The sequence below is a fragment of the Aythya fuligula genome, chromosome 13 (genome assembly GCF_009819795.1).
Source record: "Aythya fuligula isolate bAytFul2 chromosome 13, bAytFul2.pri, whole genome shotgun sequence".
NCBI lineage: Eukaryota > Metazoa > Chordata > Aves > Anseriformes > Anatidae > Aythya > Aythya fuligula.
Genome location: NC_045571.1, coordinates 20,364,036 through 20,434,180, shown reverse-complemented (window position 1 = coordinate 20,434,180; position 70,145 = coordinate 20,364,036). Strand labels below are relative to the sequence as shown.

The window sequence follows — 70,145 nt, the reverse complement described above, 5'->3', positions numbered from 1 at the left end:
ATTTCACTGGCTATAAAGCTCCAGAGAGGGCGATTCAGTGCTCGGCTCAGCTGGCTGCCCCAGCTTCGGGCAGGATCTACCACGGAGCTGTGTGACCGCGAGGCGTTTGGAGACATCTGGCCCGGCACGAGCCCCAGCGCCACGGCCCCAATGCTGCCGGTCCAGCCCCGTCCTCTGGCTCCTCACCAGCTCCCTCGTCCCGGGGGCCTCCTGCACACGCTTCTAGAGGCAGGAAGGAGTCATTTGGCAAATGAGAAATTTGCTTCGAAATGTGAGTTCATCCGTCTCACACCTATTCAGGATTTTCAGTTAATTTTGCTGGATAGTTTTAGTTGGAGAATTTTTCACTTTGGGGTTAGAGGCACAGAACGACCGTGGGAAGTTGGTGGCTCTGCATCCTGGAGCCCAAGGCTCGGGGTGTGGGGCATTCCCCGGGATACAGGAGACCCCTTGTCCAGCCCTTCCTTTGTGTCATATGGGAGAGCAAGGTGATGGCTGAGTTTTGGTGGGACAAGGCCAAATCCTTACAAAACCTTGTAGTTAAACGCTTTACAGTGCCTGTTCGGGTCTATCCCTCTCTTGCTCGTGTTCCTTCTACCACCACCTCTGCGCACGTGCATGCATCACCTTCCCCTGGCACAGACCCTGGCTCTTTTCCCGATGCCTCAGCTCAGCCCCAGGGCACCGATCAGTGCGCCTGGCCACACGGTGACCTGCATGGGGCGGTGGAGGCAGCTGGTGGCAGCGCCGTCCCCTGCAGTTTGTGAGATTGCAGCGCTGTGGCCAGGCTGTGAGCTCCTGCTGCGTTGCACAGCAGCACTGGATTTCTGTCCCGAAGCCACCAGGGAGATGGGAAGAGGCTTTCTGGGGAAGGGGCTTTCTGAAGGCAGCCAGCCGCTGGCAGAAGGCACGGCAAGGCAGGGCAGGGCAGGGCAGGATGGCTGCTGGAGGTGCTGGCAGGAGCCTGGAGCTGCCAGGCCGTGCTGGGCACACCGCCTCGGCCCCACAGCCCACCCCATCCCGGCCCCATGGCCCCACACACCCGGCCCTGGGCCGTGCCCCCCAGGGCTCCGCGCAGCCGCAGCAGCGCCGGGCTCGGCACGCTCAGATGCGCAGGAGGTTTTACATCTCCCATCTGCTTCCCCGCCACCTCTGCCATCTGGCTCTTTCCCAGCCTGGAAGCTTTCTTCCTAATGACTTTTCTTGACTGGGTTCAGAGCCCTCGGCGCATGCAGAGGCCTGGCTTCTGCTGCCGTCTCCGAGCCACCGGCGCTCACAGGCTCCTCTCTGCACGCCTGCCAGGGCAGCGCCCTTGGCTGCCCTTCGCAAGGGCCGGGCGCTGGTTTCTTTCTGCCCCTCTCTGCTTTCTGCCTGAAACGCTGCCACAGCATCCTCGCCCTCGAAACCCCCAGGGAATGTCCCGGGGTGTGCTGCACCTCCTCCTGCTTTACCCGCTGATGCTTCACTCTCGTTAAACTGGGCTGTCCCGAGTCACTCCCTCCCCACAGAACAGAGCTGGAGATGGCCTCTGTGACCCAAGTGAGAGTGAGATTTACCAAGAGCTGGCAGCTTTGGGAAGCGCTGGGTGTCGGCGTGGTGAGGTGGTGCTGCTGCTTGTCCCTCGCCACCCAGCCTGGTTCAGGGGCTGCAGGTGTGCGGCAGCCGGGAGGCAGAGCCCACCTCGCAGAGGCGATGAAGCAGAGAGAAACCCTGAGCGAACGCAGCACGCAGCCTGATGGATCCAGCCGTGACACAGGGAAAGGGCTTCCAGGGCTGGATGCAGCCAAGATGTGGATTAGAGCAACTCTGAAACTAATTTTCAGTCACTTGCTAGAAGCATGTGCCACGATGAATTGATGAGGAACAGGCCACAACCCATTAAGCCCTCTGCTAAATGCATGCAGCTAACTACGTGCCCTGCCTGCATCCTGCCGGGAGCAAAGCCTCCTGCAGGAGGGCTCAGACAGCCGGGAGCTCCTGCACAACCCCTGGGGGAGGCTCTGCTGCGTCCTGACACAGCACCGGGGCGAAGGACACGCGGGGAAGGGCAGCGACCCCCCGGGCGATGCTCTCCCCCAGGACAGCAGCGGGAGGCCAGCACAGCGCCCCGAGCCCTGGCCATCACCCCGTGCCCTGCCGGTGTCCGTGCCCCACAGGCTCACAAAATGAGAAGATCCCGAGCTGGCAGGGACCCACAGGGATCACCGAGTGCAACTCCCGGCACCGCACAGCTGTACCCAAATTTCAGGCCGTGCTGCACGGCTCTCCCCCAAATTTCACACCGTGACAGCCACAGGGCTCTGCCCTTCCCCACACCCCAGCCTTGGGGTCCCGGGGGGTCCCGTGGGGTCCCGGCCCGCAGCCCCTGGAGCCCCCCGCCCCGGTCCCTGCAGGGGGAGCCCCGACACCCAGGAGGTGGCCGGGGGGCGCTGCCGGGGGGTCTCCCGCTGCCCCCACCCCCTTTAACTAGGATGAAGGATGAGCGCTGGGGGGCACTCGCACGCCTCGGCGGGCCGGGGGCGGCACAGGGCCCCCCCCCCCCCCCAACCCGGTACCGGGCGGAGCGAGGGCAGCCCCTGGGGAGGGGGCATGGCAGTGGGGGGGGTCCCGAGCATCGCTCCACGGGGAGCCCCCGGGGTCCGGCCCCTGCTCTGCCCCCCCCCCCAGGAGGCAGCGGGGGGTCCCCTGCAGCCCCCCCCAGCGCGGGGGGAGGGCGGCACATCGTTTATTAAAGGGCTGCTGTCAAGGTTGACAAGCCCCCAAATTAAGTAGCTTAAAAATTCCATTAGGCGAGGTCTTTCTGGTGCCGTGTCCTATCTCACTTTTGTTTATCAACCTTCACGGCTCGCCGTATCTGGTAGCTGCTCGGCTGTGCCCGGGTGCTGGGGGGGGGGGGGAGAAGTTCAGCGGGGCGCAGCGAGCACAGGGGTCTCTGCACAGCCCCGTGGGGACCCCCCCGGAGCAGCCCCAAAACAAGGGGGCCCCGCTGGAGTTTGTTCAGAGCTGCAGCCCTGCGAGGGCGAGAGCCCCCCGGGCAGGAGGGGAAAAGGGGCTGGTGGGGGGCTCAGGGCAGTGGGATGTGCGTGGACGGGGTCTGGGGGCCCTGGCACTCAAGGGCTTCCACCAGCCTCTCCTTGCCACAGCAGGGCTGGGGGCAGGGGGTGGTCCCCAGGCACGGCCGTGGGGAGCTGTGGGGCACCCAGCAGTACTGGCCGGGTGCTCCAAAACAGCTCCCCCAGTGCGCTGCTCGCTCCTGGCAGCCTGGGAGCACCACAGGACAGCCCTCAAAGCACAAAATGCCCCCCAGTCCGCACTGGTGTTGTCCTGGGGGACAGACCTGGCCGTGCCACCAGCAGTGCCCACCTCCCTGCTCCTGCAGTGTGGGGCTAACCACTGCCGCTTGGTCCCCGTCAGCTCATCCCTGTCCGAGTGGAGGAGCGAGGCAGCAGGGATGCTGGGGATACGGGTGCAGAAAATGGGGAAAAAGCTGCTCCCCTGGCCCAGGGCTCCGTGTTTCATTTCCCCCATTCTGCTCCTGTCCATAACACTCGCATGGAAGCAGGAAAGGGAGGTTTTGTGGAAAGGGAGATTTTGTGCCTGCAACTGTGCTTGTTCCTCATGGTGCCTCTGGGTGAGATCGCCGTGGGAGTGCTAGCAAATAGCAGTGACCTCCCCGAGACAGGAGAGGAGGCAGGGGAATGGAATTGTGCTTTCCTCAAGCAGCTCGCCCGGCCCTCGGCTCTCAGACTCAAACTTAATCTGTCTGCAAAGCCGAAATCATTCCAGTGCTGAGCAATTAGGGCAAGTGCCATCCTGAGGCTGTGTCAGGCAGCAGTGCAAGCGATCTAACAGGCGGGGAGGAGAAGCCCACTTCTCCACGGCTGCTGCTTCGGCGAGGAGATGCTCCAGAGCGCTTTAAATCATCAGCACAAGGACCCGACCTGAAGTGCTGTGGCTGCAAAGAGCTCAGTCCCTCTGCTTCTCAGTGACAGCAGCGAGAAATATTCAGAGGAGCGCGGTAGTGCAGATGGCTCCTGGAAATACCTGAGATGTCAGCTGGAGGACTGTTCTCCTGAAATCCCAGCCTGATTTGCAAGTCAAGGAGAATGGGATATACCAGGAGAAGCGACCAAACTCCAGCAGGCAGAGCTCCACTTGTTTTTAACAAGCAGGTGCTGCACCTTTCCCCGCTTTATGAGCAGCGTGTCCCATCGGGTGCCACCAGCCGTGTCCCTCCGTGGGGCCTCGTTTCCAGCCGGGAGAGGCGGGGAGCTGCGGGGCAGGCAGCAGCGTGCCGGGCCACGTGTGGCTCCCCTCTGAACTTCCCATCATGGACTGAGCCCGGCGAAGGCTGCAAACCCCAACATGCCCAAACGTGCTGCACCAGCAGCCCCGTTCCTGGCAGGGTTTGTGTCCGTGCCGGCACACCGTTTGTGCGCGGGCAGCCTGGCTGGCTCGCAGCAGTGCCGTGGTGCTGCGTGTGCGGGGACGGGCAGAGCTGAGCGCACAGAGCTCCCCGAGCCCCGCTGTCTCCAGGAGCAATTACTGGGTGTGAGGGGAATGAGAAATCGGAATGATAAATCTAGAAAAAGCAAACTGCTCCACTCCACCAGGAAGGAACCCGGCTATTTTTAAGATCAGGGACGATGTACGAAGCCAGAAAAAATATTCTGTCTTGTGCAAAAGAAAACAGGAGGAGACTTCCAGCATCCTGGCTCTGTCTACCCTTCAGATCCCTCTCCCCACTCTCTCCCAGGACTTTGTGGGATGTGGCTGTGTCCCTGCGAGGCCCTTGAGAAGCCAGTAGCCACAGGAAGCCAGGCATGGTACAGGGTGGCCAGTTCCACCCCGAACACTACACATTTGGTGGGGGCCCTATAGGAAAAGTTTTCAAAACCCACTGACCCACACACCCCCTCCAGAGCACACGCTGGCTGATTGGGAGCGGTAACGAGCTGAAGCCGTGGATGAGGTGCTGGCAGCTGCCACACAGAGCAGCCCTGGCCAGGCGGTGCCACCGGCACGGGGCCCGGTATGGAGCGAGTGGTGACTTTGGTGCAGCCTCTGTGCTGTGCCCTGGCCCTGCCGTGGGAGTGAGTGGCATGGGAGTGACCTGGTCACAGCCAGTCCCATCGCATCAGCTCGGTTGTGTGGGATGGGACCGTGCCACTGACCCAGTTTCTGCTGAAAGGAGCCGTGCGTGCTGCACCGAGGGGCTGGGACCAGCCGTGTGTCTCTGCGCCCCGCAGCCACGGAGCCGTCTGGAGCAGTGCTTGGCCCTGCTGCAGCATCTCCACAGCGTGATGATAAATCCCGCTGTATATTGTTAGTCTCACCCATCGGTCTCCAGAACACTAGAAATAATTACATCGAGCACAACAAAACAAACACGTGCTCTTTGCATTTACTTGCCCCTTCCAATAATAACTATTATTACTCATTTTTATTCCAGTGCTGCCTGCAGCCTCGTGGAGAACAGCGCCTAATGCTGCCAGGCAGTGGAGGGATGGTAAGTTGTGTTTTTTTTTTTTTTTTTTTTTTTTTTTTTATGATCAAAGTGGGATCCCTTTGTGCTCCTGGCTACTTAATCCAGGCACAAGAAGGGAATGGGAACACGGCATCATTTCCTGTGACAAACACGGGACGAGGTGCAGGCACCTCTTACCAGGAACCCACACGGACTTTTTCCAACAAGGCAGCTCCAGCACTGCCCCTCCACATGCCCACTGCTGTATGAACCCGACCTGTTTTGGTTTAATTTCAGTTGAAGGGAATTGGCTTGAAGCATTTTTTAATACGAGGCTATGTATGGTTGTTCCTCATATAATTTTATATTACAAACCAGAAAAACTGTATTCCTGTTTCTTCCTTCAGGTTTGATTTTAGAATTAAATTGAAAGGTTTTGCTACAAATCTGAACAAAATCGGAATGCCTCAAAGAAATGCTTTCAGGTGGTCAGACCAGCACTTGTCAGGGAGCTGCCCGCAGGTCCAGCACGCTGCAGCTCTGGCCATGGCGGAGAGGCTGTGGCCACGGTGCCTGGGTGTCTGTGCAAAGAGAAACTGCCTCCAAATTTCTTTCCACGACCAATTTGCTATGTGAAATATTTTCCTTTTGGGTGGAAGTGAAGCGAGCTCACTGCTGGCGGTGCGTGCCCGGGCAGGCTGCTGCTCTGGCATCTCCCCGGCGTGCTGGGGCCGGGCGCAGGGTGCCCGCCCGGGGAGGGGAGAAGCCGGCTCTGCAAAATGTGGATTTCTGTTTTTTGTTTATAATTGTTTACCCCTCACCGCTATAGCGACTTCCCTCCACAGCTCATTTTGCGCTGACAGTTTAAAAAAATATATAAAATAAATAATTAAATAAAATCAGGAAGTGAGTAACGCTGAGAGTTTTCAAATGACTCGTCTATCTCCTGTTTCCCTGGGAGAGCATTTCCAAAATGAAAGTGTTTACACTGTCTGAGATGCAATTATCATGAAATGTATAGGAGAAATAAGAAACAGCGGTGCGAAAGCACTACCAAAAATACCCGGGATTAAAACCGAGCGTTAATCACGGTGTTTGTTTCGTGCAGAGCCTGAAAGGCAGCGGGGGGAGCACACACAGGAGCAGGGCTGCAGCGTTCACATTTCCAGAGAGCTGATGGTAGAGGAGATGCCCAGGGTGGCCGGAGCCCTGCTGGCACCTCCTGGTCCCCTAGCCGAGTCCTGGGAGAATTTAACTCTTCCCTCCTGCCATGGGAGGATGTAATAACTGAAGTAATAATTATTGCTAATGAACGATGAGGCTGAATTTCAGACCTGTTTTTTTGCCCTCCCCCCTGAAGAAGAGGTGCTCATATTCAACAGCTCATTGATGCCTCTGTGCTCGGTTCTGCCATGGCAAAACATTTTGGTTCGATGGGCCAAGGTTTGACTTGCCTGCATTAGTATCTCTGGGTAGCATCAGTAAAGATCAGTGGCACCTTGTGAGCATCCTCTGACGCTGTGAGATATGTTACCAGGTACTTTAATGCTCAGTTGATAACCGCGGATACATTGAATTTTAAATGAATCGACTACAACATGTAATAAGTTCACAGCAAATATTATAATGGTTTATCATAAAAAGTGACAACTTGACACGATGAAAGAGAGAAGCATTATCCCAGCACTATCAGTAAATACTACCCAAGTGCTCTCAGCATTATCTAAACATCTGCACCGGCTCCTGCTGCGGACACGTGCCTGCCCCAGGACAGGACACCGTGGGTGCTGAGCCCAGAGCTGCATTTCGGAGGGAGCCTGGCACTGCCCAGCACCCCCTTCCCAAACCAGCTGCTCAGCAGCACCCCATGCCATGGGGAACGGGGCTCCTTCCCTGCATGGGACCCGTTCTGCATGGTTAACCCCGGTGGGCACCACGCCACCCCGCTCCCCTTTCACCAGCTGGTTGTCCTTTGTATGGCTGGCAGCAGCCCGAGCCCCCCTGCTCTGTTAATACAAATCCTGACCTTTAAGCAAGGTACAATGGGCTTTGTCCCCTGCTTCTCTGCTCCTCGGAGAAACATTTCACCTCCGGAGATTAAGAGATATTATTATTTGGCTCAGCTAAAAAAGAGGGAGCAAAGTCAGATAGCGATTAATTTAAAGGACTCTGCTGCGCTGTCAAGTCATTTTGGCTTTCCTTAAAATCACATTAACTTGGGTAGAAATTGTTCTTCCAGTTCTGAACTTATCATCATTACCACCAGTATTTCCAATGCGCTCGACCCCAGTGTGTGTCTGTGCATCCCCCCCGTGCCGTCAGCGTGCTGTGCCCGTCAAGGTTAAGCAGCTGCCATCTCCCTGGCTCCTGACTGTCCCTGCTCAGACGGGGGCACAGAAAAATTTCCCCAAATGCAGCTGAATCATGGCGGTGTGCTCACGAAGGAGAAGCTTATGAGGGAGAAGCCACCTTTGCATCCCCTCCTGAGTTTGGACGGCGTGACCCACGCTGGTGCCACACAACGAGGGGTGCTGGGGCTGGCTCCCCCTGGCTGTGCTGGGCCCCCACCTGTGGTGTGGGCTGTGAAGGCATTAGCTGTCCGAGACTACAGGCTGGGCTTTATCAGGCCTTTAACGAGCGCGTGATGGCAACAGCTAGTGACAAAGTGTTTCTGCAGAGCGTGATCCGGCCTGGCTGAGCGGCACCCCGCATTGTGTGAGCACCACGGGGCAGTGGAGGAAAACAAAACGAAATCACTCAGGTGTGAGAAAAAATGTCTTACACGGGAATTTCTCGTTTTCCTGTCATTTTTATGTGCATCAGGCCCCAGAGCGAAGCAACCCCTCACCTCCGCCTGCCCAGGCGCGCAGCAGGAAAGGTCAGGCTGTGCTGCGGGGGAGCGGGAGGCACGGCACCGAGGCCAACACCCGCAGAACGAACCCATGGGGGCAGCAGGAAGGGGTTAAAGCAAAGCTGACATTTCTGGAGGCTTTTTTCTGTTTTTGTTTTTTCCTTTTTTTTTTTTTTCTTTTTTTTTTTGGCAGCACTGGATCAGGTGCCCGAGTGACTCTCAACTTTCAGGTTGCAGGGAAGGGTAACTGTGCTCCGGTGAGAGCAGACGAGGATCTGCCCGCTGTGTTTCGGGCAAAGCCACTGCCTGCCCCTCTTCCCTTTGTCCTCCTTTCCGTTGACTCAGGGCATTTCACATCCCTATTGACAACGTGTTTGGGACATTCAGACATTGAAGTGACAGTGGCATTTCCATGACCTGAAACTAGAGACTCTGTCGGCGCGGGCTTTGAAGACATTAGCTGTCCATAATCATGAGTTAGACTTTATCAGGCTTTTAAAGAGCACATGATGGGAACAGCTAGTGACAAAGTGTTTCTGCAGCGCACGATCCGGCCTGGCAGTATTTATCTCCTCAAGCCCTTGGAATTTGCAATATTCATTAGGAGTTGGGAAAAAATGTGCTTCCTTCGGAACAATGCAAATGGTGAAAGGAAACCTGCCTCACTTGTGTGCCCTGGAGCTCTGACTCCAGTGGCGGTGGGGTTGGTGGGGAAGCAATTAAAACCCTTGAGCCCATTAGCAGGTTGGTTCATTAGAGCTGTTGCTGCCGGGGAAGGGCTGGGCGGGAGGCGCCGAGCCCGCGACAGGCGGCACAAAATGCTCCTGCAGAAAGCGCAGTGTCAGAGCCTGTCTTCTTGGGCTCCTCACCTATTTATTCTTTCACTCGAGGGGAATTTCCTTGGCCTCCGAGATGGGGCACGGGGACGTCTGCCAGCTCGTCTGGCTTTTTGCAGAGGGCTTGTCACTGGGAGCAGCAGGGGCTGTGGCACCGTGCTGCACCGTGCCACCCCACAGCACAGGCAGCAGGGGGACCATGCCGTGCTGTGCCGTGCCGTTCCGTGCCGTGCCATGCCACACGGGACCATGCCATGGCACGTGGCACCAAGACAAAGGCCACATTGGCTTCTGCTGACACTGTTCCTCACGTCCCGTGTCCTGGTGGCAGGGACATCCCTGAGCCAACCACCCGCACATATATAATGCACATATATATGGGGTTGGCTTGACCTTGGATGTCGGCAGAAAGCCTGACAGAGGCAGCCTCCATTTCCAAAGCAAATCCCAAGGAGAATGAGCTGGGGAGGGATGAGGAACATTGTGGTAGAGGCTGCTTGCTGCTGCAGAGGTGACCAGACCTTGCCCAGGGCGCGTGGAGCAGCTGCACTTCCCTAGCTGGGTGCACCCGCCGGGCTTGGCTTCATCCAGCTCTCGCAGATGCTGGTAACATTTTGGGAAAGGCTGGATCAGGTGCAGAGTGTTTGTGTCTTGCTGTGTGCATGAAGGGACATCTGTTTTCGTGCAGGTGATTGACCCGTGGTGCTGGAGCCTCTGCCTGTGGTGTCCCCCAGACGGCCCCAGCTGGGCTGGAGGTGTCCCTGGGGGGGTCCCACTAACACGCCTGCTCTGCCCGCGGTGCTCCTGCTCTGCATCCCCGCCACAGCACAGCCACGCAGGGAAGAGAAGCTTTGGCTAATGTCTGTGGTGTTTACCATCCTGTGCATGATTTGACACAATTTGTTTTGATCTGCATGCTCCAGGATCAGCCTCCCTTTTTCTCCTGCCTGCCGGGACCACATCCGACGTCTCTGCTGCTGCCTGAAACCTCAGCCTTTTCTCTGCTTCCCCTCCTCTCAGACTCTCCAGTGTCCTCTGTTCCAGGGCAAACTGTCTGTGCCATGAGAACTGGCCACTTTCACAGCATCCCACTATCAAACATTAATCTGGGTGGGGATTTGTGAGTGATGCTCAGCCAGCTGTACCCGTAACCAGAAGGGCAGACGGAGCAGGCTGAGCTCCCACAGCCATTCCTGATGCTCACCAGGAGCAATCAGCACTGGATGGGATCTGGGGCAGCCCCCAGGGGCTCAGGGGGCTCCCGTAGAGGCTCACTGTGGTGTCAGTGGCTGCATTCAGCGTGGAGCAGCACGGCTGTGCCTCTCCATGGTGGATGCTGTTGCTGCGTGCAGCAGCCAGATGTTTTCGGGCCATCTGCAGGTAGTTGCTGTGACTGGGACCACTCAGCCCCTTCACCTTGTGGCTCTCATAGGAATGAGGGCAGGAGGGAATCGAGTGGCCACGCTGGATGGCTGCAGGAGCGTGGAGCAGGTGGCATCTGGAGCCGCTGCCGAGGAACCCGCAGCGCTGGGTGCCCTGCGTGAACCTGCAGCGAGCGGGGAGGGGGAGCCAGCGCCACAAGGACAGGAGGGAGCTGATCTGCCCACAGCCCCTGGGGAGGCAGCAGCCAGGGAAGGGGTTAACGTACCCGGCCCTGGGGCTGGGAAGCTCTTTTTTTTTTCCAGGAGGCTGCCTGCCGCACACTGACAGCGCCTTTCAGCCGCGCACAAAGGCAGCGCGCTCCTCTTGCCCTCTCCAGCTCTCCCACCCGAGCCAGCAAGCAGCTATAATCTCACTAGCAGAGGCTTTTTCTGCTGTCAGCTCGAGCCTCCTTTGCCATGTGAGTGGCTCAGATCTCCAGCAATGTAAAAAAGCTAATGAACGAGTAATAAACAAGTGTAACCAAGCAGAAAGCCTGCACGCAGTCACATCTGAGCCAGCGCGGCTTTTAGGCAAAGCTTGGAGACACGACCAACAAACAGATATGTAATTAAAGAAAGTCTAATCTCCTCTCGTAGCCAGAGATAAAATACGGGGGGCATGTGTGGAGGTGACGGGGAGGGAAAGTCATGATGGAGACAGGATGAGGAGGAGAGGAAGAGAAAAGAGCAGAGGAGAAGGGAGACGGGGAAGAAACAAACAAAAAGAAAAAGAAAAAAAAAGAGGAATAAACATTGCTTTTTTGATAAAGATAAATAAGGAAAAGGAAGAGCCGAAGCCAACTGAAGTCATCTCGCCTTGGCTGTTAATCACAATTACTCATCACGGCTCTCAGGGGTCAGGGGCCATCGCAGCGCTGAGGGCTGTCTGTGCTGCCTCGTCCTCACTGCCCGAGCCAGGCTCCATCCTTCAGCTGTCCCCAAACGTGCAGCTGCAGGACGGAGGAGACAGCACAGGGGTGGGCAGGCAGGCTGCCCACACCGAGCGTCAGGCTGTGCCCTAAAACACTGCGAGGAAGCCGAAAATCCACCTGGAATACGTCAGAAATGCTGGTTGGATGTTACTTTACAAAGCTCTCCAGAGCCCTGGAAGTTAGCCCGTCTTTTCCGAAGCACCGATGTTAAAACGCCCGCCCAGGGCAGCACGGCAGATGGAGAGAAACTGCGGGAGAAGTTATGGGATATGACATCCTAATGCCTTGTGATGGAGTCACAGGTCACCACTTCCCCCCCTGATTTCCACAGTGGAAAAAACCTTGCAGTGCTCTTGTACCCACCGGTTAAAAGTCCTAAGAAAAGTAAATGAACAGCATCAAAGATTAAAAAAAAAGGGGGGGGAGGGGGGCACCCTACATAAAAGGGACTGGTCAGTTTGAAGACCAACTGAGAGGACCTGGGAAGAGAGCCAAGGCCCCGATTCAGCAGGGCTTGCCACTTTAAATATCTGGGCTGCTCCTTTGAAGAAAATCATTGAAGTCAATGGGCTTACTTAAATGTTTGAGATTAGACAGGTGATTAAGCCCCTCGCTGAACGGAGGCCCCAGAAGTCAAATTCCCTGGCAGCCATCCCCTCCCAGCCTGGGACGGCCCAGGCAGGCCCTGCTCTGCTCCGGGGGGTGCTCGCACCCCCCGCCCCACAGCCCCTGCCTCCCTGTGCCCCGCTCGCCATTTGCTCCCTAATTGACTGTTTTTAAACCAATTTTATTACCGGCTTCCTTAAGTCCCACATTATGTTCATCAAGAGCAATTTTAAGCTGAATTATCTTACTTCTAAGTGCAGCAACTCCTGTTCAACAACGGTGGACATCTGTATAACAGCTGCCAGAGAAATGTCAGGGGGAAATTGGGAAGATGCATTGCAATGATTGTTTACGGAGTGGTTTAATAAAATCAGCTTAATGCGTAAGTAGGAGAGTAGGAGCAGGAGTGTGTTCCTGCGAGCTCTATTATTTGAACCAGGAAACATCTATCACAGTCTCAAACAAAAGGAGACAAAAAGTATATTGCACTTGGTATTTCTTCTCCAGATTTATTTATCATTGTCACGTCTGTTCCTTCCTTCCCTCTGCATTCCCGTCCCCTGGTAATACCGTAATATCTTTTATTATAGTACATTATATAATACAGTCTATTGCTGTGAATATTGTTATTCCAAGACCAGACTCCTTTATTCTGACCCAATTCTGGCAATTCTCCTTTGCAATCCAGGAAGTCTCCTGCTTGAGTTAGGCTGGAGCACAGAGACCTGCATTTACTCCGCTGCGGTTAGCTGAAGGAGAAGAAAAAGCCTGGTGGTTTCAGGAGCCCCAACCTGCAGATTAGGAAGCGGCCAAGCAGCCATACCCGCTCTGTGGCAAGGATCAGAAATAAAAAGGAAATAGCAATGTTTCTGCAGCAAAAGGGCTCCCAGGGGGCTGCCCCTGATGGCTGGATCCTGGGCCCTGCTCTGGAGCTGTGCCCCTCAGAAGACAGACAAGAAGCATTTTTTGTGGGTTTTGTGTCCCTCCTGGCTCTCTGCCTCTGCTCTGGGCCACGAGCACCCCGTGGCAGCTGGTCGGGGTGGCACGAGGCTGAGCAGGACCAGCCCCTGGGTCCCCGTGCTCTGCTCGGTACCGCATCCAGTCCCAAATCTGGCACCGCAGCCCTTTGCTTTTCCGAGTGAAAGCAGACTGGGCAGCAGTTCTTGGAGTGCTCAGTCGCAGAGTGATGCATCTGCCTGCAGCTATCGTGCAGCCGGGCCTGGAGAGCCAGGACAGCTTTCTGTGCCACGTTCAAATAAAAACACCGACACCCACTTACTGCTCTGATTGAGAGCCAAAGTCCTAAAAAGTCGGGAAGGAAGTTTGGATTCCCGGAGTGCCTCGTGCTAACAGCAGTGAGCCACGCTGCACAGCCCGCCTCTCACAGCCGGCCGCCGTACCAGGGAGAGTGACTGCTGGAAAATCCCTCCTCGGGAGAAAAGCAAGCTCAGAAGCACAACCAATAAGCACGGGAAGGGGCCCTTTGTCTAATTCCTCGCGTTCGGGTGTTTAAAACCATCCTCTGATCAGTAGGTTTCCACGCTTGCGTTGCAGGTCTTGAGCAGCTCTTGTCAAAGATCGAGTTTTACTTCTGTCTCCTTGAAAAGCCAGAGCTGATGTTTCTGAACACATTGCGGCACAACTTGCTAGGAAAGTGATGCTTCCCTTGTGTACTGGGACAATAACGGTGAAGAATTACAAATGGTTTCTGTGCCGGAGCCTGCGCACACAGACCTTCTTCTCCGCTGCTGCCTTTGTTCCCAGGTATTGTCTCTAGCCTCCCGAGTGCCACAGCTGCTACTTACAATTATAATAGCTAGAGATAGGGACAGGATAATGGCTTGGAGGGGTTTATTTAAAGTCCATACACCCGTTTTAACTTGTCACGGACCGTAGATGGCCAGAAAGCCTGGTGGTGGGAAAGGGCCGGCCAGTTGCAACGCAATTCATTGCCACAAAATAGGGAAGTAGCCAACGGTATTAGAAGGTTTCAGGAGGGGATTAGATGACTTTGAAGGCAGGCCCAACAGGGGCTAGTAAGCAACTCCAGAAGTGTAAGCCCCAGCCTGGCAGACTGTGGGAGGACACACATGGGATACAGTCACTCCCTGCAGCTCTTTCTTGTGCTCTTCCTTGGGAAACCACACGTGGCCGGGGCTGGGAGCAGCGCCCTGCACTGCGTGTATTGCGGCCAGGCTCCAGATTTTTGTTCAGCAGCCACAAGAGCAGCACAGGAGGAGGCAGGGACTTGGGAGAGCAGCAGCGGGGCTGGGAAGTCACTGCAGCATGGTGGGGACAGGAGTGGCTGAGACCTGTGCCTTGCTGGGGACAGGAGCAGAGGTCTCCGTGCTCTCCACCCCAAACCTGGGCTCAAGGCACAATGTGGGCACATCTGTGGGGCTCCTGGGTGCTGCCTGGCTGCTTCTCACCAGCCTCCAGGGCTCTGGTGTGCTGCTGCGGGAGCGGGGTTAATGTCTTATGGCAACACGAGGGCAGGGGGGATAGAGGAAAAAGGGTCTTGAATGTCAACAAAAAAAATATCTTGTGCAAATAAACAGAATAGATGGATTATCACAGGCTGTTTGCGCAGGGAATTGCTGGAATGCCTGCCCGCTGCAGGCGCTCTGCAGCACGGCTGGGGCCTGCGCTCCTTTTCCTGCTCCTTGCCTTGGGTGCGGAGCAATCTGCCTCCGGACCCGGGAAATTGCCTCCGGATCATTTCCCCAGGCTGTGGTCTGCTTGCATGTGCTGGCTCCATGCTGAAGCACTTGGGAATGTTTCCACCCTTCACGTCACAGATGCACCCACAGGCATCTTCTCCCACCTCCTTTGTGGGCCAGGAGCACATGGCGAGCTCCAGCCTCGCCTCGTGGCTCTCCCCACATCCCTTCCCCACAAAAAGCAGAGACCCGAGCACAAATACAGCCCATGTACCCTTCCAGCACAGCATCTCCAAGTGCTTCCCAGACAGAAGAGGAGGGGAAGAAGAAGGAAAGAAACAACTCACGGGTTGAGATAAGGACGATTTAATTAAAGGAAAAATAATTATTAAGGGACAGTTACTATTAATTAAATAGTGTAACTAAAGGGAAAAGGAAAAAAAATAAAAAAGCAAAGGTGGTGTGGAAGTGCAGAGGACAGAAATTGCTCGCTGCTTCCCACCAAGGAGCGATGCCTGCCCATGTCCCCAAAGCAGGACCTCAGCACACGCAGTTGCTGTTGGGGAGGACAGACACTTCCCCCCACCCATCCCCTCTCCCTCTTTTCCACCTGTTTTTGCTGTGTGACACCACAGGGCATGGGATATCCCCTTGGTTGGGTTAGGTCTGCTGCCCTGGCGATGGCCCCTTCCTCACCCCTTGCCCACCCCCGCCTGCTGTCTCTGTCTGCTGGAGGAGTCCTGGTGCTGAGCCAATATTGCTGGAGGTAGCCACAACATTGGTGTGTTACCAAGGCTGTTCTACCTACAGGTGCAGGCACTGCAGGGAACGTTAACTCCGTCCCAGCCAGCCCCAAGGTGCCAGGACAGTGTCCTGCTGGGTGCCAGGGGTCCCCCCCTTCCTTCTGCCCTGCTGTGCCGCTGCACCCTGGGCAGCAGAGGAAGCCTGGCCTGGGGTTACAGCCAGGCTTCAGCCTCAGTGAGGCTCCAGGAGCCGAGCCTCAGCAGGCGGAGGAGCAGCACGCCTGGTCAGGTCCATCCCCGCCTGCAGCTGATGAGTGTTTTATGAGGAGGAGAGCGCGCACCCGTCCCTGCTCCTGCTGTGGGCCACCCAGACCCGGCAGCACGCCGATACCCGAAGACACCTGTGCGCGCCCGCACACCAGCTAGCAATTACCCAGCACACGTGTGTTGTAGAGGGAAGAGCAGATCTCCTGGGGCCCTCGGCTTTAATATCCTCTGGATTTAATATCTGGAAACTCCACGTTTACGGGAGAACACGCCTGCTCACGTGGCAAAGGCAGGGCAGGCAGACGCGGGTGCGATGCTCCTTTGGCACGGGCGGCAAAGCGCAGGGCAGAGCTGTGGCACCACCCGCCTGAAGCAGACCAGGAAAGCAGCCCTGGCTCATTTGTTTTTGTGACATCATGGCCTCCTCTGGCTTTTTTCACAGTTTCCCTGTGTTGTATTTAATAGACTTAATGGATCACACAGCACTGTAACAACAACAGACCTTCAATGTTTTTATTAAAGCCATCTACAAAAATCCCTCTGTGCTATAGCTTTCCTGCGGGGTGACTTCTGCTGAGATGCTGTTTCCATTAAGGACAATTGCAGAGAATAAAGGAAGAATGAACAAACAAATGGAAAAAAAGGGGGGGACTGGGGAAGCAGAGCGTTGGAGCTGCTGCTGGGAAGGGGACATGGGGGGGCTGCCTGCCCCCCGTGCTGGCCGGGGTCTCGTGCCACGCAGCCCAGCGGGTGCAGCGTGCTGGGTGACGCAGCACCGGGTCCCCACGCGGTGCAGGATGAGTTCACGAGCTGTGATCCCAGACCCACGGCTCCGAGATCCCAGCGAGACCACGGCGGGGCGATGCCATTTCTGTACGTGTCGGGTGCGACTGATTTGATGCGTCCACTAAAGCGGGAGCGATGCGGGGGGCTCGAGGCCGTCCCCCGCGCAGGAGGAGGCGGCTGCGCGCCCACCCCGCCGGGGCGGTGTTTGGCCGAGGCGCGGGGCGATGCGCGCACAGCATGCGGCCGGGCCGCAGCAGCCGCCGGGCGCACATGTGGCCGGGGGGAGCCGAGCCGTGTCGAGCCGTGCCGAGCCGTGCAAAGCCGAGCAGAGCCATGCCGAGCCAAGCTGTGCCGTGCCGTGCTGGCTGCTGCGCCCGGCGGGGAGCAGCGAGGACCCCCGGAACCGTGCCAGGTGCGGCTGTGAGCGGGAGTAGGGCCAGGGAGGGACCAGAGCCGAGGGGCTGCCAAGGTCTCGGGAAAGGCAGCTTGCTGGGAGACTCTCAGCTGGCTTCTCCCAACCCTTTGTTGTCCCCAGACCGCTACCTGGGCACTGCTTTGTGCATGCTGAGTTTAAAAGGGCCTGGAAAAGCCCTTCTGGTTCTGTAGGACCCTGGGCTTCTGGGCTGGCTGCAGCCCTCTGCCCACCAAACAGCCTCCTGCAGGCTCAGCTGGGGAAGGTCAGGGACAGGTCAGGATGTCTTTGAAGGAGAGATTTCAGGTTTTGACTGTTGCTTTGAACCTTCTCCCAGATCCCAGGACACCTGCCCCAACCGATCCCGTCGGTCAGCAGCCACCAGGCCAGCTCTGAGGTTCGTCCGTCTGTCCACGCCGCCCCGAGCAGCGCGGGGATGGACGGCGTCTGTCCGCTGCGCAGGTATTGGGGCTCTGCGAGCAGCCTGCTCACCCATGGGGTGTTGTGTGCTGTGCTAAGCAGGGAACTGTGTAGATGCTGTGGGTGAGCTGATGCCTAACGAGCCGGCCCCTCGTTATCTCTGGGCTGTCACTGGCAGCAGTCACCCTTGCATGTGGTGTAAGGGACATAGCAGGGCTGAGCAGGAGCAGCTCAGCTCCGTGCCAGCCCAGGTGGCTGAGAGAAGCTTCTCAGGGCCCAAGCTCGAAGCACGTGTTGCGGGCTGGTGTCTGGGATTTTGTTTTCCCAAAGACTCCCTTTCCGTCTCGTTACCTTGTGTCTGTACACCTCTTTATGTGTGAACTCTCAAATACCGAGGAGTTCTTCTCAAAGGTTTGACAGACTCGGGTTAAACTGATTTATGCCACTCTGACGCTTGCTTGGCTAAAATACCTAGGGAAGCCCATCATACCTGCCCTGACAGACCGCGCACTAAACCTAAATCAAAAGAGACTGTTCCTTGCCTCTCCTTTTCCTATAACAAATCGCAAACCGTTTCCATTTGTCCATAGCCAGCACGCTGTTCCCCTTAATGCGCTAAGCTTCCCAACATGATGTTTAGCACATGTTCTTTCGCACTGCCCCCCTCCGCTCAAAGGCAGCCTTATAGTTTGCAAATGGGATGAAACCACTGTGCGGGCCAGTGTCTTGGCTCCGCTCCCGCCGCACTGCGCGGATGCCAGAACCTTTACTGTACCTTCCAAGTCATTATGTATGTTCAAAAGCCTGCCAGAAAGGCTAGGAGGATAAAAGCAACCAAAAAAAAATGCAAAAAAAAAAAATCCCTAATGCACGTAAAGGAGAAGCTCTCGGTGAGGTGTGTCCTCCCTGGGAGCGCTACCCATGGCTGGTCTTCACGAGGTGGGTCTCCCCGGCCTCGGCCTTCTGGGGAACAAAAGGCGTGTTGCCCGGGGAGGAGACATCCATCCTCCCATGGGTTTGTCTGGGATGGCTGCCACGATCAACAAACCCGCATCGCTTGTGAGAACCTCAGAGGGATCTGTTGGGGCAAGGTAGGAAATGCTGGGATGTGGGCTCGGTCCCTGCTGAGGCACTGGGAGCCTTATCACGGCGATCAAAAAATGCTTCAGAAGAGTTAATGAATGCACATACAAAGACCTGTGGTTGTCTGTGTAAACAGGGAACCATGGCCATGAGAAAGGATCAAAGGCGAGATGCTCACCATAAGCCACTAGTGCTTGGGCTGGGGGAAAACTCGGTGCTGGCAGCAAGCGCCGGGGTGTTGTGGGGTGCTCAGGGCAGGCCCCGGGGGAACGGAAGCCGTGAACGTGTCCCATCGCCCTCACATCTCCAGGCTGTCATTGAGACGGGCACGAGGAGCCCGGCAGCAGGCAGAGGCGGGCTGTGAGCGCCTGGCAGCAAGGCTCAGCACGGCGAGGTGTGCAGGAGGCGAGGAGAGGGCAGCGAGATGGGAGGAAGGCGGCAGGCTGCGAGGAGGGGGAACGGTGGAGAGAGGAGATAATCTGCTGCTGTACCCAGCCCTCCCTAAACTGCTTGCTGATGTTTTCTTGAGGCAGTCCTGGGTGTTATGTCGGGAAATGGCTGTCCAGCCTGGAGACCTTGCTGACCTCTGGCAGGTGGTTGCAGGGTGCTGCCCATGGCTCCCCACAGCACCCACAGCACCCACAACACCCACAGCATCCCACAGCACCCACAGCATCCCTCTGCTCCTGCAGCATCCCGCTGCCAGCCTCTGGGCCCAGCCATGCCTTGTCTGAGGTCTCGGGCTTATCCCAGTGACCTGCGGCTGTTTGCCACGTTCCTGCAGAAGACCTAGATTTTAATGCCAGCTGAGCAGCTGTATAAATGCTTCGTGACATTTCGGAGACAGAATAGATCATGCTGTTCAAGCCTCTTCTTTCAGAAAGCATTCAAATAATACCTTTTCAATTTGAGGGAACTTTATTTGCTTTAAAGATTTTATGATAATTTCCAGCAGAGGCCATCAGACAGCCAATCTGCTTCGCTCTTCCCTCTCCCAGGATATCCTGCAGGCCAGCGCTCCCTTTTTCTCTGCAGGATGTCCTCCATCATACCCACACTCCTCCGCATTCACAGCTTCCCAGGGTCTTCAAAATCCTTCCAATATCGAAGCAGCCATCCTAGCTATTAACCTGCCCTTTATAAATGCATACGAGCCTCCCCAGCCTATGTCTGTCCCACTGTCTCGGGGCCACGCAAAAAAAGCTAACAGCATCATAAAATTTGTTAATTGGTATCTACCGCAAAACTTGTGTGCCGAGATTGTGCCGTCTTATTTAACGGGACAACTCCCTTGGCCTCCAAGTTTAAGGCAAAGACCGCAGAAAACTAATGAGCTCCACAAAGGCCTGCGAGTCAATAGAACCGGGCTCGGCTGTGCCGACTGGAAGAATTGGCTTTAGAATGAAGTTTTCTGCAGGGGAAAAAAATTTAAAAAAATAATGGTTTGAGGTCTAGAGATGGTCCCACGGCTCCAGCTCCTTAAGAGAGGCAGCTGAGGGGACACATGTGTGACAAGGGACCCACCTCAGCCTGCTGGAGACCACGTCCCGGCTCCTGCAGTGCTCCAGGACACAGCGGGTGACCCTTCTGTCCCCAGATCAGCTGCTGGTCCTGCTTTAGGAGAGTCCGGGCAGCGAGCAGGTCACCTCTCCGTGCTAGAGCCCTGTCCTGGTGCCTCTCAGGCCAGGCACGGTGGCAGGAGGTTGTCCTGGTTCTCGGGGACAGTTTGCCCACCGGCACGTTCCTTCTGCCCCCACGGGGCCACGTCAGCCCCGTGCCTGTGCCAGGGCCGGCTTCTCTGCCTTCCCCCAGATAGATTCAAATTCATTGCTAAGAAGTACAATTATGAAAATGTATTCTCCCCCCAAAGCTTTGAAGCACGGAAAAGTGGCTGTTAAATGCTGAAATATTTACTTTGCTTTTTCAGATTAGGAGCTGGCAGTGAGCGGCACTCAGCTTTATTAAAATGAGAGCGCGCTTACACATGGGCTCAGCTAAAAGGCAACCTGCCCTTTCTGCTCTGTCCCACACAATAACTTCTAATTAGTGAGAAATATCACTCAAATGCTAGCCTTTCTTTGTTTAAAAACAAACGATGTATCACAGTTGATAAGAATTTAAAAACAGATAAACAGTGGTTGCTATTTGCATAGGACCTACAAATTAAGTGCACTCTGTGCAGCCATAAAGGAGGCACAAATTGATCTCGATTCCTTTTCAGAGCACTGCAGACATTAAGACTAATGCTGCTGAAGCAAGAGGCTGAATGAAGAGGGCTTTCTTAAAACCAGCGTGGGTTTCGCCTCCCTTCTGGCAGACACGGGCTTGTTCTTTGCCCCGAATCCTCCCCGTTCATTTTTTAACCCTCTTGAGCAACTTATCTTTCAGTATCTCTCTTTGGAGACCCTCATACATCACGGCTAATTTTAGGTTGCCACCCAGAGAGGATTTTGCAGCTCAAGCCTGGTGTTACGGTCTGGTGAATGGCATGAAGAGAATGGCCAAGTCTTGGGTGGCATTTATCATGTATGTGAGGAGAATTCGCTAAAGAAAATAACGCGGCCGAGTTTGGATGGATGAGCCTGAGGCGAGGACCCACAAGACAAATGTAGGAAACCCTACGGGGTGGAGGGAAGCCCAAGCTTTTCTTCGTCAGCCCGGCCTGGGAACCTCTGGTGGTAAGGGCATCACACGGGGCTGGGTCCTTCTGGTAAGCCCTGGAGCGTGGCGGTGCTGGGACGGAGGGGACAACGTGGGGGCGGCAGGATGATGCACCCAGTGCCTCGGATGCAGGGTGTCTCCGGTGATTCCCAAGTGTGTCTCCAACGGTTCCCAGACGGAGTGGGTCGATAAGGTTTTGCATTGCCTTGCCAGCACTGCCTCACTGAAAACGGCTTTCCACAGGAAGAAGTCACCTCCAGTTAAGTTTCCTTTGGAAGAAAGAAACGTTTTGGTAACCTGGCTGGAGCGGAGCATGTTGATGTTTTTAATCCCTCGGTGGCTCTTAACTTCAAAATATTTGTCAAGCCGAGTCCAGGATGAGATAGGAAGCATGCTGCGTGGGATCCCTGGCTGCCGGCACGTCAGCAGAGTCACCCGGAGCAGCCTGCGGGGCCCTGCAGCTGCGGCAGAGGATTTGTGGCTGCAGAGGAGGCGCTCCAGCCTTGTGTGAAGGACTGTGATGTTCTGCTTGGTTTTCAGTCGCTGTCCTGCCACATGGCATTAATTGCATCGCTCATGCCCGGGGTGCCCTGCAGCCTCACCTCTGTGCCCACGGCAGGCACCACAGGCCAGGCTCCTGCTGTGCAGGCTGCTCTGGTGGAGGATCCGCAGCACATCCTCCCCAGGGAACCGAATCAAGGGGATTTTTGCCACCTTCTGTCACTGCAGTGCGTGTGGTCGCAGAGATCTCCTTGTCTTGGGTGAGCTGTGCCTGAGAGCCCCTGGAGCAGCCGGTGACAGCCCTGGCACGATGGGGAGCATGAGGAGTGGGCATGGAGGGGGACCGAGCCCAGATGAGATAAAGTAACCTGGAGAAAAAAAAAAGAAAAAAAAAAAAAAAGAAAAAAGCTGAGAGGCAGACAGAGTACAGAAAATGAGAGTTACCAGGAGATTTTTAAATACAAAGCCGGAGCCAGCCCAGAAGGAATGTACACAGAATGCATGAAAATCTCTTCTCCTCCTCTGACAAAGAGCATTTTCCACAACCTCAGCTCCAGAGCTCCGTGCCTGCGCTCTCTCTCTTGCGGCCGGGGGGAAGGGAGGCGGAGGGCAGGCTGCAGGCATGCCAGCTATTGATGTCTTTTCCAAAGGCGCCACAAGCTTTCTTCGCCGCTTAAAACCCCAAATCAGATTTCATAGGTTCTCCCCTCGCCTCCTCAGTCAGACAGAGAACAAAGGCAGACCCCCCGGGAGGGGCTGACCCACAGCCCCCCCAGGCTGGCACCTCCCCGTCCTGCTTCCTGGGGGGGCTTTTTGGGGTATGCCCGCAGCCAGGCTTGGCCCTGGAAGCAGCTGGGGTCGCCCCTTCCCTCTGCCCACTGCCCTTTCCTCCGCAGTCACCCCTTGTGTGCGTCCCCAAGGGGAACGCTTGCAAAGCCACAGCTGGTCAAAGGCTCCGGAGCAGCCGGCTGTGCCCTGAGCCATCCACGTGTTTGAGCTGGTCGATAACTCCATCCTTCCACCGAGCTGCCACCAGAGAGGCCAGTTTCTGAGCTTCCCTGGCAGCAGCAGGAGCTGAGGTCCCTGCGTGGAGCCTGGCACACCTTCCCGGCAGCCTCGGCAGGCGCGCGTCCAGCCCTGAGTACCTTGGCCACGTCCTCCAGCTGGGCTATTTCTGCTTCAAAGTTTGAGGTTAAGTAGATAAAGACAACCTGGAGGTTTTTAGGGGCCGAAAGCTGAGAGATTTGTTGCGCTGGGAAAAGTCTGGTAATACGATTTTGGAGTGCTGCAGCTCAGCCAGCTCGGTCTGGGCACTGAAAATGTGTTTCAGTTATTCTCAGCGTGAGCAAGTGCCAATGAGTAAATTTTAGGGAAATGAGATTGTTAATTACAGATTACTGTTGCGAAACTTTGAGACTGGCAAACTCCAGCAGGTGTCAATGGAGCGTGCAGTTTCAGGGGCCAGTTCTCTACATGCTGCCCCGTACTTAAAGCCAGCTGGTTCCTTTTCCCTGCCACCTGCGCTCGCTGCGGGGTCTCAGCCACCCCTTCTCCTGCACCTAACGTGGTGCCTTTGCTCCCCACCTCGCCACTGTGCAGGAAGACCTAGGGCTGGTCAGAACTCTATCTTTGTTTTATTCTAAGCAACGCCATTGGCTTGATAACAACCCTAATCCACATCGTTGGTGCTTCACTTCCAGCATCTGCCTCCCTAAAATTCCCTTGCAGCCACCCACAGGCATGGACCTGATGCCATCTTTCCATTATGTGACCATGCCGAAGGCTTAAAAGCTGCGGCTCTGTAATATTTCAGGAAAAATATCATTTTTAACAGCGCAATGATAAGGCTTCCAGGTTTCAATGGCAGAAGACATGAATGATTTCTTTGCCTAAAGAATTAAACCTAATGAAAATGCAGTATTTCCTTCAGAAACAAGAGCTCCCTCCTCGCCAAAAGGAGGATGGAGAAGGACACGTGCCGCAAATTAGCTACAAATGATCAGACCTGCCAAAAGGCAGAACAGTAGCTGTCCTTCTGCAGAGAGGGTTTTGTGTAATCCCGTCGTATTTACTGGAGCTCTGGAGATTCTCCCCCTGGAAGCAGATAGCCAGGCAGTGCGGAGGTGGCATTACGCACGTCTGTTTGCCAGAATGCCATTATTATAAAAGGAAAATCCTAATTAGTAGAAGTCATGAATTTCTAAAAGTCAACCTATTGGCACGGGCTTGGAGGGGGAGCAGTGCTAATTATCGATGATTTTGCTTTACCTCTCCCTCCCTGCGCTCGCATCAAAGCTGCTTGCCGGGAGGAGCTGCCTGGGGGAAGGTGGGAGCAGGGAATTTCCTCCCAGCACATCCATCGCCTTCGCCCGCTGCCCGGCGTGGCGCTGCCCACCCCTCACCACCGGCTGCATTTCACTGTGGGATGCTTGCACAGAAAGCAGCTCGGCTGTGGGCAGCCCTGGCGTGGTGCAGGGGCACCCCGTGGAAAGCCGAGAGCTTCTCTCCTCGTTCCTTGCAGCAAAGAGGTTCTCTCGGAGCGCGTTTGAGCCTTTAATTTTTGAAATGCCAAGCAGAAAGATGGGAGGCCCAAGGCCTCTGTTCAGCAGGGCCGAGCTGTGGGTGCGGGCTGGGAGGGCGATGCTGCGGGGCCGGGCAGCTGGGTGTGCTGGGGAACCTGCACTGCGCCCGTGAGGACAAAACCTGTTGCCTGCGAGTCAGAGTTACATCCACGGGCTGTGATGGATGTAAAGCGTTTAAGTCAGAACACAGCAGCCGCAGAATAGCAAGCCAGCCGAGCACTCTTCAATCCACTTTATTGATTTATTCCCTTCACTCCCGTCCCTAATGCTCCTCTCAGCTCTACGTGGCTCAATGCAGCACAAATTAACAGAGCCCACAAAAGCCCTCTGAAGCCATTCCCCTGATTAACAGGTCTGTAGTGCTGAAAGATATCTTCATTTTAATAACCTGGCACTAAATGGATTACAGCCATGAAACCGAATTCATGTCGTTCCCCAAAGGGAGAAATGGCACATATTTTTATATGCTGTAGGAATTGCCAAAGATCAGGACAAATGATTCAAATAAGGATCAAAAAGGGGAAAGAGAAAAGTTCGGAGAGGAAGGACAGAGCACTGCGGGGGCTCGCTGGGGGCTGTGTGAGGGCTGGGTGGTGCGGGTGCTGGGTGCTGGGCAGCGTGCCACGCAGGGCTGGCACCCTTCTGGGGTGTCCCAGCACTGGGCTGGCTTTGATCCCGAGCCGCAGGGGATGCCCCGAGCTGGGGCCGATGTGTTCGCATCTCCATGGCAGGGGCTGGCTGATCAGCCCTGCTCTGCAGCGGGGTGCTGTCGTTTAGCCTGGAGCAGCCCCAGGAGGTGGGGACGGGTCCTGCTGAAGGTGCCCCAGCCGCCACCCCCATCCCAACTGGGCTGGGAGCAGAGCAGCAGCGGGCAGTGAGCACGTGTCTGCTTCCCAGCTCACCCCAAAGCCCCACGTTCAGCCTCTCACCGGGACCAAAACCCTACAAAACACCAGGCTGCTCGTTCAGGATGGGAGCTCTCCCTGCACAGGAGGTCTGGACATGATCCAGAGGCCTCAGCTGGGCTCAGACCCCTAGCTGGCCTGCCAAGCACGGGACCCTTGGGTGTAACAGCTTGTTGGGCCTCGCCGAGCCTTCCCCAGCTCTCCAGGACAGCACCCGGGCTGCTGGCCGTGTCGGAGGAGCCCAGAGGACGGGGAGCATCTCCTCCTGCCCGGCTGGGCGGCCGCATTCCCTGTCCTCACCTGCAGCCCTGCTCTCACCCCAGATAACCTAAAGCCAGGGGAAGGGGAGCGAAAGCTCCAGAGCCGGCTAGATAAAGGCAGACGGATTATAAGGTGTTTATGCTTTTGCAAAATTAAAGTCTTGAAGGTGAGACAGGTTTACATTGGCAAAGAATTAATGGGTTGATGTAGCACAAGGGGACAGCAAGAGCAGGGAGAGGGGCCATCTATCAGCATGCACTGATGGCATAAAGGAAAGAGATGCAGGCATAAATCAGGTCCTGCGCAGGAAATAAGCAGGATGGATGACAGGCAGTAGCTGGTGATCTGTTATTCCCACAGTGCGCCAAAAGATGCAGAAAATGTGGTTGGGTGTTTTGAGACCTCATTTCACTAAGCACACAGTGGTGTCTCCAGGCTGGGTGAAGCCTCCCCTGCACTCAGGAGTGCCTGGTCCCCAGGACAGCGGCAGCAGAGCGGGGCTGTGTGTTCCCACTGTTCTACAAGGATGCTGCACCTGTGCCCGGACCCTAACCCTGACCCTAACCCTGTGCCTGGGTGCCTGTGAAAGGAGCGAGCCCACCCCAGCGCGACCCCAGGCAGAGGATGCTTCTCCTGCCCCGAAAGGTGGCTGAAATGGTTGGGGAAGCTCAGGCTGCCCTGAAGGGACCTTTCTGCACAGGACTGGCACGGCCAGGCCCTGCCCTGGCCACGCTGGCCCCAACACGTTGCTCCTGTCCTCTTCCCATCCCTTGCTGGGAACGGGGGCGCTCCCAAGGGACAGGGAATGGCCACCGGGCTGGGGTCCGGTCCTGGCAGCCAGCCCCAGCTCCAGTTTGCAAGTCCCCACTGCTAGGACTTTGGGCCCAGTTTATCTGGTTATTCTCCAGGCCTCCCGGAGCAGCCTCCTGTGCTGCTCCGCACTTCAAAGGGAAATGAAACCTTACACATTTAATTGAAGCCAATTTCCTCCCTGTTGTCGGGTTAGCGAGGGGGGATTAATAGGGGCCAGGGCTCAGTCCTCGGGAGACACCCAAACATTTCAACACGCAGGACGACACTGGAAGGGTGGAAAACACACGATGGGGAGCTGGAGGTGGCCGGGGCTGATCAGGAGCAGCTGAGCCACATAAATCTCTCAGGCTATCAGGAGTTGCTGCCTCCCACCCCCAAACTTTATTCAAGCTATGCTTTTTGAAGGAAACCTGAAGCAATTATGCTCTTTCATCAGATGTCCTGCCGTCAATTTAGGTCCTGCTTAGTGATATCATGGGGGAATGAAGGATGGAGGAGGCTTCTGCAGACTTGTCCAGGGCATGGTGCAGTTCACAGCGAGCTCTGCTCCATCCCTGCTCACGGGGTCGGACACTTCCCTCTCCTCTCAGCTCCGTCGGGCACCGTCCCACCCTCACCCTGCCCCAGTGCTTGTCTGTGCCATTCCCTGGAGGACGCAGGATGCTTTACCAGGGATGGACGAGTGATGCTGTGACACGGGGACAGCTCGAGCCCTCTCCCCTTGGCCGTGCCCCGGCTGCTGCTGCTCCGGGTGCTCAGAGCAGAGGGATTGCCACAGCTGGGCGCTGCTCCCCCCCGCGATAAAGCAGAGCCAGTGACAGATTACATGCTGGCTGGGAAAACTGTGAGATCAGTGTTTGTTTGGACAGTTTAAGGGTTGCTTTGAGGCCCCACGAGAGCCAGCTGCTATCAACAAACAGCCAGCACAGCCACCGCAGGGACTTCTCGTCCCAGAGGCCCAACCTGCGGGGTCCTGCAGCCTCCCTCCTGACCGGGGGCTTTTCTGGGGGCTTTTCCCACCCACCCTGGGGCCTGGTGTTCTTCTGGTGACAGCCACGGGGCAGCAGGGACCGCAGCCCTCGGTGCTCCCCTGGTCCTTGCTGCTGGGGCAGTCCCATGCCGTGCGTGCCCCAGGAGCTGGCGCGGAGCCCGTGGTGCCCCCACCAGAGGCACGTCCAAACGGCGCTCACAGCAGGGTGACTGCTGGCCATCAAACCTCCTGGCATCCCAAATGAAACGCAGCAGCTTCTTTTGGGGGAAAATGGGTGAATAAATGGCTACTGGAGGTGTTGGAGCAGCAGGATGGTGCCGCGGAGCAGGGCAGCTGGGGAGGAGGCTCCGGGAGCAGGCAGAAGGCTCCTTGCAGCAGCATCAGCTCACCTCTGCTGGCTGAGGGCAGTGCTGGAGTGGGGATGGGTCCATCTCCTACTGACCTGGAGACAAATGTCACCCAGCACCCAGCCGCCTTGCTGGCTGCAGACAGGACCCACCGCACACGGGGCTGTCACATCTCCACCGTGCCACCAGCGTGTCCCCAAGTCCCCTGCAGTACCGTGGCGTGTTTTTCCAAGGATGGCTTGGGAATGTCAGCACCAGGAGCTGCTGGGAGCCCCCAGGCTCCATCCGTCTGCAGTCTGGGGGATGCCCGGGATGGGACAGGGTGCCCAGAGCACCTCAGCCCTCCTGCACTGAGCAGGGTCCCACTGGGGCTGGACGGGGATTTCTCTGTCACGGTGCTGTGAGCACTCAGCTCCCATGCGCAGCCCCAAACTGCCACCCCCTTGTCCCCACTCATGGGACCAGCTCCTGCCCACTGCACAGCTCCTGTTCCTGAACAAACCAGCCCAAACTGTGGCAGGCAGCAGTGTGGGATGCGGAGCCCGGCCCCTCTCTTTGGGCACTGCCTCACCTCTTATTTTTGCTGCGCAGACTGAGCCTAAACCCATCCCCTGCTGCGCGACTCCAGCCCACAACCATTAACCCTGCAGCTATAAAACATGACTTGGTGTTTAACAACCACACGGCGAACCACAGAGATACTAAAAACTGCACTGCAATTCCCAAGCCAAGGGCTGCAACTGGTATTAATTAGTTCCTGCTCAGACAACTTTAGTTGGTGCCACCAGGTGGTTACAGCGTGCATCTCCGCTCCGGCACCAGGAGCTGGCTGTCCCCTCACCGGGCAGAGGATGGGCGGTGTGTGGGGATGTGGGCATCCAGGGGCGGTAGGGACGGGTCCCCTGCCTTACTGCATGGAGTGGGGACGGTTTGAAGGATGGAGGTGTCTTGTCCTGCCACCAAACGTAGCTGCTGGTGTGGGATGGATGAGGGACCATGGAGAAAACGGGTGTTGCATGAGCACTGCTGGGCCTGACTGCTGGCTGCTCGTTGATCTAACAGTGTGCCAAGCGTGGCTGTCCCCAAACAGGCACCCACGGGTGGCACTGAGGGGACACCGGGAGGACCTGGGACACCGCAGGACTGTCCTCAGAAACCCTGCACCCGGTCCCCAGGCAGGGAAGGAGGAGGAGGCTGGGCGAGGGGAAGGGCAGAAATGACCTCAGCGATAAACACCCCGTGATAAAGCGCTGTGCTGGGCTTTTCGGCAGCCCTCATTGCCCACGGGAGAGCTGAGCCTCACAGAGCCCTTTTCATGCACTACATCCTGCCCGTCCTCGGCCTGCCCGGCCCCGCCGCTGCCCCTCCGTCTCTCAGCAGCCCGGTGGCCCTGGCTTTATTTTTTCAGGGTGGAAGAAAGCAAGAGAGCTTTGATGGCAGGAAGCGGTGGAGAATATCTTCTCCTCCTGAAATAAAAGATAAAATTCTCCAAACATCTCCCCTTCTGCAGCCCCCCCTCCCCGGCCGGCCTCCCCCTGTCCTCAGCAAGGTGAAGGCTGTGGCAGAGCGGGCTGTCATCTTTTCAACACCTCGTTCCCCGCTCGCCGGGTGCACGGGGAGTGCCTCTTCCTGTTTACACACCTCCGCGCTCAGGCAGGAGGCGAAACAAAAACAGCTTTCATTCAGTGGGGGCAGTGGGGAGCCCGAGCAGCCTGGCCATGAGCCGGACTGCGGTGTCCCTGCTGTCCGTGTACCCAGCACCCCAGGGGGCTGAGCTGCTCCTCTGGGCACCCCAGGGTGCTCCAGGTCCTGCTCCCTGCTGGTTCCTGCCCTGTCCCTATTAGCACCCAGCACTGTGGTTGTATTGCTGAGTTTTACCAGTGATGTGCCTGAGCTCGTTCTGAGGAACGCAGGGTGCCAAGAGCCTGACCCCTGCGTGCCATTTGCTCGGCAGGTTGGTAAGGGCTGGGTGGGTCCAGCCCTGCCTGTGCACCCCAGGGACGGGGCGAGCAACCCAGCTGCAGCTTGTCAGAGCTGCCGAGCTTTTAATTGGAAATTGCTCTCCTACCCTTCTCCTCTAAGAGGGTTTCACCTTGGGGCTGCACTGCAGGGAGTTTCACGACTGCTCTGTGTTTGGGAAGGTGCTGGGCGCAGCCTCCCCAGCACACCTGGCACATCCATGTGTGTGCCGACACTGCGCACAGCAGAGCTGCTGTCCTGTGCCAGTCCTGTGCCCATGGATGCATCCTTCTCCAGGGCTGTGCTGTCTTCCAAACCCACTGTACAAAACCCAGGACCCAGTGAAGCGCTTCACTGGGGTGCGCAGGGTTAGTGTGGAGCATCTGGAGAGCGGTGGCCCTGGCTGCACCTTCCCATGCAATATGCAGCACTGTCTGCAGGCAGCACAGGGCAGCAGGGCCAGTGGGCACCTTGCTATGTGTCGAGGTGGGAGCAGGACTGAGCAGAGCTGAGGAGCTGCCTCCAAAGCACTGCCAGGGCCATCTCCGGGGGGAAGGAGCTCGTGGCAGGCACGTGATGGGCATCGCTGCTGCGTCCTGCTCCCCGGGGCAGGCGGAGGGGAGCGGGATGAGCTTGTTCCAGCTGCCAGCGAGGCGCCTTTATTCATATATCATCAAAGTCACATCTCCTCAGATGTGACAGAAAACATGCGTGTGAGGGAAAGAAGGAAAGTTTGCTGAGCAGGGTGGGATTTTTGTGCTACTTGGGGGACCGTGTCCTACTTTCTGGTGCTTCTTCTCCTCCTGACAATGCTCCAAGGGCACAGCCCCCGAGGACGCCCAGCCCTTGACCTTCTCAGGGAGGCAGAGCTTGCTCAGATGCAACCTCCCTGGTGGATCCTGGGCTGGCATCTGAATTAAGGATGTTGATTGCGCTCCGATTCTAATTTACTCAACTCGCTACTAGGAAGTCATCAGAAAAGATGTTTTAAAATCATTCAGGGAAAACTCAGAGCATAAAATTTTAATTGCCACCTTGTGAAATGAGGTTCTCCCGGGCTGGCTGAGCCTGGCTGCCTGGCCAGAGGTGGTGGTGTGGGGACAAGGTTGCCGTCTCACTGCACAGCACTGCGGGTGGCAGGGGGATGTGGGTGGCAGGGGGTGGCTGCCATAGACCTCAATATCCACCAGCAGTTTGGGACGAGCATTTTGCCTCTGGCACCAGCAGCAGCCCCAGGTCTGTCACTCTGGGCATCCTCCACCAGCACAGCCCAAACTTCCACCTCTTCAGCAAAACCCTTCTGTACTTGTCACAGGTGCCACCTTCACTGCCAGAGCAGGAGTGAATTATTCATGGTAACCTGTTTAATAGAATAATTCTACTTGGTTTCAAATTGAAAATTGCCTACGAACAGCTTTCAATTTTTGTGATGTAATTCAGAACATAGGAAAAAAAAAAACACAACTCGTTGTGTCCTGAGCAGGATGAATGCTGAATGTGGGTGTGGTGGTGCCTGGGCACGCAGCCTGTGGGGTCTGCTAGCCCCCCATGCCAGCATCACCTCTGGGGGCTTGCTGTGGTGACCTGCCTGCACTCTCCTGTAGGGCTGTCCATGCTTTTTTCCCCACTTTCCTCCCTTCTTTTTCAATAATGAAATCAAGTTATGCTTTCTGCAAGAATGCTGCTATATTTGCAGATAAAGCCTGACATTCATTTCAGATTATCTTAGGTAGGGATTTTGGGCAGAAACCCAGAGAGGTCTCGGATCACGGAATTAGCCCAGCCCCCGGCTGACAGAAGTTCAAGCCCTGCTAATAGATGCTTCTGGGCTGGGCTGCTGCCAGCCTGAGCCCATGCCAGGACACCCTCGCCGTGCAGAAGAGGCTGCTCCTGCTCCTCCAGTGGGTGGATAGCATCGTGGGTTGGGTGAGCAAAATCTCCATTCTCTCCCCGTACAGCTCCCCGCATTTGGAACTAATTCCTCAGGCAGCTGTTACAAGCTACTGACTTCAGAAGCCGGGCTGAACAGGGGATAATTATTTCTGCTGCAGCCAGAAATACATTAGACCTTTGGTTTGGCTTTGAATATTCTTATTAAGCATCACAAAACCAAGGATATTTGAAAGAACAACACAAAGGCAGCCCGAACCTCCCAGCAGCCTGTCCCCATCCAGCACGGGTGCTGTGCGGCCAGGCACAGGCAGAGGGGAGCTGTGCGTGCGCATACCTGCCGACCTTACATCAGCGTGTCTGCGAGTGGAAGAGGGAAAAGGAACACATTTGGCATCAAAACGTGCTGCCCGTGTGGAGCTCCCTGTGCCATCAGCCCCTAAATCTGAAGGAAATAGAGTTGGGAGTTCCAGCTCCCTTCCTCAACTCTGTTTTCCCTTCTCTGTCTGCTGCCGAGCATGCTAATGCCGCTGCTTGCCCCTAGCAGCAGTGATGTGCCCACCCAGCTGGTCTGCACTGAAGACTGCTCCGTCCTTTTCTCTTGCTCTAACCCCAGCGAGACCTCAGATGACACCTAGAGGAGGTCCCTGCCCTGACCCCTGCCCCTTTCCTCTGTGCAGAAGGACTAAGCGAGGTGCCACGCTGGGCACACGCCTTCTTCAGTCCCTTAAACTCTTCAACTCGTCCAGCTGGCTCCCTGGAAACACACCATGGTATGTCCCTGCCCTCCTGTGCACACCGTGCTGCTCTGAGCCCCAGCACGGCGCAGCAGGTGAGGGACCATTTCTATTGGGAACGCCACCAGCTCCCTACGTCCCACAGGGAGGCACCTTCCCCTCTGAGCTCCAACACCAGCCAGGCAATGCCGTCCCCAGCTCCCTGCCCATCCCAGGATGCTGCTCAGCTCTCCCCGGTGCCAGAGGTGTGACCGTGCCGCAGGTTTATCTTGCCTCCATTTGACCCACCTGTGACAACGCCTTCTTCCACAGCTGCAGCAAAGGGAATTACAGCTCCACAGTGTCTCCATGTCACCCAGCCTTCAATCTGCTGTGCAAATAGCCCCGGTGTGTGGCTTGCTTGGCCTCATCTGCTTGGAATTAATATTAATTCCAAAATGAATGTAGATTGCCATCCACTTTGCTACTCACGTGGGCTCAGATTAGGCTATCAATCTCCATCTGAAGCAAAGCACCTCACACCCTCCCACCCCAGTGCAGACCAAACGAAAACCTGAGATCTATTTTCTGGGTAAATGCTGCTTTGATTGTTCCAGCGTCGGGGCCAAGAGCACGTGCCTGCTGATGGCAGGAAGGGAGACCGCGTAAGTCATTTATTTTTTTCAATTTAACATACAGAGATGTTCACAGGAAACGTCTGTAAAAACGTCAAGGAGTCCCGAACACCTGAAGGCAAGTGGGAAGAGAGAAGTGCTGTTCATCTGGCACAACCTGAGAGGACCTGGAGAGGAGCCCCGCGCCGGCTCACGATAAATTGTTCCACATGTGCAAAGTAATTTCTGCTCCAGGAGAGGGGCCTGGCCCTGGCCAGGTGGAGAGCCAGCCCCTGTGGGGTGAAAGCCCGGGGGGATGTGGGGCGAGGGGGGTCCCTGGGTGGGTGGGAGCACGTGGCTGGGGCAGGTTGAGTAAATCCATGCTGGGTGACTTGTGAATGCCTCCTCGCTCCCTCTGTCCCCCCAGCAGTGACCAACACATCTCGGATGCTGGGTGCTGAGGAAGAAGAGGCTGACAGGCTGAAGTCAGCCCATCCCCAGCAAAGACACTCTCCTCCCAGAAGAACTCTCCTCCCAGAACACCACAAGTTTGCAACTGGAAATCAGAAAATGACTCTGTCTTCCCCCCCTCATCCTTCCTCTGAGCACGCTCCTGGCCTTATGCAATTATTTATCTGCTGGTAAGAGGCAAATCAAATATCATTAAGGCAAGCCCAGCAGCCAAGAGGCGGATGCTGGCTGTCAGAACTGCACTGCTCTGCAAGGCGATGCGGAGCAGCACGGACGCTTCCCTTTCCCTCGGATGCACTCGTGGCTCCGAGTATCCCCGAGTATCTCCTAACCAACATATCAATTAAGTTACACTTCGGCTAGCGTGTGAGCGCGTATGGCGGTATTGATCCTAAACCACTGCAGTGTGCAGAGTCTATAATAGCCTCAGATGAGACATCCCGGCCAGGGAAGCAGGATCTTCGAGCATCTGATGGATCAATAGCTTTCATAAACCAGACTGAAAAATAGGGGAGAGTAATAATGGTAACAGAAGCGCTGGGCTACACTTACAGAAGAAAAACAATTTGAGGAGGACCAAATAGCAACATTGATCATGCCACTGTTTTCCCATTTTTATCTTTCTTTGCAAAAGTGTTCAGCAAACTCCAGACAAGATAAACCTTCACTTAAGCCACAGTGCAATTAGATGCTAAATATCGTATTGTTGCTTTTTACATTTCAAGTGTGCTTACTTAGAGCGCTATTTAGAGATAATCTCGTTTTAATTAAGTAAATCACACGGGCAGCCCCCTCCTGTCCCCACGCTGACAAATTGCCGGCCCCAGCACCGCTTCTAGGAGCACTCTGCAGCTTTGCAGCTGTGCCCGCACCGCGAGGCTGGCTGGCAGGGCTGGCGTCTGGCACAGCGACGTCGCCATCCGCGGGGGTGATGGCATGTTCAGGCACGGGGAGACGTTCTCAGACCCTGGGCTGGGAAACCAAGGGGCAGCCAGAACGGCTTCGATAGCATCTGCTTGGCCGGGGTGACAGCCCCACGGCAGCTCGCAGCCGGGGAGCGCCAGCCACAGCAGGCTGGGGGAATGCTGTGCAGTGCTTTGGGTGAAACGCGTGCTGTTCTTGGCCGTACCTGAGCAGATGGTATCTCTGGGAATACACCTGACTCTGTTTTTTTTATAGAGATCCGATCTACAGTTGTTGACAGGTTTTGCCAAACGGTGTCAGGACCAGGGCTCTCTGCAGGATGCACCGGGTGGGCTCTGAGACCCAGGGCTGCAGGGGAGTCCTGCACGGAGCGTGTTGGGCCGCCTGTCGAGGGCTTCATAAAGTTTATGGAGTCTTTGAGCCATCAGTGTCTGATCCTTCATCAAGGCCTGCAACAAAACTGCCAGGGAAAATACATTTGCTAGTTAGAGGCAGCTGGTGAAATAACGCCGGGTGCCAAGTACCTGGGCAAAGCTGGCAGTGGGAACGGTAATGGGGAGGTGACCTCATCAAGAACTGGGCTAAATCCAGGGAATTTTAGATTTAAAGGGAGCATTTTGCAGAAAAACTGTCATGGAAGTTGCCATAAATACAGAAGCAATCAAACCAAAGCACAGCTCTGTGCTTCAGGAGGGTTTTATCGCCCAGCTAGAGGAAAATCTCGCCTCGTCATGGTAATGGGCGGATTTACTCTGTGGGAGTGCCGCAGAGATGTCCTGAGACTGCAAAGCGGGAGCAAGGCCCAGGGAGCCCCAGCAAAAAATGAGATGTCAGGGGGGTGCCAGAGCTGGACCTCTTCGTGCCATGGGCAGGAACACGCTGTCTCCATAAATAAGTTCCTATTAATGCCTCCCTGTTCCTGTCACAGCCGAGGGCAGCGAAGAGCTGATGACTGGCACAAGCAATGCTCCCTGCCTCGAGCCTCGCATTCACCTGGGCTCAGGGCCCTGCTTTGGCTCGCCCTGGACCTGCACCAGATCAGCACCCGTTGCGGCACAGATCTCCCAAACTGATCCCGTGTCGGCCTCCTCGGTGCTGGGCTGTCGGGCTGGGACAGTCCTGGGAGACATTTGGCTCTTTGAGCTCCACCTGGCTAAAGAAACTCCTGAAATCTCTTTTTCTCCCCGTTGCTTCAATCCCATGCACTCCACGTGCCGCAGGAAAAAAAAAGGGGCCATCTGTTTGGAGTTTGCTTTGAAAAGCAAAAGAAAGCAATCTCCTCGGACAGCATCTCCCAGAACCTGTTACTCATCTGCTGATCCTCCGCAGCCTTGGCACAGGGAGCACCTCAGTAACGATTTTTCAGAAAGCCGGAGTCCAGGAGAGACCCTGGTTTACAATTATTCTTCAGTTACATAGGTAATTTTAACTGGGATTAGCTGATCCTGTAAAGTAATTGAAGCCAGGAGGTCTGGGGCTGCTGCACTGTTATTATCACCATATGCCATTGGAAAAACAATGGGTGATGGCTGTCTTTTAAAGTGGTTTTCAAAACCCTCTAATTCAGTCTTTCCAGGTACGAAGGGAGAGTGAAATTTGACAGGCAGGGAGGGGGAGAGGGATGGCTGTAGAGACAAATGAAGAGAAAGGCAAAATGGATCAAGGCGGACAAAGGAGGTGTTTGGAGAGGCGGTGGGGAGCGGGGCTGCTCCCTGGGCTGGTCTGCGCAGAAAGCAGGGGTGCCTGCTTGCCAGCCTGATCCCTGTGCAAAATTCATGGCTGCTTCTTCTGGGGGGACAGCACTACTCTGTGCCTTCCCATGAAAACAGCTATCTGGCGACTAACGTGGTGCCACCCCCTCCCCTCACCGCCCTGTGATACTTGGGTATCTTTGGCCCCCCAGCCCGGCAGTGGTGCTGGGCCAGCTCGCTGAAATAGGGGGTCCTGAGCGCCTTGCTGAGCTGAGGAGGTGCCCCACGTCTCTGCCCAGGGCTCAGCTGTCACCCTGCTGATTTATTGCCCAAATTGCCCACCTGTGGGTACCTGGGATAAATTGCTGCAGTCCCAGTGCCCTCTGATTGGGAGAGGCTTGCAGTGCAACAGCAGGACCAAGGCCCTGATTTCACTAATAACAACCCGAGACATATTAGACTGAAATATATCTGTTTGTTTAATACAAATGTAGGAATAATGTTTTAGGACAGGTCAAATGCAATTAGAGTGTTTACTTGCTCCAGGTCCGGGGGACATTCCCGTGTAATCAGATTATGGCGATTCCCCGTCAGGGCCAGTTTTGATCCTGAGCTACTTGTCAGGGTCCCTTTAACTTCACAATAGAGGGGGTACAGGCCCAAAACACAATCAAGCGAATACAATAAAAAAACAAGAGAGACTTCTGCTGGAATTATAAACAGCAGCGATTGCCGTGATTTTGCCGTAATCAAGGCCAGGCAGGGCCCCGTCTGTTGCTATTATCTCTCGCACTAATCCCCAATGTGTTTCCTATTTGTGCTGCTCGGTCTCCACGTGGTGCCGGAGCAGCCGGGGTGAGCCCCCCGCACAGGGGCCGGGCAGCAGCAGCGCCGTGCCCGAGTCCCCCCATCCCGCTCCGTGTTGCGCCGATGTTTGCTTGGCCAAAGCACGGCCCGGCACTTTTAATGCTCGTTGTTGGCAGTGAGCTGTTCCTTCCCCCAGAAACCCGCAGCTTTTCTGCACCGTTTCTGGCAGCAGCAGCAGTGCTGAGGGCAGCGGGTGAGCTGGCACAAGCCAGTGCCGACCCTACCCGGGCGCAGGGCTGGGTCTTGCCCCGCGGCGTGGCAGCACTGCGCCTCCAAAGCAGCTGAGGCTGAGGCCAGCGGCTGCTTCGGGAAGGAAAGCTTGTGGAAAGGGGAGCCCGAGGTGGCTGGGAAGGTGAAGCAGCTCTCCTGCCCCTTTGTTCGTGGCAGGGCAGGCAAGCAGAGGTGTAGCAGTGCCTGTGCAGGCAGGGACAGAGCCAAAAAATGCTGAAGGTCAAACCTGGCCACCCTGGCAATGGGAAGGTTCATGCAGGAGGGAGAAAGGAAGGGGAAGGAATGGGTGAGGAGCATGAAGTGGGGTGAAGAATCTCCTTCACAAAGCCTGCGGGGGGTTACAGCATCCCAGCTGGGAGCAGAGACCTGCTTGTGTTCCTGTCTGGAGCAACTGGTCTGAAAGGTCCCTGCACATCTCAGCGGAGCTCCAGATGGATGCAGGCTGGTGTTTATTTGACGCATGGTTTTTGGCTGTCTGCTAGCCAGCAGTGCCAGGTTAACAGCCCATTTCTCAGTTCTTAAGTAATCCAAACAGCTGTCACTTTGCTGATGGGCTGAGCATCCCACACAGCCCTTCCAGCCCGCAGCTCCTGACCCAAGGTGAGCGGGGCAGCACTCACCTTCCCCTGGGAGACGAACTGCCCCTTGCCTCCCCGGGTCCTGGGAGTGGCCCTGCGGAGGACAGGGGATGTTTCCCATCTTTCAGGACATCTCCTCTGCTGGCAGCTTTGCTGACAATCCCCCTGTCTGGCTAAATGTGGGCTGCCCCTGTGAGCTGAGCTCAGGGCGTGCCAGGCAGCTCCCTGCTCGCTGTCGTGCCGCTGTAAAGCCTAGCGAGCTGCGCTCCAAGGCACACGGATTTACAGCTGAGGGTAGATCACGACCTGTCCTCTCAAAGCAGTGCCTTTCCAGCTCAGCAGCTCACAGCTTCATTTCAAAGGGTTGGGCAAAATGTCCCAGATGAGCATTTCTCCATGTTTCTTTAGCACCTGGCTCGAAGCAGCAGGTTTACCCTGGGGGCTGCGTGCAGGAGATGCGCTGCTCCTTAGCTGTGCTCGGGAAGCGTGCGGTAAGAGCTCACCAGCCCGTGTGCCTGCAGTTTAATTAGCTGTACCAACCGAAGCCTGAGAGGAGAAATCTGTGAGGCTGTAGCTGAATTTAAACTTTAATCTGCTCGGTCCAGCTCTGCTTCCTGTTGTGCACCAGGAGAGCCGCTTTTGGAAAGCAGGAGCTGTGCTGGAGGCAGCGGCTGGGCCCAAGCACTTCTGCACGGCAGCCCCGCTTCTCTGCCTCTTGCCGTTGCAATTACTTTTATCCACCCTGCATGTTTTATTAGGCAATCAAAGTAGCCGGTACTTTTATGGGACACTGATTCATTGAGCTCAGGTACAATACTGCTCCAAGACTCGCTTCCCCTCTCCGAGCAGGGAACTGAGCCAGCAAGGCAGGAGAGGACCCGAGAGCCCAGTCAGGGCCGGGCATGAAAACTGTGCTGACATCCAATCATTCGGTTCTGGTGACTTAGAAAACGAGGGGCCATCACATGCAGCCCGTGTAGGTGGGAGTTACTTCCCAACAAAGGAGGACAAGCATCAGGCTCCTCGCCGAGCCCGTTTGCACAAGTCAGAGCAGGAAGCAGCCGTACATGCCACAGAGCATGAACCGCGTGGCTTCCTGCGAGTGCCAGGAGAAATGATGCAACTCGGCTTCTTTGAGCAATAGCTGTGCTTGTTTTTCCTTTTCTCTTCTCCCGGTAAGGTCGGCATCGCCCAGAAGGAAGAGGTCTTTCAATTTGTGAAAGACTTCGTTTCCACTCGCCTTCTCTTCGTAGCAGAGCCAAAGCTCTGGTGGCCTCTGCCCAGAGCTCCTGAGCAGCAGGGCTGTGGGTCAGGCAGGAGCAATTCCTGTGTCCAGCACCGCTCCAGGGCTGCTCCCCACGCACTCACAGCTTCCTGCAGGCAGACCGACCAAAAAAAAAAAAAAAAAGAATCAGATAACCTGAAGTAATAGATGAATCGAAGGAAAATGTGATCTGTTCACTGGCAAACTGTGAGCAATGTCAGCGGCAGCATTCTGTGAGTAAGCTATCCATCATGGATTATTCATTCATCTCGACTAGTTACCAGGAAAGATAGCATAAAGCTGAAAATGTTCCACTGCCAATTATTTATTTAAGGGATGTGCTCCTTACAGGCTCAGAGCACTCGAGCAAATGTTTTTCCTGCTTTCCTTCGGAAGGTCCATGGCACTGCCTATCAGCAGACAGTGAGGAAATCTGAGCTGGTGCTCAGCCCGTGTTCCCCTGCCTCAGGTCGCATCACCTTCGTTCTGAGCTGCCCTGCTTTGGGTCCGTTCCGAACAATGTTTCTTCCTCTTCGGTGTTTGCACCCTTCGGATATTCCTAGACAGATATTACATCCCCCATTAGTCTTTTCTGAGCCTATCTTTAAGCATTTACTGCTTTTAATCTTTCCCCATCAGCCAGTCCCTCCTGCCGCTTCATCATCTATGCCGTTCTCCAAATTCCCTCCAATTTGTCTACGTCTTTCTTGTTTATGATTCCATGATCTCATTTAGCATTTGATTTCTGCCAAAAATAAAATTGAGCTTGATTGTTTTCACTGATGACTGAAGGAGACATGAATTGTTGCTCGGAAAACAGTCCTTGAGACAGCAATATATGAAAGAGAAAAAATAAGGCAGCTCCATCAGGCAGACAAACACACAGATAATATCACGTAGGCCAGCTTTGGCTAGATTGAATCTCAGAAGTGCGGCTGGTACGTGATGACAGTAATAGCCACCACTATTAGAGTGTTTAGCTTTTAAACAGAAATGTGAGTTATAACTCAGGCCCCAGCATAAATCACAGGGCCATGAAAATCTTACAAATGCATGCCCGCGCAACGAGCCGATGTGGAGTTCCATGTCCTTGGCGAGAGCAGCACAATTGCGACTTCCTCTGTATAGGAAAATGTGTGTGCTCAAGTCCGATCCAGCAATTTGGCTGCAGGCACGTCACCGAGACCTTTGGCTCGCAGAGTTATAATCTTGTTGGGAAAGGAACGTTTGGATTGCCACGCGGCTGGGGAAGAAAGTGGCAAGGGCAGAGCCGGACTGCGGAGCTGGCTGAACCCGACGCCGAGCACCCAGCCTGGCCGCCCCAGGATGACCCTTCTGCTGATGGCACCACACCAGTTGTGTGCACCGGAGGGCTGCCCACAATGCTCACCCTGCCACCCCCGGGTCCGAGGTGTGAACGGGCCCACACATGGGGCAGGAGCTCGGGGCTGCTTTCCCCTGGGAAGAATCCCCCTTGCAGTGAGACCCCGCGAGGAGCGCGCTGTGTCTCAGGGGGATTTCCATTTAAATGCTCCTTGGCAAAATGCCCTTAGAAAGCTGCTGACGCCTCGTGGAAAGCTTTGACAAACATGCTAATTAATTAGAAACAATGCAGCATCTCTATCGGATCTCGGAGCCCCCATGTTTCCCTCCCTCGTGTTCCCAGCACCACCAGAGACATTTGCATGACAAGAGGGCAGCTTTGTTCCTGGGGCTCTGATCCCTTCCTGCTGCTTATTCCTCCACCTGAAGCCCGGAGCTGTGATGGAGGAAACCTCCTGACATCCCCTGGGGACAGTGAGTATGTGACACCTCCAGGACCGGGACCAATTAGGGACGGGGAGTTCATTAGCACTGGTACTGTGTGCTGCAGGTGCTGCAGTAGTGTCCCAATGCTGCTGTCGAGACCAGGAGTCCTGTATGTATAAATTTAGTGTAAAACACGGTCCTTGCTTCTGCAAACTCCGTTTTACAACAGGCTTCCCCAAAGGACGCAGTGGCTCAGGAAGGGGAGATGCCCGGTTATTTGTCACTGCTGCTGGGGGCAGCCCCGTCCCCCTGCTGCCCCAACCCCCAGCTCTATGGCCATGTCCCAGCCTGACCATGACCACCATAAAACCCCGCGGCACCTCCTGGGGCTTTGTTGTGATTTGGGTCATTTTGCTGCTGTGAAATATAGGACCGGGGAGGGACACGGTGGGATCTTGTCACTTCTTGCAGGTACCAGCGACCTTCTGGATGGTCATGAAGTGTCCCTGAGCTTCCCCAGCAGGCACTAAAAGGTGCTGGAGGAGCCAAAGAGCAGCTTTCTATTCCTCAGATGGTCATGCAAGGACTAAATATCTCTCCTGGAGAGTGGGAGCAGGGAGGGAACCTGCTATTAAACGGAGCAGAAATGCCACCAGAGCAAACCGTAACTCAGGGTGCTCTGCCCAGTGGCGCCTCTGCTCCCTGCGTGCTTCGGAGCGTGCCTCTGCTGCCACTCAGCTCTCTGCCTGAAACCTCAGTAATTCATCAGGGCAGGGATCTATGGAGAAAGGGTGGGTTTGCGCAGGGACTGCTGGAAATTCTCCCATTGCTCAGGGGCACAGTGACAAAGTGATGAAAGAGGAACGTGATAAAGGGAAAAAGCATCGCGGCAGAGCCACACTGCTGGGATTTGGAGCGTTCCCACCCGGCGAGGGGAAAGCAAGCAAACAAACGCAGCAACTACAAGTTGACAACAAAGCAGAGGGGTAGCAGCAGCCGCGGTCCCAAGCTGGTATCAATCAACCAGCCCTGGCAGGAACATCCCTGCTGCAGGTGCAGCGACGTGCGTGTCTGCTGTGGGGCGCGGGGATGTGCCCGAGACACTTGGTGCTAGGTCAGGAGGGGCTTTAGGAGGAGACAACCCCTAGACGATCACTTCCCCAAACCTCAATTCCTCCTTTTTCCTAGACAGGCAAGACCAACGTGGCTCTTTGCATTGCTTTGCATCTGAACAAGGGATTAAATGTCCACAGTGACTCAATGCACACTGGAACACTTCCAGAAAGTCAGCAAATTTGCACTCCCTCTCCCTTTAAATGCTTTGGCTTCCTGCAGGAAAATGAAATCCATTAACAAGTTCCACCCCTGCTCCGAATTCAAGGCTAGAACTGTCAATGCTTAGGAACGAGCTAAATGGAGGGATTTCCATAACAATCAACAGCTACAGCATTAATCTATAGTCATATTAACCTGGGATGACAAGGACACGTCTGTCTGTTCTCTCTAATGTAATCTACCATTATACTCGGACTCCATTGAAGTCTGCTTTGTAGCATGCATTTGGCTGTGATCAGCTAATCTCTCTGGCTTTAAGCACGGCTTAGAAAAGGGAGCAAGGGAGACAGGCAGAACAAAGTGATTAATATGCATGCGTGTGTGCTTAGCATGTGGCTGCCTCTAATGCATGTGCAAGCATGTGCACGCGCAGCCGCCGCTCGGGGCCGTGTGCGGGGCTGCGAGGTGTCAAAGTGCCCAGGCATGGAGGGACACGGGTGGAAGGGACACGGATGGAAGGGACACGGATGGAGGGGGCAGACACGGGCACTGCATTTTGGCAGCCAGGGCTCCGGGGGCACACAGCTGGGTGTGAGCACAATGTGCGTGGCGCATGCTGGTGGGTTTGAGGCTTGTGAGCGTGGTTTATGGTGGTTTCAGGCAGCCTCTGGCATCCCGTGCTGCCTGGGAGGCACGCTGCATGCAGCCCCGGGGGCTTGCAGGCAGGGGATACTCCTGTGCCAGGTCCGTGCTGGTGGCCAGCAGCAGCCCGGAGGGATGGAGAGGTGGCCGCCCCTTGGGCACTTCACAATGCCAGCTGCGGGGATGGGCAGCCCCGGCTGTCCCTTCGCTTTCTCTCAGCTTTGTGTGTTAATCTTCCCGGAGAAGCACCTTCCCCGAGCGTGCAGGATGCCCTGAGCCTGCTTCTGGATTAAGAGGTGATAACAGAGCGGCAGTGGCTCACACCAAGACGCCCCACACCAAATGGGCTTATGGGGTCAATTACATTCCCAGCGCTGCTTCGAGATGATGCCGTGCTATCAGCTCCCACCTTCTGCGAGGGGCTGGGATCAGAGCCTCCGCTGCTGCTGTGGGGCAGGCACCGATCTGCTGGCTTTGCCACTGGTTTTCAATCGTTGGAGAAGCTCTTTGGGAAGGGCAAACAGCTGAGGGGAAGGACTCAGAGGACATAACTGCTGGAAAAGGTGCTCCTCCGCTCCCAGCACAGAAGTAACCAGAAGGTCTGGTGTCCTCGTGCCCAGCTCCCTGCCTTCAGAACTCATCTTCCTCCACCTCTTCCCCTGCTCAAGCATTTCCCATCGGGGCAGGCCTTTCTCTGTTTCTGTTCCGTCACTTTGGATGAGGGAGTGGAAATCGGAAACTCTGATTCACTGGGATCTTTGCACAGAAACTTCACACGCTGGAACAATTAATTATCCATTAAAACCTTTGTCTGTGTGTATCTTATTGTTCCAGGCTCTCATTGAAGCCACTCAGCGAAACCGTCGGTCTGCCAGCGCTCGAGTGTGGTTAATCAACTAACAAGCTTATAAACACAATGGATGCAGCTACACTTTGCTCTCCAAGGGCCATGTTGCCGGAGGGTCTCAAGCCACTTCAGGACACGTCGGATTAGCTCTGGCTCTCACCACAGCTGTGGGAGCCGAGGCACGATGTTCGGGGTGTGCGGCACAGATGCTGCCTGCCCAGCCCTGAAATCCTGACCTGGGGCTCGGGATCCATGTCTCAGACTCCAGTCCCACCTCTTGCTGCCCTAGGAGGAGAGGTCATCTTTCAACCCCTGCCCAAACACAGGACACCTTCCCGGCTCCAGCGGCTGGCAGAAACCAACTGGTTGTACTGGTCCCACTGGGCAGAGCGGGGCTGCAGCCTGCCCTGACACGGAGCCCGCTTTGGGGCCGCACAGTGGTGCGAGGCTGAGTCAGCGGGGCAAGGCTCTGCGGAGGAACCTGGAAAATTTCCCCTTGTCTGAGGTTAGGGTGACCCTTGTGCCTTGGAAAGTGGTTCTGAGGCTGCGGGGTGGGCAAAGGCTGGGAAAGCGGTGCTCAGAGGGAAGCAGGTGGAAGCTGAGATCGTTATGGAGATGTTTAATGATAGAAAATGTCTCTCCGTTGTATTTAGGCTGTAATTACAGAGGCCGTAAAGGTATTTATTTCCTGGCGATTAATGGCAGGCCAAGGAGAAAACTCTCTCATCAACGCTGTTCTAAGTTTCAATTAGTTTTTTCAATTATGTTTATGTTTTCTTTGCCACTCTCAGGAACTGCCCGTGGGCGCTCGGCCTGCCTGGCACCGCTGCTCCTTGCACCAGGACGGAGAAGGTCGGGAGACAAAGCCGCACAAGTCGGAGAGCTTGGGGTGAGCAGCCAGAGAATGAAATGTTTAATTGCAAAGGTGTTTATTGCAAAAGGGTTTCTGCAACCCTCAGTCAAATTTGGAGCTTTCAGGGCAGTTCCTAATCGGCCTCGCTGTGCCCACCCGCCACCGCCCTGCCGTGGTGTGGAGGTGGCTCCGTGTGCTCTGGGGTGGGAAGAGGCTATAGGAGGAAGGGATCTGATCCCATGCCCTGCACAGCAATGGCCAGGAGTTCCCTGGGGGCTCAGGGCTGCCCAGGGGAGTTTGAACAGTGAGGAAAGGGAGAGAAAGACCCAGAGAGCAGCCTCAGGCTTCCAAACCCGCAACTTTTTCCTTGCATTTTTGCCGCAAACTTCCCAGGCTGTGCAGCACTCAGAGAGCAGCAGAGATAAGAGCATCTATCAGCTTGAAGAGGCTCAAACAGATAAGCATCTCGCCTTGAACTAGCAGATAAGCGTGCGTGCTGGGAAGAGCGCATCACCAGCGCATGGCAGCAGGCACAGCCCTGAGCCTGGGCGCACTGATGTGCAGGGGCTGTCCCACGCAGAGGGCTGGGGTAAGCCATCTTCCCAGATCCCAAAACAAAGGGAGGAAGCACAGCAGGGGCAGAGGTGAAAGAATCAGCATCCTCTGCACCTTACCAGTTGCTTGCCTTGGGCAGGATCAGTGCTGGTGCCTCGTGAGCAACCTGCCCTGGGTGTGATGCCCACCAGGAGCATCCTCAGCCTCTGCGCCAGGCACGGGGCCAGGGTGGCCAAAAGGAGCTGCTGGAGGCTCTGGCAGCCCCGTGTGATGCTGCTGTAGGGTGCTGCTGCTGTCCTACAAGTCACGATGCTCCTGGGGCTCCCAGAGCGACCGGGATGGCTGCGGGCATCCCTTTTAGTCCTGCACAAAGCGGGGGCAGAGCCCCAGGCATCTCCTACAAGCTCCACACCGACTGCTCTGCTCAGGTCTGTGCAGTCATACGGGGCTCCAAAAAGGGGAGAGCAACAGCAATAATCTGTAGCATTGGGACAAGCTGAGCAGGAGGAGGAGGCACCCAAATATACGAAATGCTCTCCAGTGGCTTTAGCCAGAGCCCAAGGTGGGCTGTCCATGGGCAGAGCAGCCCCGGCACGGCCCCAGCGTGGCCGCCTGCACCGACCCGCAGCGGCTGGCAGGGATTTGTGCGCTGCAGGCAGGCTTGCAGGTCTTGCTAGCCGTATAAATGAGCAAATAAAATGAACATTAACAACTTGTGCGCAGTTATCGCAGTTTCCTGTCCCAGATAATTGCCCCATTTTAAGCGCGGCAGCGTGGCGATTGTTATTCGCAATGTTTGTACAGCGGAGAAGGTGAGTGGCACTGCGCAGTCAAAAATTATTGCCGGGACATAAAAATGTCTTCAGCTACTAAAGCAGTGACATTTCACTCCACGTTTGCCGTTGTGCCCCAGCCTCAGGAACAGCTCCGGGGCTCGGGCCCCAGGGCCGGTGGCTGTGGCCCCCCGAGGCGGGCGCACAGAGACACGGGGGGCTCGTTGGTGGAGCCTGGAACAGATTTGCTGACTCTGGGAGCGTTTTGTGTCCGTGTTTCAGCTCTGTTCCTTAATGAGGGAAGAAGCACTTCTCCCTGAACTGCCCTCCCCCCATTGCCAAGCCAGGTGTAGACATGATTTATTGCATTGTTTAGTCATTATTCTCAGTTACCCAATTATGTTTTTTAAAGTTAAAAATGCAAGAACTTTGTTGTGGCTGCATCTGGGGATTCTGCAGCATCTGGAAGATGGTAAGAAATAAAAAAAAACACGGAGGAAACCAAGAACAACAACACCAGCAGCTTCTTGTGCGCTACCTTTCAGCGTATCTCACCGCTGGCTCGCAGTCAGGAGATGATGGTGCTCCTCGCCTCGACCCCACGGCTCTCCCCGCGCGGCTGCCAGAAGCCGGGCTGACAGCAGCAAGCCTGCGAGAGCCTGGTGCATTTGGTACCGCTTAACAGAAAGCTCCTGTTATTGCGTGAAGGCAGAATAATCGCCGGGGAGCTTTCAGGACAAGACAGATAGCAGTGAGAACCTCTGCTGACTCCAACGCTTCCCATCGTTGACTTTCCTGACTGTGCCAGGCTGGGTCACAGCCACCGAGTTTCCCCTGCGAGGACAGCTTCCAGAGGCATGGCTGAGGCCAGCAGAGCCTCCAGCTCCCATCGCCTCCCTTGGCTTGTGGAACACAGCAGCGAAGTAGCTGGGCCCCAGAGGAGGAGGAGGATGGAAACTCGGCTCCTGGGGTGCTCAGACATCCGTGTCCTTAGGACAGCGCCTTCCCTGGGTTAACCTGCCCCGGCTGGAATCAGGTCTCCCAGCTGTGCCAGGGCTGGAGCTGGAGGGGATTAGCAGTCTCAGAAGTGTGTGCTCTTCACTGCCGTGCTGCCTGCTGGCTCTGCAGGCCGGTTCCTTTCTGCACTTGGATGACCGGGCTCCGTCACGGAGCCTGCCGTGCTGCAGTAAGGGTATGGGCTGAGGTCTTCTTCTCGGGCCCTGGTCATCCGGAGAAAGCTCTCACTGATAGCAGTGGCTGCTGGATCACACCTGCAAAACGTTTCTGAAGATTTCTAAATCCCAAAGCCAATGCAACATCTGATCACAGCCCCACAAAATCACCTCCTTTTCTGCCTGCCTGTGCTCAGGCTGCAGTCTGGGGGCTCTCACGTGTGAGTGTCTGATCCCCGCAGTGTGGGGGTGCCTGGAGGACCGCTCAGGGTGCACACTGCCAGAGGGTTTGTTTTCTCCCATGGTAAAACACTGGGAGCCCTGGGCGGTGGGATTGCAGAGCAGATGAAGACAGATCCCTGAAATCTGTCCAGCTGGGAGCAGGACTCTGGTTGCTCCTGACTAGAAGGATGTTAGCACTCAGCTCAGATCAACGTGTCATGTTTAAGACTGATCAGAATGAGGAACCGGTGAAACTCTCCCAGGTGTGTGTCTGGCTCCCAGGCTGACAGCACCAAGGGTGCCAAAGGTGCCGGCTCCTCACCGTGACCCCGGCAGCGGTGGCTGGAGCAGCCAAAATCTGCCCTGAGGTGCCCGCACCGCACCTCTGCTGCCTGCTGCTGCCTGCGGGCTGCTGGCACCGCCTGGCAGGCCGGGGGGTCTCCATGGCCCGCTTCTAACAGCAGCCGAATTAATTAAAGGCGATGTGAAGACAGGCTGGGGGGAGGGAGAGGAGGGGAATAATGGCCCTGATTTGCTAATGTGGGTATTTTTGCCTCCAGTCTTCGCATGGGAAGCGCTTTGCGTTCTCGCTGCTCGGGCGTTCCTCATGTGCGTGATTATTTTTGGCTGTTTGCTGATGCACCAATTCCTCCCTGCTGCTTTCCAGGTCAGGTCCCAGCGCACATGGGCGCTCCCAGCCTTTCCCTGTGCTTTCATCTCCCCGTTCCCATCCCTGCTGCCCCCCCAGAGGAGGGCAGGCACGGCTGGGGCTGTGTGGGGCACGGAGCCCCCTTGTTGGCCGTGCTGCCTGACCTTGTGCTGCTTCATGCGGCTGCAGCCGGGTGAAATGCGGGCTGGGGTTTGCTCATGTGAGTGTCCAGCTTAACGGGGTGCTGCATTTACCCCTGTGGATGCGATGGCAGTGGGGCTGTGTTCAGGTCCTGTGCCTGCCCCCAGCTCTCGGTGCGCTCTGCTTCCCTCGGCATCGCCCTGGTGAGCTGGAAATGTCACCCCTGCCGCTGGGAACACGTGTGCCTGCAGAGCCGAACCAAGCACCTAATTAGGATGGAAAAAAGATGTTTTTTTCCTGCCTAACCACATCATGCCCCTCGAAGTAGGCAATTGATCAGCTCTGTCGATACATTCAGAGACCAGCGACTTGGTTCACAGCCTCTTTACAATTGTAAATGGGCTAAACCTAAATAAAAGGACCCTAAATCATCTAAATTAAAGCTCTGAGGACAGTGCAGTGCCACAGCCTCATAGCAAATAGCCATAATCTCACCGTTTTTTTCGCAGCCCTGCTGCTGAATTCAGGCAGGGACCGACTTCTGCCTTAGCTCAGGCCATGAGCAGCTTTGGGGGCGCTGCAGAAATCTCCTGTAGCGTTGCACGCTGTGGCTGGGTTCAGGGAAAGTCCAGGTCGTGGCTGCAGTGACAAGTGTCTGCAAAGCAGAGCGTGTTTGGTCCTCCGAGCTGCCCGGCCCCAGGGCCAGCCCCAGGACATGTGGGCACACTCTGCCTTCCCCTTCAGCCTGGTGATGCCACCCCGTTTGCCCTGCCTGCATGTCTCCCTGCAAAGCATTTCCCAAGCTCCTGTGAGTGCAACAGAGCTTTATTATTTACTTATTTATTTTTATTTATTTATTTTTATTTATTTCTCATGGCAAATTTGGCCTGCTTTTGTCCACAGAAGGCTGACCACCCTTGCTGTAACCCCCCTGTGTCTGGTGCACGTCTGCTCACTCCCCATGCAGCTGCTCCTCCAGGTGGGCACAGGGGCAGAGAGATGGTGAGCCCTGTCCAGGTCCCCACCAGGCACAGCACCAGGACAGTCTGCACTGTCTGGGCTTTCGCTTCTGGCAGAGAGGTGAGAAATAATTTTAAGGACCTGCAGCTCATGTCAGATCTACCCCTCCTTTAAATGTATTTCAAATCCAGGGGAGTCTATTTCCCTCCTCTTCCCCCCTCCGAGGGAGGATCCGTACCCACCTCTGCACGTTCGCGCTGATTTTGTGAATGGCAGCAGAAACTCTGACCCCAGACCGAAAATATTCCCATCCGTGCACAGCTCCCCCAGGGAACTGATGCAACCGTTCCTCGCTCATTCCACAATTACCATATTACTCCAGCACGAGCTGGAAAGTCTGTCCTTCCAGGAACGTTGGCCAATCCCATCCGCAGGGAAGGTCCTGAGGGGATTCTCAGTGTCAGGCGTTTTCTCTGAATTTGGCAATTCTCTGCTAAATGGGGTTTCTTTCAGGTGCCATTTATGCAAGAACAAAAACGTTCATTATGCTGATCACTCAGATGAGAGATAAAATATTACCTAGGAAACCCGGATTTCGCAGTGCCGTGCCATTTGTTGGAGCCGGGTGTTTCAGCGGAGCCGTGGAGCACGAGCAGCACGCGGGGGGACAGCAGCGCCTCTGCACCCGATTCCTTCGGCCCCTCCGAGTAAGAGATGGTCCCACACTGGGTGCCAGTTCACAAAGCAAACAATGGGAAGTGCCTCCAGCTTTGGCTGATTTTTGCTGTATTTGTCAGGCTGGGCGGAGGCGGCTCAGGGGACGGGGCTCTGCCGCTGCCCAGGAACAGCCGAGGACACAGCGGGAGAGGAGGGGGGTTGCTCAAGGGGCTTGGGGCGGGGTGGTGGGACCAAATCCAGCACAAGTGAATCAGGGCTGAGTGTCAGGGAAAACGAAGCCTTCCAGTGATCCTTGCTGAGCTGGAATTGTTTCTGACCCCAGCTGGCCGCAGACCGCGCACAGGCTGCAATAGGGGGAGGTTTAACGGGGGCTGGGGGAGCACCCGGGGGAGATGCCGTGCCCATGCTGCCTGCTGCTCCCCCCAGGCAGGGGGCAGTGGAGCCCAGCAGCCCCCCAGGCCATGATCCCAACATCTTCCAGGCTTCATTGCTTGGCGTTTGGGGCTCTGGGCACCGCAGCTAAGATCCAGCAAAGGAAACTGCAGATCACTGCTGGCTTCGTGCTAACTCTGTGGGTCAGCTAGAGGGGGCACAGGATGGCTTTTAGGGGGATGAATGGGCAGATGGGCACAGAAGGGGACTTTCCTTTTCTTTTGCTGCTCTGAACTGGCTTTTGAAGCCCTTTGCCCTGCTCAGATGATTGCAACAGAGCAGCCTGAGGGGTGGCCAAGCTCTCCCATATCAGCCCAGGCCAAGCACTGGGAGCCGTGGACTTCTCCAGCTTTCCCTGGGCCTGCCCCCGCCCCTCGCTTTTCGAGGACAAAGAGGTGGGTGAAAGGAGAAATGATTAAAAGTAATAATAATAAAAAAGACAGCCAAATGAGGTGGGGTGAACATACAAGCCAGTCACTTGCTAGGAGAAATCCAGAAGAAACGGGACGCCATCCAGCGCTCTCCAACCAGCACCGTGACCTAATTTCCCGTCCCAGTGATGTGCCCCCCTGCCTGCCCAGCACGGGCACAGGACCGTGGGGCGCCCCGAGAGCAGGGGTGGGGATGGGTTGGGGGGAGCACAGCCCCGTGCCACCAGGCAGCACAGCGGCACAGCAGAAATAAAAGCTGGAGCTGTGCCGAGGGCCTGCACGGAGAACAGAGGGGAAGGGGCGGCCGGGAGCTGCAGGTGAATGGTTTCTGCTGCTGGGGTGCAGAGGGGGAAAAAGAAGGTGGCGATCTCCCCCTGCCTCGGGCTGCTCCTTCCCAGCTTCTGAATCCTGGGGCTGAGGGACCCGCGCCTGCCCGCCACCGACCGGCCGCAGTGGGTCTGGCAAAGGGCTCTGCGCAGAGATGGCCCGCCGAGTAGCTGTGATTTATTTTTCTTAAGAACAAAAAGTGCAAATAATAATTGTATTGCATTGTGCAAATAGCAGAACAAACAAAATCCTCGACTTGATAGGAGTACGGCTTGTTGTAACCGGGAAAAAAAATGATCAAAAACATGTCACACAGGAAAAAGGGTTTCCATTCACAAAGAAATCATTATGGTTAATTTAATTCATTGTAGCATTTAATATAGAAAAGCTTTTCTACAGAGACTGGGAAAAAAGCCAACATTTATATATAAATGGGTTTTATTTTAAAAGCTAATGCAGTGGGCAGGATGCTTCAGGGTTATTTTCTCTCCCTCTTTCTTTCAGTGCATATGCAAAGCTGGTATTGTATCCAAAAAACAAGGAATTTGCTGCTATCTAAAGTTTACAAATTGCTTTTTTTCAAAAGCACAATTTCATATTCCTTAGAAATGTAAATGACTGGGTTTTTATCTCCTCGCTTTCCTTTCTTTCTGTGTTTTTTTTTTTTTTTAAAGTTACTTATATTAGTATCCAAGGCACTGATTTGCAGAATGGGCTTTAAATATCCTCCCACTGTAATCAGCACAGACATCGGCTGCCATTCATGTGCACGCGTGACAGCCCCGGCTCTTGAAAGGAGCGGCGTTCTCCGAAATGGCTGGAGCGTGGTTAACCTGAGCGTGCTCCTGCCGCGCCGGGGAAGGGCATTCGCCATCAGAGAGCTGTAACAAGAATCAGCTGTATTTGTGCAGGGGACAGATGGTGAGCGAATAACCGGTCTGATCAAATACCTTCAGCCATAAAATTACAGGGGAAGGAAACATATGGTATTACCCACTTGTGCCTAACCGTGGGCCGGGCGGGCAGCTGCCTCCAGCCCTGTGCTCAGGCATGTGCTGCGGCTCCTGGGAGCCCTGCCTTCGGTTCGCACGCAGAAAACGGGGGCAGTGCTGGGAGCTGGGCTCGGGTTTGGCTCCATCCATCCATCCATCCATCCATCCATCCATCCATCCATCCATCCATCCACCCATCCATCCACCCATCCACCCATCACACACCAGTGGAGCTCCTCCGCTGCCCTGAGCCATCCCTGGGACCCAGCCCTGATGGCTGCGGAGCTGCAGTCCCAGCCTGGTTTAATCCCACCTAATTCCCTCTTCCTGGCTCATTCCCGGGTGCAGACCTGTCCCTGGGCTGTGGTAGCACCCCCGTTACAAGGCTTTTCCCAGTGTCTAACCTGGCTTTCCCTTGCTGTCACCTGAGCCCATTATTTAGAGGTCCATAATGGACAGGACAATCTACTCCCTCTCTCTTCCAGCCTCATTTCATGTATCTAGAGTCTCAGATCTCTCCAGACTAAACAGCCCCAAATCCTTCAGCACCAATGGTGTGTGACTCCTGCTGCTTCCTCCTTGACATTTTCTGCATCCTCCTCACCCAGCAGCAACTGGCACAGGTGGACGCAGCCCTTGCATGTCCTGCATCCCCTGCCAGGCCAGGATCCCCGTCGGACCTCTATTCTCCTTCCCGTCCTCTAATATATTGTGCTAGGGAAAGTCAAACTGCCCACAAATATCAACAAATACCGCCACTTCCCATCTGTGAAGCAAGGAGAATTATCCCGCTGAGGAAGGAGCTCAGCAGAAAACTGAGCAGGAGCAAGGTGAAACAACTTGACCAAGGTCACCCAGAAGTGGGGAGCGCCAGCCAGCACACTCCTACAAACCCACGCTTTAATATATACCTCTAATCATCCCTGCGCAGGAATAGCTATTTCCTTTGTAAAACGCCAACTGCTATTAAATCTCTCCCTGGACTTCTTAGCCCTGAAATTGCATACGTTACCCTCTGCTGGTGCTTGGGGCTTTGTTCTGGTTGTATCAGCTGGCAAGACAATTCTCCTCATTTGGCAGCATTTGCATAAAACCAGCGCTGATTGCTGATGAGCCCGGTCTGCGCTGCGACTCCGACTCGAGCACCTGTTCTTCAGGCCCGGGCTTGTTCCTGCCGCAATCAAAGGGAGCTTGGCCATTAACTTCAAAGCAGGCAGGATAGGGCCCTCTATCAAAGCAAACACAATGCAAAGTTTGGAGAGCATGCTGGAACCACTACATTTTTTACCCAGATCCCTGATTTATTACCCCCAAAGTCTGCAGTTGCTCAGGACCAGAGTTCCTGTTCAGACCCATGCTTCTCCGTGCCAGTAGCTTTGGCTTTTTCGGGAAGCAAGCTTTCTCACTGGATTATGCAAATCCTCCGTGCATTGTCATTCCCTGTTTGCGTTAAGTTCACCTTCCCTCTGGTTTGATTAATATACCCTCTCCCCCCATGCTTGCTCTAATATGTTTGTTTTAGGGATGGGCAAATGAGCTGGGAATAAGAAAAATGAAATTGAACCTTCACCCAAAACTTGAAGTGGGTGGTTTGGAAAAAAAAAAAAAAAAAAAAACACAACAGAATGAATAAGTCTTTGAACCACACAAATAGTTCCCTTGTTGGTGCAGGAGAGACAGTCTGGGCCCCAAAATGATGAAATACCATGTCCGTCGCTGTTTCCAGAAGCACTCCAGCGGGCTCACCGCAGCTCCCGAGCCCACAGCAGACGGGGCTCCGGCACCATGGAGCTGGGGCTCTGGGACCATGGCCCCTGGCAAACAGCCTGGCCCCGGGGGGAACTGGAGGCTGCAGCGTGTCCTGGGGGTGCTGAGTGCCCAGCGCCGCTGGGTGTGCGCGCCCCAGCCCCTGGCTGCTCGCCAGATCGCCGGTCACATCTCCCGCTTGAAATCGCTCTGTGATTTGTTTGGAAGAACCTGTCAGAGGCTGGCAGGTTTCCCACAGCTGATGAAAGGAGCTAAGGATGTCTGAGAGCCTCACAAGGTGATACAGCCATTAAGGCATCATGACAGACTCAGCACAGAGGCACTAAAAACACGGCGAGATTGGCAGCTCCAGCGCCTGAAACTAAACAAGGAATGCAAAATAAACCGAAGGGTGTGCGACGGGGTGTGTGAGCATGCACGGTGTGTGCGTGTGCACGCTGGGGAAGTCAGCATCCTTCTCTTCTCACTTCCCTTGACAGCTCTGGACTTAAAGTAAGATGTAAGCAAACAGAGAGGGTGCAAGCTGTCGTTGGGAGCCCCGCTCATGAATTATAAAGGACCATTCACGGCGGGCTTTTCTTCTCTTTAAAATGCATTTTGCACCGCTGAAAGGCAGGCTGGCTGCGGGCGGGCGGGAGCCCTGCTTACCCCCGGCACAGGCTCGGCACACGCAGGGGCTGTGGATGCCCTCCTGCAGTGGTGCCCGGCTTGGCTCCACTGGGTGCAAGGTACTGGGGACACTGGGCATGGGGAGCAGCCTGCCTGGCCCTGCAGCAGGGCAGCAAAGAGACCTGGAGGCCTGGGGAAATGTGGTGCTGCTCAGCACCAGCATCCCCAACGAGGCTGCTACGGCAGTGGCTTGGCAATCAAGTTGTTCCTATTTGCTTAAGGAGATAAATCAGTTAATCTGCTTCGCATTCCGGCTTCCCAGCCCTGAGAGAGCGCACTTGGTGTTTCAGCTTTTATCTGTGCATTCACAGCCTAAATGCTTCCTAGGGGGGGAAAGAGAGAAGTGGAGCCTATCTGGCCATCTTTCATCTCCTGGGGAGCGACACATCTCAGAAACACTCCAGGGATGCTGAGCACCAGGCTCGCCTTCCTGTGCCTATGCTGGGGCTGCGGCAGCCAGCTGTGCTCAGAGCCACGGGGCTCCACACCAGGCTGGGGGGCCAGGCAGGGCCTCCTGCCACCCTGTCCCATGGGGATGGGCACAGGGGGCACCGAGAGCTTGGGCAGACCCAGCCCTGCAGTGCCCTTGGTCCTCGGAGCTCCTCATCCTCACAGTGAAGTCCTTGCCGAGGTGCCACCCCGTGGGGGTGAGCAGGCTGTGAACGCACCCAGCCCCCCGCCCGCCTGACAGGGCTCCTTTTAATTTCACTGAGTGCTCCCTCACCGGTGAGTTAGATGAAAAGTGAAGTGAAACCCGACTGGCGTCCTCAGCCTCATTTGTCTTTCATGCCCACACCGCACTTGCTTTCACGCTTTCTCCCTTCTGCTGTTAACCCTCATGCACCCACACCCGGTCCCGCTCCCCCGCTCCCCTGCACTGCCAGACATGCTGCCAGGCTGGGGATTCACCCACGGGTTCAGGGCTCCTGAAGAGCTGGTGGGGAGGAAATCTTGCCTCCACAGAACAAACCGACCTGCTGCTCTCACCAGGCTGTTGCTGCTCAACTGAGTTGTGAAAGCTGAAGAGGGGTTGGAATAAAGCGTGATCCTCGCCTTGTGCGGGGTACTGCTGGTAGCACCGGGTCCTGGGTTCAGAGCATCTCCTAGCCCACATGAGAGCAGCACCAACACCCAGGCCCCTGTTCTGATAAAATGGTTTGAGATGTTTCCTGAGCACACTGCCAAGTGGTCGCTTTGTGTAGGTGAAGCCAGCCTGGAGCTGCAGGGCAACCATGAGAGTGATGAGAGGTGAGGAGATCCCAGACAGGACAGGGAAGGAAGGAGTCTCCATCCCCATCCCCATCCCCATCCCCATCCCCATCCCCATCCCCATCCCCATCCCCATCCCCATCCCCATCCCCATCCCCATCCCCATCCCCATCCCCATCCCCATCCCCATCCCCATCCCATCCCCATCCCATCCCCATCCCGCTCCCACGGCCCCAGCTGGCCCCACTACCTGCAGCCTATCCCGGGGCTACCAACAGCCGGGGCACCGCAGGCTGCAGCACCACTGTGTGCAAAGAGGAAGCATTATCTAAACTTGCCTGCCCCCCGCCCCCAGCCATAATTAATAAACTCAAAGGAAATTAAACCACAAGTAGAAAAAAATCCAAACAGCAACCCAACCCAACCCAACCCAACCCAAAGTGCTTCACGTGAGGCTTGGGGGGAGCAGGCACCGGCAGCCTGGGGAGACCATCAGAGGTAATTGCAGTCACAGGGCGAGAGGCTAAAACAGCATGAAATGAATCAGTTTAACAGATATTAAATTTGCAAGCCCCAGGCGACAGGACTCCGTTCAGTTTATTTGCATTAATCAGGTCAGGGGAGTAACCTTGGTTTTTTCTTGCAGGAGATATCATCAGCCTTTATTTGTTTCTCATGTGAAAGTATCACAACGGCTAAACACAGCCTGGGCCAGGGCTGTGAAGTCCGAGCCACCGGGCAGCCCAGCCCAGCTCCTGCCCGAGCAGCCCCGGCTCGCAGGGAGGGCAGCCACGGAGGGCTCCCCGGCGCCAGCTCCAGCCCTGGCCCTGGACGTTGCCATGCTCCTCCTCTTCCCAGGCCCTCCACTTCATGCTTTCCCCCAGCAGAAAGTTTTCCAGGGGCAGAAAGGGGGCTTGGACCTGGCCCCTAACACATATGTTCATTTAGAAGTGCACAAATCTGTGCTAGGCGTAAGTGTGCACGTGTGCGTGTGCTGCCTGGGCACGCAGGGGAATTACAGCTGATAGCACCTGAGACCTTTCCATCTTTCTCAGGAACATGCGAGGGGTAAATTTAGCTCCGTGTGTGTAGGTGTGTCAGGGAGACAGCAGCGTGCCGTGTGTGAGCCTCCATGCCTCACCCCCAGCTTCACACGCCGATATGAAGGTGACATCTGCCCTGAGGGTGTACTTGAAGAAACAAGAACATCCTTTTCTGAGTGATACGGGTTTGAGAGTCATAGAGGAACTGAGGGACCTGGCATGCGGCTCCTCCAGTGAGGCTCACACTGCTTGGCAGGCTGGCGTGCTGCTAGCCACTGCTGCTCCCTCCTCGGTGTCACAAAACAAATAGTTGTCTCTCTCCAAGAAAAAGGAAAAAAAAATCATCAAAACAACCAAAGATTCATTCTTAGAGCTGCAACAAAGAAGGCTCCAAGCACTTCAGCTAGTTTGCCATTGCTGTGTGCCGTAAGGCCAGACATTGCCTCCTCCAGTTTGACCATGAGCTGCCCTGCTTGTGTGACCTGGATCCGTCTGGCGATCTGAGCTTCCCCGTAATGTCTCACAGCACAGCAGGCGGCCGAGCTGCTGCTCATGGGCTGCCACTGCTACCCTGCAAAGGCACATGTGAGTGCCTAGCCCAAGGAGCCTGAGCACACGGAGCCCTGCGCTCGGTGACTTGCCGGTGGCACGGCGCGGTGCATCCGGAGAGCCTCAGCAGTGCCCGGGGCACTGACTCGGCACTTGGGTGAGAAACGCCTCCAGGGAGCTGAGAGAGGTGCCCACAGACACACGTGATGGACGAGGAGGGTTTGGAGTTGAATGGAAAACCTCCTGCAAGAGCCCGTGTCCTTCAGGCATGGGAAGAACCCTCCTGACCTTACAGGCTGTGGGTGAAAATCCCCGCCTGGTCAACCACGAGGCGCTTCCCACACACCTCCGACAGGGCAGGAGGGGGAAGCATCGCAGGGCTGCCAGCAGCACCCGCAGGACCCGGCCAGAGCAGGGGGTGGCCAGGCGGTGCAGCCAGTCCCAGGGGCAGGACACAGCCCCAGCAGCATAAAAATGCCCAGGGGTTCGCGATTCAGCCTGGGGCTGGCTGAGGAAGGAATTTGCATGAAGCTCTTGCAGATGGATCACTCCTGCAAAGTCTTATTTAAATCCAAACAAGCAAAACAGCCCTCCCTGCTCAGGGCTGGCAGCGCTTATTTATCACCTACGAAATGCATACATTTGGGACGTATGTGTATGCGTGTCTCTGCGTGGGGGCGGGGGACGAAAACCATCTTCTGAAAGAGAATCTGGTCTCTGCGGAACGGGAGGGCTTGGCACGGGCCACACAAGTGGACAGAGCCCATAGCTCTGGTGGTGCCAGTCCCAGAAGCAGCGCTTAAAATGGCTCATAACATGGGGAGATGGCCTGGCTGGTGTATATATGGGGAAACTGAAATGCACAAACGAGAAAGCTGTCCTCAAAGCATACCGTGAGTCATGCCAAATGGAAGAAGAAAAAAACAGTTTTGACTCCTAGTCCCCTTCTCCAGGCACTGAACTCCACTTTTAGTCTGGGTTCCCATGAAAAGAGGGCTTAGGCAATCACGCTGTCTGCTTGATATCATCTATGGCCTCCCACCCCGTTCCTTTCCCCAGCAATTTGGGAAGCTATTGGCCAATCCCAAAAAAATGATGACAGAACTCAGGACTGCAGGAAATCAGTCTTTGTCAGCTCCAGTGGACTTAAATATTTCCTGTCAGTGCCGGGTGTGCCATTTCAAACGGGGGAAGCCAAAACATCACCTTGGTGGCAGGGCTGATGCGTACCAGCGTCACAGATGCTGTGATCATTTCTTTCTTTTTCTTTCTTTCTTTTTCTTTCTTTCTTTGTTTATTTTTTTCCTTTTTTTTTTTTTTTTTAAAAAAAAACATAAATTACAGAAACTGCATTTATGCAGTTACCAAGGTGTCTGATGCTCGGCGCAGCTGACATGTTCGACTCAGTGGGCTTTACATCATGAGGAGAACCTCATCTCACCGACGTCTACCAGAGGAGAGCACAGCCCACGAGAAGGTGAAGGCAAACAGAGTCGGTGCCATCCTCCCCCCTGCAGCCCAGCCCTCTGGCGGTGCAGGAGCATTTCCCAACGTGATGTCTTGCTTCTCAACGCCCTTACCCAGCTGCTGCGAGCTGCAGCCTCCCCTTGCCCTGACCTCTCCTCCCCGCAGCTCTGGGAGCGTCCTGGCCCCGGGAGCCTCGGTCCTGTGGTTGGTCAGGCCGCCTGCCCCCCGCTGCTGCTGCAGCTGCCCCTCAGCCGTGCCTCCGCAGCGCCACGGAGGGTTTTGGTTTCCTGCCCGCGCTCCTCGCACCAGCACTCTCCTAGCGATGAGCAGGGAGAAAGAGGACAAGCGCGGCCACCCCAGGACTAAATATCAAAGAACAACGTGGTTTGAACCCGATCCATAGCAGCAAAGATGGGAAAGCGGTCAGGCAGGCGAGCTCAGACCGAGATGCCGACTTTTCCAGGTCTGAGGGTTGCTCCAAGTCACAACTGGAGCCGTGCATGGGCCTGGAGCTCTGCGGCCCCCGGCACAGCCCCACGCACAGCGCGGGCCACGCGGCGCCTCCCGCCCCCAGCACGGGCGACCTGGCAAATTCCTGCAGCTGCTGCGGCCCGGGCAGGGCTGCGCTCCCCTTCCCAGCCACTAAATAAATAACGCAGAGGGGCCTGCCGGGTAGGGGCTGGCTGCTCCGCTCCGGCCGGCAGCCTGCTGCCTGCTGCCGAGACGAAAGCCATCTTCCAGCCGGTGATTTAACATTCCAAGGGAGCAGATTAATGCCTGCAAACTTCTCGGTGGAAGCATTCAAACGCTAATTGGTAGTTGCAAGTAATTAAAGTAATTTACTCAGATTATAAAGAAATTTCTTAACAGTGATTAAGCAACTCTGGGACGTGTGTAGTTGTTTGTAATCACTCCCCCAGGGGGATTAAAGCTCTTGGCTGCATGTAATATGTCTTGTAACACCCTATGGGTCCTGTTGGCTCATGATAGCAACGAACAGCTTGTTGGAAGAGATATAAATCAGGTCTGCACGCACACAAAGTACAGCGCGCGGGGAACAGCTCTCTCTTTCATGGCCCGGGCCGGGGGAGCAGCAGCCGGCGGGGAGGCAGACATCCCATCAGCTGCGGTTTGCTCCGCAGACGGGGCCCGTGTCATCCCGGCCTCGGCACCGGCACCGGGAGAGGCAGAGCCAAGGGCAGGGTGGCGGGCAGAAAGGGCTGCTGGCACAGAGACAGGCTCCGAGGAGAGCTGTGGTCACTTCTGCTCGCTGGTTTCCATCGGCCGACCCATAAAACAGGAATAAATCCACTAAGGCTGTTGGTTAAGTGCTCTGAAAGCAGCAGAGGAAGCGTGCCAGATAGCTGTTAAGTTGATATCTCGCAGATTGTACTTAGCGAGGACTAATCAGTAGATTATCATTCGGCTCATTTTGTGTCCCCGCTATCCTGGCCAAGCCCTTCCTGACTTTGCTCGGCCTTGGTTTGGGCACACGAAGCCCATTCCTGCTCTGAGGCACCAGGAGGAGGGGGACTGCTTTGCTCACCTGGGACAGAAGGACTTTTCCTGCCCACGTCCTGGCTCCCGGTGCCACGTTACGCAGTGATGTCTTCCCCTTCCAGCCTAGAAATGTGCACGCAGGCTCAGCCAGGCTCAGCAGGGTGACTCCTTGGATAAATAACCCGGGTCTGAAGTGCTTCCCACTGGCTGGAAGACACATGTTATACAAGGAGGGAATATCTGGAGCTGTATATCACAGATCCCACCCCATGGCCTGGTGCCTCCATGGTGCTGGGCGGCCCCTGTGGCACCTGGCCATCAGCTGGAGGTGTCTCCGAAGGAGCAGAGGGCTCCCAGCACACCATGATCGGTGGCTGTGACCCCCAGGATCCAGTTAGTGCCAAGGAAAGCCTCCTGAATGACAGCGCTCTGCCCTCCTGAGCCAATGGCTGGATCCTAACTCCTCTTCAGTTCATTTTTGGAGAGGTTTTTATGTGTGTGTGTCTGTGCTGGGAATAGAGAATGGCAGGCACTGCCTGAGAGCTGCCTGGAGCCAGGTGCAGGTTTACCTGTGCAAAGTAACGCGGAGCGAACTGGGAGCACACATCCTGCAGTTACTTTGGCACTTCACTTGGGTGTTTGCTCTCTGCAAATTTTGGCCAAACAAAACCAATTGTTCATTTAATTTTTATTATTTTTTTCTCTCTCTCTAAAGGCAACACAGAAAGGACAGAGCAAATCCACATTTTGTTTGTTTGCTGTTTGAAATGAATGCCTGGGAGGAAGGCGTTGTTCTGCCAGCTCTGTGAAGGACAGAAATACACCACAACCTTCAGCCGCGCCGAGGGGTGAACCCTCAGTGTTAGCATTCAGGGGCTGCATCGTGGATGCCGTTACATTGTGCGGCATGGGACATGCTTTCCAGACTCAAATATAAATAGTTTTTTTTTTTTTTCTTCTGTGTTCTGTTTACTGTGCGTCGAAATCAGATTTTCCCTAATGGTCCTTTATAAATAGTTTCCACCCACCCTCTGCTTGAAAGCTTCTCTGACTCACATTGGAAATTAGGTTCTTCCCCTCCTCGCTATTGAGAACAATTATAGCTCTTTGTTCAATGGGAATTAAGAAGCATGAGGGCTGAATCCATCCACAGGAAAATTGTCACTCTCTTTTGTTTTCTGCCTGCAATAATTATCCTGCCAACCGCTCGCTCTGACATCCTTAAGCCCTCCGTGCCTCCACTGAGCATCCGCTGCTCCCCAGCTCCAGCCCGCCGGCGCGCTTTGTGCTGATTCACTTTATTGGCTCCCTCGTTAGCCACATCCTCGTTACCTTGCCTTGGCATTTCCCACCGAGCTGCACTTCCCATCAGGAGGGAGGCAGCCCCGCAAAGTCTGGGCCGGCATGGGGAGGAGGGGGACAGGAGGAGCAGCTGGTCCTCTGGCACGGCCCCAGGGGTTTGGTTATTTCTCAGAAAAGACTTCAGCCCCTTGCTGCTGAGAGAGGACAAGGTGCAGGGAAACCACATATTCAAGACATCCCTCCCGGGCCCAAAAGGGGGCTGCTGCTCCGCCGGGAATGCCTGGAAGCTCTGGAGAGGGGGTCTCATCCTGGCTGACTCTTGTCTGTGCTCAGCTGGATTTTATTTTTGGTGCATTCCCTGGAAATTCAGCACTCTCTGGGCTTGGAAGGGGTGGCTCGGAGCTGCCACCTCCACTGCCACCAGCCAGTTACCATGGGCGCCTCCAGGAGATCTCTCCTCAGGGCCAAGGGCATGATGCTGTGGGGCAACAGAGAAAAAAACAGGCGCACAAGAAGCGATGAGGAAGGCCAGGAGAGCTGCCTGGTGGATAAACACTTTCCTCTTTCTGCAAGCCTGCTCCAGTGTGAAACCCCCTGTTTAAAGAACATGACTGAATCCTACCCGATTTTTTTAAAGGATCCAAAATGACTAACCATTGACCCCTCCAGCCACACACTCATTTTTCATTAAACTGTTCCTTGGATCTTATAAGCAGAGAGAGAGAGAACAAGCAGGCGAGTGAGCGAAAACAACCAACAGTGCCCTGGGGCTATAATAACCGAGGTAGGAACATTTTAAATTATACCTTGGGTCAAAATGATTTTAGATTGATCAGAAACCGAAATTACCCCTGAGTTCCAGTTGATTGTCTGTGTCTTGAGTTCATCTGGAGGCTGCGTTTCTCCAGCAGCCCCCATTATCATTATTATGAGGAGTGTGTATACATTGACCCTGTTATTTTAAGCAGCAAAGGAGGAAAGAGACGGCCTTTGAACCTTAGAAACCCACCAGTTGAAGGCAGCAAACTGGCTGGAGAAGTGTGCATTTGTCATTTCTGCCCTCCAGCCCGGAGAAGGTCCCTGCAGACCCAGCGGGCGATGCTGAGCCCCCGGCAGGCTCGGGAGCCCCCTGCCCCTGCCCCTTACCCGCGGGCTGCGCGCAGAAATGCTGGGCAGAGGAGGCAGGCACGGCACCGGCACGGCGCCTGAGGTTGGAGAGCAGCAATGCAGGGAACAAGGACAGTATTGGTTTTTCATTACCAGGACAGCGCTAACAAGACAAGACTATTTAGTTGCGAGCTGGAAAACAGAAGAGGCCATTACCTGGTGAAGCTTTCGGTGGCTCTGCTGCGTGTCCCTCTGTGTGTCCCTGTGCCTCGGGGTACCCTGTGACACCCCACCCCGGGCTGCAGCCCCGGCACACACCTCCCTGGAGGTTTAAGCATTGGAGTGTGTGTGTGTGCATATGTGTGCTACATTTCATAACCCATTGTTAAACACTGCGAGTCACTAAGTGCTGCCACAACTTTCCATAAATATCTGTTTTTTTCACTCATGCTTAGCCATGCTGCAGGGGCCCTCCTGCTCCCATGCACACACTCCGTCTCTCGGTGGGGGCTGCACCCGCTACCCCAGGCCCACAGACATGCAGCAGCTCAGGCTGAGCGTGGGAGAGGGCTGGCAGGAGGCTGCTACAGGGTTCTGCATGAAAACCACTTATTTATATCTTTCTGGTATATAAAAACTAAATATTGTCTCCTTGGTTATTGTCTTGACAATGAATAATCTATAATTTCTTTTTTTTTTTTTTTCTTTACATTATTGACAACTGAATCTCCACTGCATGCCACCGCTGCTAGGACCACACAAGAAAATAATAAAAAATGTGAATAATGTCTGTAAAGGCTGGGGCAGCGGGAGCGGGGCCAGGCAGTGATGCCCACACTGCGTGCATGGTTATCCCCGTGCACGCTACACCAAGTGCCAAGAACTTGCATTGCTCCCTCGCCCTGCCTCCCAAGGATGCACTTTTCTTTAATTCCTTTATCTGAACCTTGACTGCTGGAACAGCACCAAGAGGCGTGAGGTGCACGTGGTCCTTCAGGTGATGCAGTTACCGCCTGTCAGCGCAGGGACCCGTGGAGCTGCTCGGCTGCAGGGCACGGGGTGCCTGGCCTTCCATCCCTCCTGCTCCCCAAAATCCCATTCTCCAAAGACTTTTACTATGGCCTGACAGTAATGCTGCTGTGCTTTGTTCAGCTGTCACAGGAGGGGCACCGCAGGGCCCACTAAATGGTGCTGAGAACTTCAGCCTCGGAGCTTGTCTGGGAGCACGCAGCCCTCGAGCACCTACTGAATGAGCAAGGGAGCTGCAGAGCCCTGCCCACCCCACCTGCCTCCCACTCCTGGCTCATTCTGCTTCTGTTCCCCTCTCTTCCTGGTGTTTTGTTGTTGTTGTTGCTGTTTCCCTCTTGTTGGAGCCCTGTTGTGTTCCCTCCCTCTCCTCCTCCCTGCAAGGCAGCAGTGATGCTCACGGATGTGGAGACGTTTGCTCATTCAGCACGTGTCGCTTGGCGAGGTACATAATGAAGTTGCTGAGCTCTCGGTGCCTCCCAGGGCTGTGACATGTTCAATACCATCACAAATTACTGCTTGGGTAATGCATGATTAATCCAGCACAAAGTACCTGCCAGGCGGCGGGCGCCACGCTGCGCGCTGCCAGCAGTTAGCCTGCTCCGCTAACGAGGGGACGGTCCTGACCCCACAGCACCAGGGCTGTGGCCAGCTGTGGGGACAGAGCCACTGCCATCCCCAGGATGGAGGAATGTGGGATGGGGAGGCCTCAGGGCTCAGAAACCATCCTGATTTCTGTTTTCTTGCATTATGGCGGGGTGCTGGTGAGTGCAGGGCTTTCCTGGGGCATGTTTCCAGCATGGTTTTTTTGCTGAGTTGTGGGACTGTGAGAACCTTTGCGCAGAAACATACTGGGGGAAAGTGATCCTCCTGTGAGTGATGGCCACGCTGAGCGTGCTCCTACGTGTGAGCAAAACCTCCGAGCCGACAGCTTTCAGCTTTTGGTCTGCTCCGTTCCACTGCCTATTTCTGATGGTTCTTTTGAGCTGAGGCCATGCTGGTGCTACACAAAGATCCTCACTGCTGGACTTGGGCTCGGTCCAGGTGCCCTGCAGACACCCGCTGATGGTGGTCACCAAAGACTCTTCCTTTCACTGATGTGGGCAGCCAAGGGTTACTTCCCTGCGGTCATGTTTTGAGGAAAATGTTGCAGATATTTCCCATCCTTAAGTGGGATGCAAAAGTGGAAATCTTAACCAACCACAAAGTTTGTACCTAATAGTTCCCAAACTGTTTCTTGGACCTGAAACAACTGTTTCTTCAATTTCTCAAAACAAACCATCTCAATAGGTCTTCAAACCATTCAGGAATGGCAGTTTTCCACTTATGTTTTTTCACAATACTCTGTTCTTTTTTTTCTAGCATTTTTTGTGTGGAGTCTTTATGTTTTTCTCCAAGGGAGATTTGTGAAAAATCTGCAAATAGAAAAATATTTCCAGACAGCTGTTGCTTTGATCAGTTTTCTCCAGAAATCAAACAGCTTGATCAACTTTCTGGAGAAAGGTGACTGTGAGCAACCGTTGCCTTTCCCCTTCCCCTCCCAGCCAGAGGCACAGCCCCTCGCCACATGCACCCCTGCTGCTGGATGTGAGCACCCATGGCACAGCCCCAGGGCTCAGGGCATGCAACAGAAGTCCCCAGGGGGCACGAGCAGCCCTGCTCAGCCCGGCACAGCATTGTTCTGCGTGGGCATGCAGCTCCCATCTGCACTGAGCCGCCCAAACCATTTCGTGCCGGGGCTGGCCTCTGCCGGGCTGCAGCAGCCTTCGGTCTTACTGACCCGCTTTGGATGTAAGAAATGACCTCGAGGTGAAAGCTTCTGTATCCTGTTACCAGACCGAACCATCGAGGTCCCGGACATTTATTTGTGTTGAGACGGAAATAAAACATCCCATGGACCTGCAGCCCACGAAGGGAAAGGAAAAAGTTTATAGAAAAAGCAAACAAATTGTAGGTATGCTTGTGCTACATGAGTTTTAACTAAAGCCTCTCCTCTCCACAGAGCAACAGCAAACGCAGTGGGAAATAAAAACAAAATTACCACTGCAAAGCCTATAATTGCATTTCAAAACCTACAGCCATTAATTCCCACAAGCGCCGGGATCAGAACTGCAAATAAAAGCAGCCGCCGATGTGTTCTGCATTCGGGGAGATGCTCCACGAGTCGAACGGAAATGCTTTCTGTGCCTGTAGGATTTTTTTTTTTTTCACATGTGCCTTTTACCCCAAATAAAGTAATTACTTTCACAGAGCTGCCTGCGATCCCACGTCATTAACAGAACATGGGGTGGGTTCATCAGGGGCTGTGGTTGGGGGCAGAGCCGCCAGGACCCCGCGCAGCTGCCGTGGCACCATGGGCACGTAGCCTGGTGGCTCCCAACGAGGCTGCAGTGGGGCACATGTCCCGTGCATGCTGGCAAACCCTGTTTCAAAACTTGTCATTTTTAGACCTGCTTGGGCCTGGGCACCTTAGCAAGGAGCATTTTTAGATTTTTCTTCCTTTTTCTCATGAGTGTGGCAGCAGTTTCCTGGGAGCAGTCCGGGACTGAGCAGAAATGCTCCGTGTCAGAGCCATGGAGTCTGCCTCTCCAACAGATGCACAAAGCTGGAACCGTTCCTGCATCCCCGCGCACGTGGTGCTGCTCTGTGCTTTTAAGTGGTGCGGCTCGCTCTGCCTTGGCCCTACCCATATCCCATGGAGAAATGCCGTGCAGGGGCAGCGAGAGCACCTCCTCCTCCTCTGCACCAGCCCCTGGGGTGAGCAGCCGGCATGGCACCAGGAGGGGACAGGACCCCGAGGGGACACCGCGTCCGTCCCCATACCCTGCAGGTCCGGAGCTGCCGCGAGCCAGGCTCAGCCCCACAGCAGAGGGTACAGAGTTCAGCCCTAATGAACACAAAATGCAAATGGGGTTTTATGGTCATTATCTCCACTTCCAAATAACCTGTGTTTTAATTCGGCTTTAATTAAAAAGGGGAAAAATATACCCAGGTAAACAATTTCCAAGCAGAGGATGGGCCAGAGCAATAGAGACTCCCTTTGACCTAACAGGCCCAACTTTCTGAAACTTTTAATTAAAAACACCAAAAATTTTGCCACGGTAGATTGCCCAGAGACCTAGGCCTTTGAAGAGAAGTAATTACGGCTGCTTGGCCCCGTGCAGGGCGCTCTCTGAGAAGAAGCACCGCAAATGAAAACGGCCTCTGCCTGCAGCCCAAGCTTTTGCGCAGTGAGGCATGGGAGAGCTCGGCCAGGACAGGGCCATCGCCATCGGCCACGAGGAGAGCACGCCGTGCCCAGAGAGCCAGCAAGGGTCAGCCTGGCTCCTCGGCCACCTCCTGAAGCTGGCGGGTGCTGATGTGATATTGGGCCAGATTTCTGTGCTTGGAATCTACAGGGGTCGTTCAGTGCCCAGAGCTGTGGCCAGGCTCCCCAAAGTGCTCAGCAGCTCCTCATCGAGTGGCTGAGCCAGCTTCCATCCTACAAATAAATAAATAATACGATCGATGTTATGTATCCTAATGAGCCTGGAGCTGCCACTGCTTGGGTAACGCTCCGGCATGGCCAGCAGGCTCCCTGCAGCCATGGGTGCGCCCCGGGACCTGCTGCGGGGCATTTCCCTGCTCCCTGGGCATCCTCCCCCCGTGCTGCTGCATCCCCCAGCCTCCGAGGGGGCTGCGGGGTGGGCTCCGTGCTGCTGCGGGGGTGCTAAGGAGCTCGGCACCGAGGGCACTCGGAGAGGAAAGTATTTCACTGTTTATAGCAGGATTTTTGTTGTGGCTTCAAAGAGAGTACATTGCTCTCCGAGTAATGGACGAGAATTCAATAGAGCTTCCCCTGAGCGCAGGCAGATTCCTGCTGCCATTGGGTAGGAAGTTAGAAAGAGAAAACATTCTGAAGAAACCAGAACAAGGAGGCAGAAAAACATAAGTGGCTGCACAATAAAATTAAAAATAGAAAAAAAAAAAAAAAAGAACAGGAATATGTGTTAGAGATGGAGCTGCTCTAGGAATGAAAGAGCTGTGACAGGCATGTGTTGATGCCACCAGGCATAACAGAAAAAGAAAGAAAAATCGGGATAGTGTTTTTTTTTTTTTAGCATTTACTCCAAAAAACACTTGCTGAACACAGAGCAATCTCTTTGATATGAAGGTTAATTGAAAGAAATGGTACAGACCCCTTGGAACTCTGTCTTAAATAGCTCCGAAGAAGAAAAGTTTGGGGCGAATAAAGGAAGACAAAGGAAGTGCAGTAGGAGCAGAAAAAAAGCAGAAGATAGAAGAAAGACTTGGGAAGACAAATGGGAGCAGCACACCCCTCTCTCCTGGTGTGTTCCCTCCTGCCCAGGCACTGGGCATCGGCCCCATGGCACCAGACCTGCTCCTGCCCCACGGGAGCTGCTCATCCCCTCGCAGGGTGCTGTGGATCTGGCACCGTGCCTGGCTGTGCCATGTCCTGCTGTGCTTGAGCAGCATGTGAGGCAAGCCCAGGAAGGTATCCCAGAACTGCTGGATGCAAAATATTACAGGCTTTTTCCCCAAATAGCAATGTGAAGCAGGAAGTAAAGCAAAAAGGATGGAAAGTTAAAGTCAGGCTCTGAGCGTCCTCCCCAGGCCTCAGCTTGAGCCATTGCCTGGGTCATGAACCTCCACTCGAGGACATTTTTAGAAGCCTGCGGATCCTGTTTAATATTCTTCCCCCAGGCCTCTTTGTTCCTCCAGGCTTTGCCCAGAATGAGAAATGAAAGCACCGAGCTGGGAAGCCAGGAACAATTCTTGGGGTCTGCAAGTCCAGCAAAATCACGATGGGGCGCACACGGCACGGGAGAACTTCTGTGCCATGGTTTCAGAGTGATTTCAAGATCAAAAAGGGTTCAAGATAGCCATCTGAACTGCTGGAAGCTTCTCTGAAAATGTTTGTCTCATCTCTAGTCAGCACTTCCTCAAAGCCAGGCTGTTTCTAAGCCCCTGCTGCAGCCGTGTCGGCTTGTAGGGCACGAGCAAGCTCCATCTCCCTGCACTGCAAGACCTCGCGGCGCTCCTCTTGGCAGCATCACCCCACTACTTTGGGCAGACCAGCCCCGAAGTGGCCCCCATGGGAGTGTCATGGGGGGGCCACAGCTCTGCCACCACCGTGCCTGCCCCTCTGCACGGTGAGGGGCTGCCGGGGCTTCCTGAGCCCGTGCTCCATCGCCACTCTCGGAGCTCTGCTGCAACTGGCCGCCAAAGTCCCGCGGTGTTGTCTGTGCTCCTTGGTGAGCTGAACGTGGAAAGCACTCATGATGCAAATTTTCCCTTCAAAAGTCTCTTTCCTGCAAACCCTCAATGAATCAGCTGTTGAAGTCTCCCACTGAGAGCACTCTTGCCAGTAAAAGTTGATAGCGCTAATGTTTGTGGAGAGGGAACACAAAAGGGGGAAGAAGCAGCTAAAGCAAACTAATCTGAACAGTCAAATATTTGCGGAAAAATACTTACATTATCTGCCCCAATCTGTCCCTGATGTTTCACCCCACGCCCAGCACAGATTGATAGCCACAAGCCCGGCCTCCTTCCTTTCATGAATGAAGATGCAGCTGTGTTTGCTTTGTGCATACTCCCTTATTGAAGTCTTTGAAAAATATTCTGCATAGAAACAATTCTGTCGACACATCACTTTTCCGTGTTTTCCTCTCCCCCCTCATTCTTTACCACCAAGGAGATTTGCATGAAAATGCTCGCAGTATTTCTGAAGCTCTCACCTGGCGTCTGGGTTTCTTCTGCTGCCTGCCTGTGAGGTCACTGCCTCTGCCTGATGATGCTGTCGGTGCTGGGGGCACCTTTCTGATGTCAGAGGCTGTGACCACGGAGCGGGGCAGGCTGGTGGCTCACCCACGGACTCAAAGGGAACCCTGGCATGGAGGAGCAGAGCGAGATCAGGCCCTGTGCAAGGAGGGAAGGAGGGGAAGGACTGCTTGGGCAAACGCCTCCCTCGCCTCTCCAGGGCCCAAACCATTCTAGGATGGAACAAGAAGTACAGAAATGTCTCTATGAAATTGCCCGGTGCAAGGAGCCCATCTGAGCTACCAAGCAGCTCCGTGCCTCTCGGTACCCACAGGCTGGCTCCTGCCTTGGTTTCTGGTGTGGAGCCCTCATGCCCTGGCTCTCAGCAGCGCTGTAACAAGCTGCTTTTTGGAGCCAAGCCCCCGTCCCGAGTACCGGGCAGGCTGTCCGATATTGCATCTCACCTTGAACTTGCTGCTCAGGAGGAGGAAAGCACAAAGCAGAGAACAGAGCGGCGTCTCCCCCCGCCCCGCATTCCCCCAGCAGAGGTAACGGGAGATCAAAGGCTAACGCGGGCGGGGGCAGGACGGGGAGCCCCCAAACAGCAGGAGCAGACGCTTTGTGTCCCGTGCGGCGGGCACAGAGCCCAGGTGCTAGCCCAGATCAATATGATTTAGAAGATGTAATTTTTTTAAATCTGCCATTGCTGTCACGGCCACAACCTTTCCCTCCATTATTTTCCGGATGGCGCTTTTTTTCCCCCCGTCTTATCTTCTTTCATCAAAACCTTGCTTCCTCCTGCTGGAATCACTGCATTCCTGATCTATATGCAGATCAAACCCTGGGAACAGATGCTATTGTCAACTTTTATTAGTTTATTCCATTAAGAAAGGAAGATATCTGTGCAGTCACCGATATAAACCAAGACTCCCTGCTCCCACCGAATGCCTCATCCCCTGGAAGCCAGAGCCAGCGAACAAAGTCCCCCTGAAGCCGAGCAGTGCCACAAATCAGGGGCCGTGTCCTGGCTGCAGACAGCAGCAGGGCGCCGGGGGAGCAGGGAGCGATTCCCCAGTGGCCCCGCAGGGCCCCGCACTGAAGGCAAATTGCTTCGGAGTTCGGCAGCGAACCTCATGAGGAGAATTTCATTCCCCAGGATAAGCAAATGATGAGGCCACTTTAGCTATTTGTATGGCTTTATGTATTTGTATTCTACTTAAAATGCCACGCTCCCTCCCGCTCGCTGAACACCATCCTCCCAATTACGTGGAGGTTTCTTCCATGGCCTCACGCTTTGC

The 70,145-nt window shown here is 55.1% G+C and overlaps 1 long non-coding RNA gene across 3 annotated transcripts; it reads left to right on the top strand.

The window, feature by feature from the left end:
• Positions 1 to 18,321: 18,321 nt before the first annotated feature.
• LOC116494457 lies at positions 18,322 to 60,603 on the top strand. Of its 3 annotated transcripts, none has more exons than XR_004253878.1 (3): positions 18,322 to 18,492; positions 44,055 to 44,152; positions 60,368 to 60,603. It is a non-coding gene; the product is annotated as an uncharacterized LOC116494457 (long non-coding RNA). The 3 variants fall into 3 exon arrangements; XR_004253877.1 differs by lacking the exon at positions 60,368 to 60,603 and adding an exon at positions 58,030 to 58,295; XR_004253876.1 differs by lacking the exon at positions 60,368 to 60,603 and adding an exon at positions 45,857 to 45,935.
• The last annotated feature ends 9,542 nt before the right edge of the window (positions 60,604 to 70,145 follow it).